The sequence below is a fragment of the Phaseolus vulgaris genome, chromosome 2 (genome assembly GCF_000499845.2).
Source record: "Phaseolus vulgaris cultivar G19833 chromosome 2, P. vulgaris v2.0, whole genome shotgun sequence".
NCBI lineage: Eukaryota > Viridiplantae > Streptophyta > Magnoliopsida > Fabales > Fabaceae > Phaseolus > Phaseolus vulgaris.
The window spans coordinates 40,432,347-40,504,435 of record NC_023758.2 but is presented as its reverse complement, the minus strand read 5'-3'; the positions used below and the strand labels follow the sequence as shown (position 1 = coordinate 40,504,435).

At 30.5% G+C, this 72,089-nt stretch overlaps 4 protein-coding genes across 8 annotated transcripts; all 4 read left to right on the top strand.

Annotated features, from left to right (window-relative positions):
• The first annotated feature begins 557 nt into the window (after nt 1-557).
• Nucleotides 558-5,820, top strand: LOC137812083 (triose phosphate/phosphate translocator, chloroplastic). Its single transcript, XM_068613975.1, has 12 exons — nt 558-1,254; nt 1,339-1,410; nt 1,502-1,567; nt 2,637-2,715; nt 2,910-3,030; nt 3,122-3,217; nt 3,730-3,842; nt 4,007-4,084; nt 4,207-4,323; nt 4,791-4,890; nt 5,023-5,123; nt 5,512-5,820. Exons 1-12 carry the CDS (start codon nt 998-1,000, stop codon nt 5,527-5,529), a joined length of 1,218 nt encoding a protein of 405 aa, XP_068470076.1. The 5' UTR covers nt 558-997; the 3' UTR covers nt 5,530-5,820.
• Nucleotides 5,821-18,441: 12,621 nt separating this feature from the next.
• LOC137812082 (homeobox-DDT domain protein RLT1-like) lies at nt 18,442-29,004 on the top strand. Of its 2 annotated transcripts, none has more exons than XM_068613973.1 (18): nt 18,442-19,696; nt 19,858-20,295; nt 20,645-20,724; nt 21,154-21,564; nt 21,674-21,754; nt 21,865-22,029; nt 22,116-22,338; nt 22,473-22,573; nt 22,697-22,783; nt 22,883-23,035; nt 23,138-23,293; nt 23,585-23,794; nt 23,881-24,540; nt 24,623-25,162; nt 26,428-27,048; nt 27,175-27,279; nt 27,384-27,647; nt 27,930-29,004. In XM_068613973.1, exons 1-18 carry the CDS (start codon nt 19,495-19,497, stop codon nt 28,803-28,805), a joined length of 5,373 nt encoding a protein of 1,790 aa, XP_068470074.1. In that variant the 5' UTR covers nt 18,442-19,494; the 3' UTR covers nt 28,806-29,004. The 2 variants fall into 2 exon arrangements, with proteins under 2 accessions (XP_068470074.1, XP_068470075.1); XM_068613974.1 differs by having other exon boundaries at nt 18,584-19,696; nt 20,648-20,724.
• A 16,486-nt stretch (nt 29,005-45,490) lies between these two features.
• Nucleotides 45,491-46,755, top strand: LOC137812080 (protein E6-like). Its single transcript, XM_068613971.1, has one exon. It carries the CDS (start codon nt 45,519-45,521, stop codon nt 46,605-46,607), a length of 1,089 nt encoding a protein of 362 aa, XP_068470072.1. The 5' UTR covers nt 45,491-45,518; the 3' UTR covers nt 46,608-46,755.
• A 17,786-nt stretch (nt 46,756-64,541) lies between these two features.
• On the top strand, nt 64,542-68,269 carry LOC137812078 (uncharacterized protein At3g17950-like). Of its 4 annotated transcripts, none has more exons than XM_068613969.1 (4): nt 64,542-64,660; nt 66,273-66,415; nt 66,954-67,112; nt 67,836-68,269. In XM_068613969.1, exons 2-4 carry the CDS (start codon nt 66,413-66,415, stop codon nt 68,070-68,072), a joined length of 399 nt encoding a protein of 132 aa, XP_068470070.1. In that variant the 5' UTR covers nt 64,542-64,660; nt 66,273-66,412; the 3' UTR covers nt 68,073-68,269. The 4 variants fall into 4 exon arrangements, with proteins under 4 accessions (XP_068470070.1, XP_068470068.1, XP_068470071.1 ...); XM_068613970.1 differs by lacking the exon at nt 64,542-64,660 and adding an exon at nt 64,703-65,566; XM_068613967.1 differs by lacking the exon at nt 66,273-66,415 and having other exon boundaries at nt 64,548-64,660.
• The last annotated feature ends 3,820 nt before the right edge of the window (nt 68,270-72,089 follow it).

Sequence of the window (72,089 nt, the reverse complement as noted above, 5' to 3'; positions counted from 1 at the left end):
GAATAACTATTTTATAAAACATTTATAGAAAAAGAAAATAAAAATTTAAAATGAGTTGAGTTGAGGTTCTTCCACGAGCTATTGTCTACTCATGCATTTCAACTTTTGGAGAATTTAGATGTAAAATTATAAGAAATTGTGTTTTTTTTCAAATTTAAATTCCTCTAAATTTTTTTATAGAATAAATAAAAATAAAAATAAAAATTAAAGTTTAATATTATAAAGAATAAAATTGAAAAATAAAATTTGTACACAAAAGAGAGAATCTCTTTAAACATTTTTACACAGGAGACGTTGTTGTCCAGTTGTTCCCAGTGAATTCCAAATCATCAAAATCTAATGCCACATCTCTTCTCTCTCAAACAACCATGTAGGTTATTTGAATCAACCAATAGGAACAAGGATTAGAAGAAGGATTAGGATGTACCATTTATTTAGATGCAGAGATTTATGCATTGAAGAACAAAAAGGAAAATCATGAAAGTCTGAGCTTTTTTATTTATTTATTTATGATCTAAAGTTTTGGTGGGAGAATGAGTGATTCCGTGACATGAACTACAGTAACATCCAATGGCAAGTGAATAAACAAACATCCCTCACAACTTTAGAAAGGGGAAGGAGAAAGAGAATGTGATAAGGGGTGACCTTGATTTCAAGAAAACCAAGCACACACACTCTCCCTCCTTCACCACCAATCATCCCTTACACGTATACAAAAATCTCTTCCCAACAGATAAGAGGGTCCCACTTATCCACTTCCCTGTCGGTCACCACACCAGACCATCCTGCTCCCTCATCATCTCCCACTCTCCATTCCATCATTCCACGCACCGACGCCAATCACAACTACGCGCATCTCGTGCTTTAAAGCCGCGAAGCACCCAATCAGAGCCCTGCAAAACCAGAGCCACAGGTACTAAAACCACAACAATATCGCATACACACACACCTCTTCTTCTTTCTTTCTCGCCATTCCCACTTCTTCGTTCGGGTTCAGATGGAGTCGCGAGTGCTGTCACGCGCCGGAGCCTTCTCCTCCCTTGCTCACCTCCGCAAGCCACCGCGGGAGGCCGCTGGCGGTGCCTCCTTCGTCACAGTGAAGGCCGTGGGGTCACTCGCGGATGGCGGGAATCTGATTTGGGGTAGGCAGCTGCGTCCTGAGCTCTGCTCGCCGGTGCTCAAGAAGGAGGCCGTTCTCCTCCGGCCTTGCCTGGCTGCCGCCTCCTCGCCGGCCGAGGGTGGTGATTCCGCCGGGTGAGGTCCGTTTCATCCGTTCTGACTCGGCCAACTCGGCCAATTCACTCTCCTAACTAATGCCGTTCGTTTTTTTCATTACAGGGAGAAGGTTGCTCCTGCGGGATTCTTTGACAAGAACCCCGCTCTGGTCACCGGGTTTTTCTTCTTCACGTGGTACGTCACGTGATTCTGCTCTTCTTACATGCCTACAACCTCTGACTCTGTAGTGTCTTCTGCTTACGTTCCCTTCGGTTTTCTGATGCAGGTACTTCTTGAACGTGATTTTCAACATCCTGAACAAGAAGATCTACAACTATTTCCCCTATCCGTAGTAAGTGTTCAGTGATTCTCTGTCTGGTGTTGGCTCGTTGATCAGTGAAATATGCGCAAAAATGGTCTCTGGCTTTGTTAAAATCGATTAAAATTGAGTTAAGGTCAACTTAGGGAAATATCGTAATAATTGATTTCTCGTTTCTTGATTATTATATTTTGTTATAAAATTACACTTAAGTGTCCATGAAATGAGTTAGAACGGACTGCGCTTAATGCTGTATACAGACAGATCCTCTTGATTTTGAATCTATATTAAGAATAGAGCAAAAGTTGTATAATACTTATATTTAATATATTTTAATTGGGTAAACTACCAATGTGGAGACGTGGTCAATTTTCTTCTTAAATTAAGAAAAAAATCGTATTTAATTTCTGAATACTCCAAAAAGTGAAACAATGAAATAGTTTTCTGGAATATTTTGTCTTTAAGTTGTAACTCTAAGGACTGGTTTAATATTAAATTAGGGGATATTTTGTTATAAAGCAATAGTATTATTTAGTGACCAATTTGTATATATTTTGTATATTCAGATACTACATCAAATTTTTCATTTTTCTAAAGAATAAATTGACGAGATCTCACACTCTCTGGACTTGGTTGGTGATTTAGACTATTCTAACTAGTTTTAATATAATAGAAAAGGAAACAAAACTTTTGCTTCTGTTCAATGAGAATTTCTTTTTCCTTTTTAATCCAAGCGTGCCTATACCGTTTTAAGACAGAAACGGACTCTTGGAAATAATAGCTAACAAGGTTTTGATTTTGAATTTCTCCAATTCATTAATGAGTTTATAAACTCTATTAACTAGAGTTGTTTGTATGATTTTTAAAACAATTATTAAAATCTCAATAATGTTATATGTTAAATCTTTAATCTTTCTGTTTACTAATTTAAACGTGAGCGACGTTTGAGTTTATGATTAAATTTTTATCCTGCACATGTTATATGTTAGTGTATTATAAATAGAAAAAAGTCAAAGGTTGTTATAAATAAAAATTCTTCCCGAGATTCTTTTATTTTACATCAGTTTTCTTTTGGATTTTTGATTAACCTGCCTTTATGCAGCTTCGTATCGGTTATCCATTTATTCGTGGGTGTGGTGTACTGTTTGTTGAGCTGGACCGTGGGCCTTCCTAAGCGTGCTGTAAGTCAAGTTCAATATCCCCAGCCCAGAATACATAAAAAATATCTAACTCCTAAGTCGATATTACAAATATTCACTGATTCTACTCATCCACATCTTGGGATATTAATTTTAGTTTCATGATAAATGTTTTACATAGAATACTATTACTGTACATAAATAGTAGTGTACTGATAAGGCTGTTGTTTCTGCAGCCTATAGACTCCAACCTGCTGAAGTTGCTCATTCCGGTGGCTGTGTGCCATGCATTAGGCCATGTGACCAGCAATGTCTCATTTGCTGCAGTTGCTGTTTCTTTCACTCATACCGTTAAAGGTTATAAGAGTTTATCATATACATCAAATAGGAGGTACTTGAAGTTTAACTGTATCTAGTTTCTAATAACATTGATAAATTTTTGTTTCAGCTCTCGAACCATTCTTCAATGCTGCTGCTTCACAGTTCATACTTGGCCAATCAATCCCCATCACTTTGTGGCTGTCTCTGGCTCCCGTTGTTATTGGTAAGATAACATCCCTCTTCTTCATTAAACTGAGATAAGATTCACTGTTTCTACTAACCAGCTATTTCATTGGGAAAAATGTTCACAACACATTTTCTGCCCCTCCTCTGTTTAAGACACACTCCTTCCAATAAGATATAATCCATAGGGGTCCTATTAAATATGTGGATCTCATCTCATTCTCCATTTTAAATGTGAGTATGTTGAAATGAGTAGCACTCTTCTTTCATTAATTCATGACTTTTTATGAACTGTCAAGGTGAGCATTTTGTTCAGTTATTTTAGGGAATGCTTTTCTTTTTTAACTTCTTAAGAGAGCTTTGAAATTATTTTCTGAAAATTAATCCCAATCTCTCATGAACTATTATTTTATTTGTTAACTCTAAACTTGGACTCTAAACCCAGAAGATTGTAAACAGATGATATGCCAAAATACAAGTAATATTTGCACATTTGCAGAGAAATATTTAGTGAACGGAGAACTTAACATAATTTTGCATGTCATGTTACAGGTGTGTCCATGGCATCTTTGACCGAGCTCTCATTCAACTGGGTTGGCTTCATAAGTGCTATGATTTCAAACATTTCCTTCACATACCGGAGCATCTATTCAAAGAAAGCCATGGTTATCCCTATGCTACCCATGTTAATTATTTGTTTTACTAACTGTAAACGCATCCAAATTTGTGTGAATTTGTGATTTCCATTGCATTACTTATATCAGTTACATGTCCTCCTACTTAACTAACTATTGCTGTTTCATATTATTGTTTAATAACTCTTGTGCAGACTGATATGGATAGTACCAATGTCTACGCCTACATTTCCATCATTGCTCTAATTGTCTGCCTACCCCCTGCAATAATTGTGAGTGAAACCTGTTTTAATTCCCTTGAAAACTCAAATTTTATTGTATAATTTATGTAATACGTTGCTTTGTTTTTTTATTTTGGCATCGTATCCTGATTAATGATTATTTGATACCACAGTTGGAAGGGCCTACTCTGTTGAAGCACGGCTTCAATGATGCTATTGCTAAAGTAGGTTTGGTCAAGTTCGTCTCAGATCTCTTCTGGGTTGGGATGTTTTACCACCTCTACAACCAGGTAAATCCTTCTTTTTCGATGCATTAGTCTAAATTTTGGATGAAAAATTACCTTGAAATTGAGAAATTGAAAAAAGGAAGATGGAAAACAATACATTAAATATTAAGGTTTTTGAGAAAAGCGAATTTTCATTTAATAATTTTGATTTTAAACTCCTTAGAGCATTTATTAGCATATTCTGTACTAAAATGTTGCTTCAATTAATTTATTTTGGCCTATTCTTCTAATGAACTCCTTTTGGAGAAACACAATATCTTGAATTATTATTACATTTCTTGATTTATACGTAATGATCTTAGAAGAGATATAAAAGGCAACGGAGGAATAATTTGTAGAATAGTCATTTCAATACTCAACTATCTTATATAAATTCATGATACGATGACAAACTTTCAATTAATTCCAATTAAATTCATATATTTTTTTCCTGAATTGGAATGAAACACATCTACATTTTTGGTCAACAGGTGGCTACCAACACACTGGAGAGAGTGGCCCCTCTCACTCATGCAGTTGGGAACGTACTGAAACGTGTATTTGTGATTGGATTTTCAATTGTAATCTTTGGTAAATATCGTTATCTTCCTTCCCTGTTATTAAAGTTTAACCTTCACGAGTTATTTGTTCCTTGCCATTGAAGAAAAACTCATCTTCCTGAGAGTCTAAACATATTTCTGCATGGCTAATTGTTTCACACAGGTAACAAGATTAGCACCCAAACTGGTATAGGAACAGCCATTGCAATTGCTGGAGTGGCAATCTACTCTCTCATCAAAGCCAGGATGGAGGAAGAGAAACGAGTGAGTCCCTTTTCAATTTATTTGTACCTGGTTGAAACTTGAAAAGTTGTTGCTCATATGCATGTTTAAACCACTTTCTTTATAGATTCCTTATAACTTATAAGTCACCATCATATGTAGTTTCAAGTTAGTTTCAGTTTTAGGGATGAGAATGTTGGCAGACCCGCAATTCCATTATCATTATCAAATTGAAAGTTCTTAATGAGTCCATATTACATTCTTCTTTTTGACTCACTCTGTTATTGATTACAAATTATTAGAAACTACAAAACCATGAGTAGAAGTTTATTAAATAGGGCAAAACCTATACAATTTGTGATTTCCTAATATTTCAACTCATAACAATGAATGTTTAATTGACACAATTTTGTTTTTGGTTTCTTGTCAGCAAGCGAAAGCAGCATAAGAAGAAAGTGGTCAACCTGGAGGAGGTCTTGCACTGTAAATCACGCCAAATTTCCTTCAAAATAATTGAGTGACTGGTTCAGTATTGTACTATCCTCGTGATAGCGCGCTTTTATTTTTCCTTCTTCCTTTTTTGTTAAATATTCTCTTTTTTCTTTTTCTCTTCATTCAGAAAACAATGTCTTGCTGCTGATTTGCAGTCTTCTCGTCCCTACTGAAAAATGATGTACCTTTGATTCCCATAAAGAGCTATTGAAACTACTATGAAAGCTTAAAATTAGTAAGCAGTCAATGCAGTTGTGTCAATGGTCATGCTAAAAACTCTAGGCTTGAGAGGGTCATGGCACAGAGAAGAAAATAATTTCATTTAGAGAATGAATTTGAGCTTACTAAAGGTAATCGTGAAAATATTAAGACGATGAGAGACCAAAAAAGTAATGAAGCGAACCGATATCCTCTTCATCAAATTGACAATGCACTAGAGAGATAAGATGAATTAGTAAGTTACCCGTGCTTAGAATGCCATCAACCATCAACAATGGAATTTTAAAAGTAGTGAACCTCGTAAAAAAAGTAGCAAATAGTTGATAAATCAAATAAAAAATAAGAAAAGAATAAATAAATAGTTATTGTGGCAAAACCTATTTAAAGGGTTCAAAACATAAATGGTGTGTTTAAAGAAGATCATATGCAAAGACTGAAAGATCCAGTTGACCTAGTCTAGAGAAGTGAGAGTCTACAAGTCATATCCAATCCCAAACCCAGGATAGAAAAGTAGCAAATCGAAAGCTGAAAGCCCAAATCGAGATAAAAGATCGAGAAGTCAACAACATCAAAAGAAATAATATTGTTTATAGGACCTTGCAAAAACATTTTGGCGCCTATTGTGGGGCTGAGAAACAAGACAGTTGAGGAAGTAAGCAAAGATGAGTAGAAGAGGAGAGCAGTTTGGGGAGCAGGGAGATAATCAGAATGCCATGTCAATGGCTATGCTCATGCAGTTACAAAGAGAGTTTGAAACACTAAAGAAAAGCAATGAAGAAGAGTTAAGTATGTTAAGGGCAGAAAATGCATACATAAAGTGGAAGTTGAATGAAGAGACAATTTTAAACACATCATTTGAAACTGTTCAGCCAAGAACACATATCCACCAGATGGTACATAATGAGGAGAGCTTTGAAGCTACAAGGAAGAGATTATCAGATACTTCTGATACGTTTGCCAAAATATTTGTTAGGAGGCATCCATTCTCTGAAGCCATTATAGAAACCCCACTACTTGAAAATTGGAAGAATTTAACCATGGAGAAGTATGATGGAAGTACAAATCCTGATGAACACATTGCAGTATATACAACACAAATAAGTTTGTATACATGGAATGACGTCATTTTGTGCCTAGTATTCCCAACAACTTTGAAGGGAGCGACTTTGAGTTATTTTACTCGGTTGCCACCGTTATCTATCGATTGTTTTGACACTTTAGTAGAGAATTTTGGAGCTCAATTTGCTACGAGCCAGCCACATCATTTGACATCAATTTCCTTGGTGAATATTAGACAGGAAAAGGGAGAATCATTGAGAATATTCATATAGCGCTTTGGAAAAGTAGTGTTGAGTATCCGAAATCTTAGTCCGGAGGTCACTATGCATCATATGATTACAACACTAAGGCTGGGACCATTTGACGATAGCCTTTTTAAAAAATCGGCAACAAATCTTGATGAGTTAAGGTAGCGTGCAGCGAAGTTTATGCAGATGGAGGAGTTGAGGGAGTTTCGAAATCAAGTAAAGCATGAGTAGGAAGCTTTTGAGATAAGTGATTAAGCACCAAAAGAACATGTCGGTCTTATGCGCTCATTGAATGATATGAACATGAGTTAAACTTTAGTGGAGAACGCGTCCAATAGAATGGAAATTTTGGTACATCACCATCATAAAAATAGTTTTTCCTGACTTTTTCAGTTAGAATTTTGAAAAAACCTCCTTTGGTCACTTGTCAGGCCGAGAGCTATAAAAATAAAGAAAAACTCCCGGACTAGGAGACAATGTTAGATGTTTGCACAAAAGATGAAAAGTTTGCATAGAAGCCCATCTATTAGGGTGAAGTTGAGTAGGAGCAACGTTAAAAAGGTGAAGGACACCCATTTGAAATTCATCTAATGAGAGCCGAACATGAATATCAGTAAAATGACATTCATAAAAATAGAAGAATTCACAAGCCTCGCCTTCACGGCTGATGAGCATATATTTATTCACACACAATAGCCTTAATCATAGATTATTGGACTATAATAATAAATAAATCCATTGTTTTAATTAATATTCTTATAATTGGATTTATTTGGGCCTTAACTATTATTATTGTTAATTTTGTGTTTTTAGAGTACATTATCCGGAGGAAGCATCTACATTTGTGAATGGGCCAAATATGCAAAAGTCCAAGTTGCTTCTTGAACCAAAACAGGAAACAAATTCTGAGGAGAAGAAAGAGAAAATAAAAGCTACAACATTCTAGAAGCAGAATTGGAAGCAAATCTTCTGCAAAATAAAAAGAATTATGGAAAGATAGAAACTTGGAAACGGTTAACAAAATATAAACTACAATATTCTCTCAAGATTCTTGGAGCAGAAAAGCCTATAAAAGGACACAAGCATCAAGGAGAAAAGAGAGCTTCATAGGGTTTTCTTAGTTTATTTTCTTCTTAGTAATTCTTTTGTTTTGCCTCCACATGGAAGGCTAAACCTTTTTGGTTGATTCTTTTGTAATTCCCCATTGAGTTATGAGGTTTTGTTCAATAAAAGTTTCGATTTTTAATTCTCTATAGCAGTTGTTTTTATTGTCTAATCTCCTGGAAAACTGGTTTTTGTGAGAGGTTGTACTTGAACGCATGATTGAGAGTCTTCCTTATCTTAAACTTTGGTTTCTTAGTTAGTTCGCATTGTTCTAATTAATTTCTTGGGCGCATGATTCAAGGGAGAGGAGGTAAGCATTACCATGGAGTATACGCATGAAACAAAGTGGGTATTGATTAAACTAGTAGACACATGCTTTACTGGTGAGTTTCAGTTGAATCAGATCGGCGCATGTTCAATCTGGTGTAGCTCTGTTGGAGGATTGAGAAAAGATTATTCTTTAGAGAACCTGTGAAGAATTCAATGGTGGAAGAACTTGGGATCAACCGCTTTTTATTTGATATTTTAATCTTTTTTATATTTTCTGCATAACTATCTAAACCCCTTTTTATCTTTATTGTTATTGCTAACTTTTATTGTTTGCAGATAGATTTTAAACCCTGATTAGCTAATTTTACTATTGGATTCGTTGGGAGACGACTTGGGGACATTTGTCCACAATTATACTATCATCTCTCTAGACAAGTCTACGCTAGAATCATATTAATTTGACAGCAAAACGACAGCTATCAAATTTGGCGCTGTTGCCGGGGAATCCAATTTGATTTTGGTTATCAGGTTTTTCTTTTTTATCTGCATAAATTTTTTTTCCTAATTTTTTTTTCTGAATATTTAACCTGTATTTTCTTCCTATTAGTTTTTATTTATTTATTATAGCAATAAAAAAACGAAAAAAATAAAAAAATATAATATTTAGGATATCTCTTACGTTTATTTTATTTTGATTTGTTTTTATTTTCTTTCTATATATCTTTTATCTTTATTTTTTGTTTTGATTTGTTTTTATTTTATTTTATCTCCTATGTCTTTTATCTTTATTTTTTGTTTTGATTTGTTTTTATTTTATTCCTTTATATCTTTTTTCTTTATCTTATTTTGCCTTTATTTTATATCTTTTATGTTTTTAGTTATTTCTTTTATTTTGTTTTGTAATCTTTATTTATTTCTATTTTTGTTTTTGTTTACTGTTTTTATTTTCTATATTTTATTTATTTCTTTATTTATTTTAACATAATTTTTTTTTCTCTAACTATTTTTTTAAGCATTAAGTGTAGCATTTGCATTAGTTTTTTTTAGGATCTTGCATTTAGGTTAGACACTTCAGTTGCTACTCTTTGATTGTTTTTTTAAACTGAAAGCAATTCAGGGAAGACTCTGGCTAGGAAAGACTTGGTTTTTAAGTTTGTCCGCTTGTGACTCACCTCTCTTTCCTGGGAGTTTACTTGGTTTGCTTTTCAATTTAAACAAAAAAGAGTTTGCTCTAAGCCGTCTAATAGGTGTTGGTGTCCATAATATACATCCCCTGTTTTCAATTCTAAAATGGAACGAAAATTAGCTGAAGAAATTTACAATTATGATATTTATTATGAGCCATATTTGCAGCAACGTTCACAATTTTATGAGCAGCCTCTACAACAATGTGAACCATATTTTCAACAACCTCAACATTTTAATCCATATTGTCAGTCGTCATATGAGCAACCTCAACAACAACCATATTATCAGCAATACTATTTTGATGAAAGTGAAACACCTTTTCAACCATTTTTGCAAACTGATAATATTACTCATAATCTTGAAGAGCCATCTTTGGAGGAGCTGGTGAGACAATTAATGGTAAATACAATAAAATCTCAGCAAAGCATAGATGCTACTCTATCAAGGTTAGAAGAGAAAGTTGGTCAATTGACTAGACAATTTGAAGATATTTCTAAGCAAAGTTTGAATTCACATCATGATCCTAATTTAGATATAGAAATTTTTTCCAACTTTGATACATGCTATACTTGTGATCCTGATATATGTGTTGAGATTAATTCTGCCATGCCTCCAGTTTCCATTTCATTTGCAGGAATAAAACCTTATCCAGACACTCCCAAAGTGCATATGACTGCTGAAGACACAGAGGATTTTGATGATACATGTGCAGCATGTTCTGTGATGAACAAATGCATATCCTTTGATGATATAATTTGCAATGCAGACACTGTTGATTTGCAGGTTGTTAGGATCTCTGAACCATTACCAACTAATGTCCAACCTCCACTGATGGAGGAAAAATCATTGCTTAATCAAGAGGCATTAGACTTTATGACACATGCTGAAGTTGTTGATGTTGTTATACTTGCTGAATCTACTGAAAAGGATTGCGCACTAGCAGATGACTCTAACAGGGTTTTGGAGGTAATACAAAATGAGGAAGAGTTGTCATTGGCCATCTTTCAGGTAGATGCTGCTAGTGGAGAAGAAGATGATATTATTCTTCCATCCTTGAAGCTTCAAATAATACAACCTCCGTTATTTAAGGTGAAGCCCATATCACTCATTCCATCATCTCCACTGGCTACACCTTCTATCATAATTGGAACGTTTGAAAGCAGCCTTTACCAGCCACCACCACCTCCTAACTTACATTTCATTCCATCTCCCACCCCAACTAGACCATCTACCTTAGCTAGATTGTCTAGCCTTAGACCACCACCCTTGGACGATCCCCAAACAGCTAACCATATCAGATCGTCTATGATGAATAAATTTTTGTCTTCCATATATACTCTAGAAAGTACCATCATCCATTCATGGAAGAAACTGTACCATTTCACACGCCCTCCAGACCCGCCCCATTTTCATCTATTAATTCAAGGCTTATTCGTCATAGCATGTTTGTTTCATAGTTTACCAAGGTACTGCATGCCTTGGCAAGACCTTTCAGCAATCATCATCTTTGTGCTACACTATACAAAGGCCCTTGGATTATATTGTAGAGGAGATGGTTAAAGAGATTTGTTGCAGTTGCCACTTCCCTCAAGCTGAATGAGGGAGTACTTCTTCTCTCACTTTTATTATACACATTTATTTGTTGATTTTACATTGCGGACAATGTATGATTTAAGTGTGGGGGAGGAGAATGATAGTTTAGGATTTATCTTTTGTTGATTTATTTTTGTGTTTTTTGTTTTTTCTTTTAATTGTTTGGATTTCTTTTTGCTTTTGATAATAAATAAGCTTTTTAGGATTGTTTAATGGCTGACATGTTTTATAATTCTTGAAAATCTTGGTTTCCTGATATTTTTTTGTTTGGATTTTCTGAAAAAATTGATAAATAAGTTGGTTATGAGAAATTTTGGGTTGAATCTTTTGATAGAATGTCCCTAGTGAGTTTTGAGCCTTAATTGATATATCATTTAATACTCTTTTTAGTGTGTTTTCACTCATGTTTGCTTATACTCTAGAACTTAGCTTGATTCTTTGTTTTACAATTGTGATTTACGTGCATGAACTGATATGATAAAGGCATTCTTTGTTTAAATTAACCCACTAGCCATATTAACCTACCTTTATGATAATCCATTTGTTAGCCCCTTGAGCCTATAACTTTTTTCTTATTTTTAACCCTCATTACAAGCCTCAAAACAAGAAAAATCATGTTTGTCCCTACCTTAGAAGATAAAGGAGCTTTGAAATCATTTGGGAATAGGTTTTTGAATAAGTTTGGGGGTGTATCTCATTTTCATAGTTTACCTCTTAGTTTTTTTTTTTAAAAAAAAAAGAAAAGGGGTAGAAAAAAAAGAATACAACAAGAGAAAAAAAAAGAGAGCAAAGCAAAACAAAGAAAATAAGAGTGGATCCTCTAATACACTGGATTGACTATCTATTATATGAAAAAAAAATTATATCTTGAAATAAAAAGAGGAGTTGAATTGTCATAATACTTACACTTGTTTTTATACCTATCCTCCATTGCTCCTTTGTTTTTCTATGGTTTTAAGTCTTTTTTCCCTTTTTACCTACCTTTACCTTAGCCTCATCACATCCCTTATGAAGTCCTCTTGATCATTGATTGCATGTTTTTTTCGATTGTTATGAATATTAGAGTCTTGCTAAGCATATGGTAGTGTTTGTCTGCATGAGTGCTGAGTGTAACTACAAACCCTAAACACTTGAGAGTTGGAGAGTGTCCATTGAAGTTTTGTCAATTTTGATTCAACCTTCAATTTCAAGTACCTGCTTCTATATTAAAATATAGGAATTTCCATTCACATTTTTCTTGATTCCTTGAAATTATATCTCGTCTTTCATTATGCATTCTTAGAATTTGCTATTTGTTATTTGCACTGCTTTTTCTTTTCTTTTTAAACCTTAGAATGTTTTGCCTGGGAGTGCAAAAGGATAAATGTGGGGGTATTTGATGAGCATATATTTATTCACACACAATAGCCTTAATCATAGATTATTGGACTATAATAATAAATAAATTCATTGTTTTAATTAATATTCTTATAATTGGGTTTATTTGGGCCTTAACTATTATTATTGTTAATTTTGTGTTTTTAGAGTACATTATCCGGAGGAAGCATCTACATTTGTGAATGGACCAAATATGCAAAAGTCCAAGTTGCTTCTTGAACCAAAACAGGAAACAAATTCTGAGGAGAAGAAAGAGAAAATAAAAGCTACAACATTCCAGAAGCAGAATTGGAAGCAAATCTTCTGCAAAATAAAAAGAATTATGGAAAGATAGAAACTTGGAAACGGTTAACAAAATATAAACTACAATATTCTCTCAAGATCCTTGGAGCATAAAAGCCTATAAAAGGACACAAGCATCAAGGAGAAAAGAGAGCTTCATAGGGTTTTCTTAGTTTATTTTCTTCTTAGTAATTCTTTTGTTTTGCCTCCACATGGAAGGTTAAACCTTTTTGGTTGATTCTTTTGTAATTCCCCTTGAGTTATGAGGTTTTGTTCAATAAAAGTTTCGATTTTTAATTCTCTATAACAGTTGTTTTTGGTTGTCTAATCAACCAAAAAGGTTTAACCTTCCATGTGGAGGCAAAACAAAAGAATTACTAAGAAGAAAATAAACTAAGAAAACCCTATGAAGCTCTCTTTTCTCCTTGATGTTTGTGTCCTTTTATAAGCTTTTTTGCTCCAAGGATTTTGAGAGAATATTGTAGTTTATATTTTGTTAACCGTTTCCAAGTTTCTATCTTTCCATAATTCTTTTTATTTTGCAGAAGATTTGCTTCCAATTCTGCTTCTGGAATGTTGTAGCTTTTATTTTCTCTTTCTTCTCCTCAGAATCTGTTTCCTGTTTTGGTTCAAGAAACAACTTGGACTTTTGCATATTTGGCCCATTCACAAAGGTAGATGCTTCCTCCGGATAATGTACTCTAAAAACAAAAAATTAACAATAATAATAGTTAAGGCCCAAATAAACCCAATTATAAGAATATTAATTAAAACAATGGATTTATTTATTATTATAGTCCAATAATCTATGATTAAGGCTATTGTGTGTGAATAAATATATGCTCATCAATGGCCATGACAAACGTTGTCGATAACTCGGGCACGCCAAAAAGAAATGATTTCTTTGATGGCATTATGATAATAAATTGAAATTTTAGAAATAAAACTATGAAGGATTGAAGAATAAAGATATCGCGAGAAATATTCTCGAACTTTGGGATTAACCTAATCATAGCCGAGATGAAGACTTCAATTCTCTTCTGCTCTCTCGGCCCTCTCTTCGACTTCAAGATCTATAGCTTATTTACTTGAACTTATATTAGTACAAGCTTTATTCCTCACAAGAGAAATGGTGGCAGATGAAGCAACTTAATGAACATCCTTATTCGTCTCAACTGTAATATAGTACTATTTAAAGTACGAATGTCGAACCTATAAGGAACAATTATAATTAAGAAGTTCTGTTATAAAACTCATCAAGTATAGATAATAATTGTAGAAACTTGTTCATAACCAAATTAACACTTTTACCAGACTTAACTCAAAGTTTACAATTTGATTCAACAAGTAACGAAACTAACTTATCAAATATAGATAAAAAATACTTGGGATTGAATTGCTTCTATTAGTCATATGTATTTCAGAATAATACAATATATAATACTCAAAACTACTTATTATTGATGCTTAATTTAAAGTCATTCACCTTGATTCATCATAAATGAAATTCATAAGATAATTTCTCAAATACTGATTCTTCATATATCTAACAAATCATCCAACTTTATGAATAAAATTATGATGCAATTGATAACCTGGAATCTATTCCTAGCATTACAAGTTATCAAATATTTTCGTCTATTTCAGATCCCTAAGAATACTTTCCAGTTAAATTTAAAGATCAAAATCAAGACTCAATTGATCAGTTAGAATCAAACAATAAACATGAAATGAAAATACCAAGAACAAGCAAAAAAGAAAATATTATATATATCACCAAAAATACATTTGAACAGAGTAGATTACATTCAATCCCAAGTTTAGAAAGCACTTAGCTACTCATGATAGCTCTTCCAATCTTCATTCTTGATCTGGATTGCATAAGAAGGGGTTATCTGAGCAGATTCTTCTCCTGATAACAAAGTTTTCTTCTTCTTCTTCTCTCACTAACTTCTCTCTAAAATCCTCACTTTTTTTCCACCGCCCCTGTTTTAACTTTGTTCCAAAATTTATTTAATGAAGTCTAGCTCAAGCGAGCCAATCTAGCTTAGGCTAGATCATTCGATGTTGTTTTAGCTTGGGCGAACAATTCTAGCCTAAGCTATATTAGTATTGCACCATTAATTTAATCTGGATAATTTTAGCCTGAGCTAAATCTTCTAGCTTGAGTGAGATGCTTCCTTTCAATTTCCCTTCTTTGCTCCTTCTTGTGATCCAATTAAGTTTTTGCTTTTCTTTCTTTAAATGCTTCATATTCATATAAAATTTTCACAAAAATTGAGATTAAATTTCTTCATTTGTTTCTTGATTCAAAATATGTAATCGGATTCAATAATTCTCAGATTAAAGTAATTTTCTAACATTAAGCAACTATTAAGTTTCAAAGTGTTCAATTTTCTCAATTATAAATACTATACATTGTCACATATCAACTGTATAAATGAGACGTTATGGTTATTCGGATGGAGGAGAGTTAAGTATTATAAAAGACAATGTCATCATTCATTGTGACATCTAAAGTATCAAAAGTGTAGCTTATTATCAAATATTATTAAAAGTTTTTTTATACTTAATGTATATTTTTATGTGTGATCTCAATGTGTATGGTCTAACACTATAATTCAATATAATAATATTTTCTTTCTATTCTCTTTCTTTTATGAATTTATTGTTGCAGACCCAACGATAATAGATAGTCACTCAATCAAGTTCTATGTGTTGCATCCAATTAAAGCAACCTATTATTTTACATAACTTAAGCATGCAATGAAGATTTGTTTACAATACATGATAATTGGTTTACTAGATCAAAGGAAAAAATGTGACTAGCGTTCATATTAGTATTACTAGATGAGTTTTTTTGCTACACATACTTGAAAAAATGCAATAAAGGTAAAAAAAAGGAGGAATTCATGAATAAACAATAGAAACATTTATTACGGTGGAAAGTAGAACTAATTAGGGAATGGGAGAAATTGATAGGGATATACATGTATATGGAAGGGATAAAAGGATTTATGGTGGTACAACCCTTATTGATCTAGATTCTTAGTTTGCATGTGAGTTACATATGTAAAGAATGTAATAAGAAAATGCAATAAGGTTGCAAGTTGAAGTTGTGATGTTCGTGTCATAATAAGGCAAAATTCAAGATTATCCCTTGGTCTTGATCTTGGTATATGTAACAAAGATGTAATTCTTGTAATATTCTAGTAAAATAATTTATATAATTCATGTCTTGTTAAAACCTTATGATAAAGTTTTTTTATGGATTGTACATTCAATGAAACACAATTTCAAAAAATCATGCGCATGCGATTCTTTAAAATGTTTTTCTTTCTTGTTCAAAGGTTATATATATATATTTTTATTTTTATTTTATTTTTTTAATACCAATTAACCATTCATCATTCACATATTCAATGAATACAAGACATATTGAACAAACAACTTCAAAATCATAATAAGGACAATCCATGACAACTCTATAAGTGTTCATCATCTACTTTTAATCCTTTGCAGAAAGCACTAACATATTACATTTTAATTTAACAATTTTTTATGTAAATCATTGCAAGCTTTAGAAAAAATAGTGGTAATTACATTTATTAAAGTAAGATCCTTATCAGTGACAACATCTTGAGGGAGAAGATTCACTCTAAGAAACAACTTTCTAACAATTTGAAGGGTCTAAAACAAAGTTTTCTTCTTTTCACATCCGAAAAACACAAACACCATAAAGATAATTAACTTTGTGGATGTCAAACCAACAATATCAAGTAAAGATAATTTATATGTGTCAATTATATATATATATATATTATTCATCAACAAAATTATGTTAAATGTATCAAGTAGTTTCATCGAATTCAGTTGTCTGCAAAACCATTTATCATTAATCTTTAAGGTTTTATACAAGTGAATATACATATCATGCTCAAGCAATACCATTAAAAATTTAATAAACTCATAGTCATGACTAGAAACCTGAAATTATCATTAGTTTTTAATCTTCCAACATAAGTATGACATATTGATGCATCTCCTGACTAGTGATTACGATATGTACAAAATAACTTCACAAATCTTCTCATGTTCACTAATTTTTCTTGCAATTTAAAAGGACAATTACATTTTATTGTTCTAATTACATTGAGTTGTAAATTCTTTTTGTCATGTTTGTATTTACCACATCTTTCACAATCTAACAACACATATTTTCCTTCTTTATTGGTTATTTGTTGTATTTGACCCAATATGACAATGACAAATCCAAACTTAAATGCTACCCCACAAACCTATTTAAATAAATCTTCCTATATATCAAACACCTACATAAATACATCACAATATAAATGTGTCACTTATTACAATTTTAGTAAATATAACAAAATATAGTATTTACCTTATCTATTATGAAAATTTTATTGCAATCTCATTAACTAATTATCGTGTTGTTGAACAAAATTTCATAATACCATTAATTTCATCCATATTAACAACATATTAACTTTATCTGGTAGTTTATTCTAAAATTGATTATCCATTTTCATTTTGTAACACAAATACATTACATTTTAAAAAATAATTACATTCCAAAACAAGTAATCTATAACTGTAAAAAATAACTTCCACATTTCATAATCCATAACACACACAGCACACCATAATTATTAAAATATATTTAGGATTAACTATTTTAGAAATCATAAATCCATTTCCAAATTAGATTACTAAGAAATGTCTAACAAATAACCCCATTCAAAATGTGTCAAATGAATTTTCATATTATACAGTACGAAAGTTATGAATCACCTTCTAGAAGTACCTTATGAATGAATCAATTCAAAATTTAAAAAAAAAACTTTCAAGTTATACCTTCCATAATGTTTTCAATGAGGTGCTCTTTTAGAATAATAATAATAATCCAAAACTTCTCCCATTATAAATATAGATTGTATTTTCCATAAGGATATATTTGCTTCTGGGAAAGTGAAATCTAGATTTCCCATTGAGTTTTTGATATTGTCCTTTATTGTGTTTTTTAATATATATATTTTTTTAAATATATTTTAAAATATCAAAATCAGTATATTTTAAAGATACGAGAAACAGCCTAAAATATACGGATTTATCCAAAATTCAGGAAGTAACAACATAAAATCTAGAATCATTATTTTAGAAATAAACAATTAAAAAGAAAATACTAGAACCAATGTTAAACAACTAATTTGAATACCTTGAAACACTTTAAGCTCTACCAACACTTTTTGTATTCTACGAAAGCCAAAAGCATTAGCCAACTCCAAGCACCAACAATGAAGTTCTAAAGAGAGAAGGACAAAGTAATATTTTAAAAATTTGGAGGTATAGACAGAAATGATGATGAAAGAAGAAACCTCATTTAATTCGTCATGTACAAGGAGGCCCAAAGAGAAGCCCAATTAATGCATCATTGTCCCAGGAAAGAAAGGGACCCCACAAAACATAAACGTGAAACATCAAGAGATCCCAAATCACTGAAAATCAAGGAAACCGAAAACCAAAAAACAAGTTTAAAGAACCAATCAATTCCCAAGTAGAGTAAGAAGCAATTCATTTCTTTTCCCCTCTCTCTCTCTCTCTCTTTCTCTCTCTCCTTCTAAACCAAAAACCATACACACCACAATTTACATTTTAGCAAGAAAATAATAAAAGCAAAACAAAAATAAAAAATAAAAAAAAATAAAATCCCAGACAAGAACCTCCGAAAAATGTTCATCAAAATTAATACACCGCGGAGACAGGAACAGTACACACATGCAAGACTCTCAGCAAAACATTTCATGTTTTTTCATTTTTAGTTTTAGCAAAATCGAACCAAACGCCCCCATAAAATTTCAGTTAGAAATCTAATCTAATCCAACAAAAGAAAAATTCAAAAGATAATAAGAAATAAGAAATATTATGAAATGTAAACAAAAGATAAAGAAAGAAAGGCATATTTTCTTATCTTTGGCGTGTTATTGTTCGTTAAAGTCCTGTTTGACAGGAACAACAAAACACACACTCACACTCACACCGTTCGTTCATAAAAAAGAGAACCAAAAAAAAAAAAAGAAAACGGATTATTATTCGAAGAAGAAAAAATAAAAAAGGGAATTATTATGAAAGGTGGAGGTGTTGATGGTGGAATTATAGTAGGAGTAGCAGTCAAGAGCAACTGTTGTTGTTGTTGTTGGTTTATTATTTTTGATTTTCGATTATTAATATTCTTATCTTACTATTGTTTTTTATCTTGCTTCTTTTATTCTTCTTCCTTGTTCTATCTTTTCAATCCTCACATTGCCCACAGCTGTTATATTTTCCCCTTTATTTATCGTTGTTTTTGTTTTCATACCTTATGCTCTTCCGTTCCTCGTCATTACGAAATTCGGATTTGATCGCAAGAGAGAGAAAGGTATAAAGAATTGGAGGAAGAACAGAAGTTCGTTCTCCTGGGGAACCCTAATTTTTGTTCCATGTACTTTTGGGGTTCTGCAATTTCTGGGGTTTTGTGAAGCGGGGATACGAAAGTCTTGATCTTTGATTGGTTTTCGTCGATGGAGGAAGAGGGTTATTCGGAGGGAGACAATAATCGGAAAAGGGGTGGCACAGACGATGATAGCAATGAGAATAACAACAACAACAACACCAATCACGGAAGTAGTAGCAAGATTGTGAATTCTAATGAGGGGCAGAGCAAGCCCAAGCGCCAGATGAAAACCCCTTTTCAACTTGAAACCCTTGAGAAGGCTTATGCTGGTTCGTTCCTTGCACTCCTCTTGTTTCTTGAGTTTAGCAATTTTCAATTTTCTTGTATTTTTGTTTTGTTCTGTTTTTCTGCAGTAAGTTTTTAATTGGGGAGTTTTGTGTTTTTTGATGAGGTCCTGGGAAATAATTTTGTTATTTTTTTGGTTGATTAGTGGATAATTACCCGTCGGAGACGATGAGGGGAGAACTTTCTGAGAAATTGGGTTTGTCGGATCGGCAGCTTCAGATGTGGTTCTGCCATAGGAGGTTGAAGGACAAGAAGGACTTGACGTCCAAGAAACTGCCACGAAAGGTGGTGGTAGAGCCTTTGCCGGAATCACCTACAGATGACCCCATGTTGGGCCCTCAGGAGCTTGGTAATGAGTATGGATCCGGGTCCGGTTCAGGGTCCAGCCCTTATGCCCGAGTGGAGCCCCTGAACATTGTTCCCCGGGGTGTGCCTGGTTATTACGAGTCCCCACGGGCTATGATGGAGAACAGAGCAATTTCTTGTGTTGAAGCGCAGTTAGGGGAGCCGTTGAGGGAAGATGGACCAATTCTAGGAGTAGAGTTTGATCCATTGCCACCAGATGCCTTTGGGGCACCTATAGGTATATGAAAAATAATAGAAACTTGGAATTCTATCTTAACTTGCTGAATTGACTGAATGCTGATGTTTCTTTTATATTGTACGTTGTGTTGTACATTTAGGTCCTAATTTAACCTGGATTGCTTTATCTTCCTTGCCTTGCTTCTCTATCTTGGCATCGTGAAAAATTGTCATAGATGTGCTTTATATTTTATTTGGATAATTTATGGTATACGGCTTTGCTCTCCATCTCTAGGGCTGCTACTTTTGTAATTTAAACAAATAGCTAGAAAAATAGGTAAAGGTTTGTTATAGGTGTATGACCTTTGTTTGGCTACTGACGTTTCTTGTATATTTCTCTTTTGGAGCAGCAGTTACAGAACAGCAGAAGCTACCTACTTTTGCCTATGAAAGTAAAATATATGAAAGACATGATGTTAGAGCTAATAAGGTTGGTTTTCTTTCTTCTATAACAGTGTAATCTTGGTTAATAAAATGAAACTTTTCATGTACTGCTTCTTGATCACATATTGATAATTGGAAAGGACAATGTTGGCAAGGTTGGAGGTTGCCTGAGCTTTTATTGCTCGAGTTGTTAATATCATGTCTAGATTTTAGTGTTTACTTCTTTTCTATCAGCAGTTTTTAGTGTTTGCTTTTATATCTTTATGATGTTTAATTGAGTGCCTTTTGGCTTGTCGTGGTACACAGATTATCATTTTAAATGCCCTTTTTGTTCAAATGATCTGTCTGTTTTTCTTGACAGTTTGAGGAACTGAAGATCATGCTGTTATATTTGTTTAAATTATTTTGTCTTGATGTTATTTTCTTTAAGTTAGTTGCTTTATTTGAGCTTTGATTAAATTGAGCTCCATTCTAGGCTATGACAAGGACATTCCGTGACTATCGATCTCTACCAAGCCAGTCTGGCACTAGGTCAGATACTTCTGGCCCGTTCAGCAAATCTCATTTACATGATCCAATAGAAGGTCCTGCCAGAAATCCTCATTTGGCCCTTGGAAATGAAACTATACCTAGAATTCGTGCTGGTCAAGGTCAATTCCGTGGTCGTCTTTTGTCTCAACAAGATAAGCAATTGATTCCCAATCAATCTCCTACGAGGGATGATAATGCTGCCCCAATTAGGGAAGTGGACCCAACCATACTTAATGTTGGAACAAGCTCTCACTTTACTGATCACCAAATTGTTGTGCCAGAAAATCTCCATTCTCAACCTAGTGGTCAAGTTTTGCATAACAACAATGCAACACGCATTGAGAAAAAACGAAAGGTATCTGTGAGCAATTTGTTAATGTTGTAATTTTGCTAAGTGATCTCCTTTTAATTTTAGTATATTCTTTGTAAAGTGTGGTTTTATAATTTTAATTATATTGATGTAGAGTGATGATGTCCGTGATGGAGAAGCACATGAGATGAAAATCCGGAAAGAGATTGAGAAGCAAGATAACCTTAGACGAAAGGTTAATGAACTCACTTTTTCCTGCCATCATAACTATTTTAACTTTTAAGGGTTGAAATCAATTGCAGTCACATTCTTTAAATTAATCTCTCTTTCCTCCCCTCATTTTAGAATGAAGAGAGGATGAGAAAAGAAATAGAGAAACAAGACCGTGAAAGAAAGAAGGAAGAAGAGAGGTTAATGCGTGAGAGACAACGGGAAGAGGAAAGAGCAAGACGTGAGCAAAAACGTGAACTTGAGCGAAGGGAAAAGTTTTTGCTGAAAGAAAATTTAAGAGTGAGTTTGCAAGCCTTGTGATGATAGCTTTTATATTTAAACATCTGAGAATACTTGATTTATTTTCACATATTTTACCATAAAAGGTAGAAAAAATGAAGATAAGAGAAGAGCTTCGCAGAGAGAAAGAAGCAGAGAGAAGGAAAGCTGCCCTTGAGAAGGCAACTGCCCGTAGAATAGCTAAGGAATCTATGGAACTTATTGAGGATGAACAGCTGGAAATGATGGAGTTGGCTGCCTCAAGCAAGGGGTTTTCCTCTATTATCCATCTTGATTTTGATACTTTGCAACATGTTGAGTCATTTAGGGGTGAGCAATTTATTTTTATTTTGCTGTCTTTAATTTTATATAATCGGTCTCTTTAGGGGCTCAGTATTTATTTGGAAACGGAAAAGGGATTGCATTTCTACGTTTAGTACTAAAACATTATTCTTATATTATAGATTCATTGTGCGTTTTCCCACCAAAGAGTGTAAAGCTAAAAAAACCATTTGCAATCAAACCCTGGATGAACTCAGAGAAGAATGTTGGCAATCTTCTCATGGTATGTTCTTATAATCCCTTTTGCCTCTTTTTTACACGCAAAGTATACAAATTCCTTAAGTTACCATTCATTTCATTCCCTATTCTAAGTTGAAGGTTTGAAAGCTGTACTGTTCTATTTCAGGTTTGGAGATTTTTGATTACTTTTGCTGATGTTCTGGAGTTATGGTCTTTCACTCTAGATGAGTTTGTTCAAGCATTTCATGACTATGTGAGTCAGTCTGGACTTTGTTAGTGATTTCATGCTATTAGTTTAACTAGTTTTGTTCACTCTTTGCTCATTCTGGGTGTTCAAATGATTTTTTCTCAGGATTCAAGATTATTGGGTGAGATACATGTTGCTCTTCTTAAGGTGGTAATAAAAGACATTGAAGATGTTGCAAGGACACCTTCTACAGGATTAGGAATGAATCAAAATGGTGCTGCTAACTCTGGAGGTGGTCATCCAGAGATTGTGGAAGGGGTAAGTTCAAGGATTTTTAGAAACTTGTCTCTTTTTCGTTTTGATGAATAGTGGTTTTATTTAGCAGACTCCATACATGTAATATTTCCTTTGTCATGTCAGGCATATGCATGGGGCTTTGACATACGGAATTGGCATAAGCACTTGAATCTATTGACGTGGCCAGAAATTTTCCGACAGCTGGCTTTATCTGCAGGATATGGACCACAGTTGAAGAAAAGAAGTACTACCTGCTCATATGCAAATAATAAAGATGAGGTTCAGTTTTCTTAGTTTTACTTTTATTATTTTCAGATCCAGCTTTAAAGATTCTTTCATTATGAGAATACTTCCGCATTTCAATGATTAAAGGCATTATATACAATTAAGATAAAATTTCAGTTGCTGATTTCTTGTTTATCTATTTTGTTTATCCTGAACCGCAGGAAACTTTTGTTACAATTAAATATTTTGCTGACAATTTTGGTTTGCACGCATTTTAGTAAGCAATTAAAGACTTTCCTTTTGGGGGTTTAATATTAGTGATTGAAATGTATATCTAAAATACAGGGAAGAAGTTGTGAAGATATCATTTCTAAACTTCGTAATGGTTCAGCGGCTGAAAATGCAGTTACAAAAATGCATGAGAGAGGTCTGTTAGCCCCTCGAAGATCTAGACATCGATTAACTCCTGGTACAGTTAAATTTGCAGCATTTCATGTTCTATCACTTGAGGGTGACAAGGGATTGACAGTACTAGAGCTTGCAGAAAAAATTCAGGTGCGTTCATACTTGCATATCCATATTAAGGGATCTTTTGTATTGTCATGTTTGTTCTTAACTTCTCATGTCTCTTTACCTGTCAGAAATCTGGTCTTCGAGACCTGACGACCAGCAAAACACCTGAGGCATCAATTTCTGTTGCTTTAACAAGAGATACCAAGCTTTTTGAAAGAATAGCACCGTCAACATATTGTGTACGTCAGGCATTTAGAAAGAACCCTGCTGATGCTGAGTCCATTCTTTCAGATGCAAGAAAGAAAATTCAGATATTTGAAAATGGGTTTCTAGCTGAGGAGGATACTGATGATGTTGAAAGAGAAGAGTCAGAGAGTGACGAAGTTGACGAGGACCCTGAAGTTGATGATTTGGTAAATTCGTCAAGTGCTAACAAAACATCTGGACCTTGTGATGATTTCTCATCCAATGGAAAAGAAAATTTGGGCCATGATGTTGGACTTCAGGGTGAGTTTGATAAGGATCTGCCTCGTTTTCCTGAGAGTGGTTCCAAGAAGATTGATACTCCAATTGCTGTAACCGGGAAACCTGGTGCTTGTGAAGATTTAAATGTTGGAAATCTTGGTGAAGATAATATGGAAATTGATGAAAGCAAGCCTGGAGAGTCATGGGTTCAAGGGCTTGCAGAAGGAGAATTTTCTGACCTCAGTGTAGAGGAGCGTCTAAATGCTCTTGTTGTGTTGGTTGGTGTGGCAAATGAAGGAAACTCAATCCGTGTTGTTCTAGAGGTAAACTTTATTCCATATAATGTATTTTGTCCTTAACTTATTTTTTGTGTTGTTTATCAAATTGACATGAGTAGTCTTTCAGGATCGTTTGGAAGCAGCAAATGCTCTGAAGAAACAAATGTGGGCAGAAGCACAACTAGATAAATTTCGATTAAAAGATGATATTTTCAGTAAATCTGATTTTCCATCTATCAATGGGAATAAAGTTGAAATACAACATTCTTGTTCTGCCATGGAGGGAAACCAAAGCCCATCATTGCTTGGCAACAATTGTAATAATGTGCCCTCTCCCGGCACTGCAGAAAATCAAAAAGCAGCTCCAGGTGTACAGAGCATGTCTATTGAAAAACACTCTTCAGTTCAAGATCTCTGCACTGGCCCAGATAACCCTCAGATTCAGACATTTGCACAGTATTCAAAAAGGTCACGGTCTCAACTGAAATCTTATATTTTCCACATAGCAGAGGAGATGTGTGCCTACAGATCCTTAACCCTTGGGCAAGATCGAAGACGTAACCGTTATTGGCAATTTGTTGCATCTGCTTCTTCCAATGATCCTGGCTCTGGCAGGATCTTTGTTGAGTTCCTCGATGGTAATTGGAGGCTTATTGATACTGAAGAGGTAAACTGCGTGTGGTCTAGTTTCCTTTTCCTTTCTTCTTTCCTTTATATGAATCCCTCTTTCTCTGATCAACTCTAGTAAACTCATCGCCAACTTCAATTGACATCTTACCACCATAAAATTGCACTGATCATCGAACCAGTTAAAGCATTGGTTTATGGTTAATGATTAAGCCATGGTTGAACTTGTGTCAGTGTCTGTTTATATTACAAACTGAAGGTATATTGTATATATTAACATATTACAAACTGAAGGTATATTGTATATATTAACGTATTACAAACTGAATATATTGTATATATTAACGTATATAAGAAGAAGGATAACCTTAAAATGTGTTAGAGTATTTAGAGAGTAATTTATAATATCTTTTATTATTATCACAATATTTTAGAATTTAGAGTATCTTAAATGATCTCTTAGGAGTGGTCTTAAGATTTCATCATATTTTCCTATTTGTTTCCTTATTTAAGACCACAAGTCTATCTCTAATATAGATACTAGTTTGTGCTTTGTAATTTGAGTTGCATCAAACCATTCCTAAATTTAGAATGATCTTTAGTTTTTCTGATTTCTTCATTATTTACCTAAGCCCTCTTACTATTATTATGTTATCACTAAGCTATTTAATCTTTTTCTTCTGTATATTTTTTATTCACCAATGTCCTTTCTGGCCAGCATCATAAATGTTGCGGTGTCTCCCTTCAATTTGGTTACCACCAAACACACTTCCTTTTCCTTGTACACTACTCCACTAAAAGAGGGCCACCTATCATATAATCCATGCACCAAGCTCGATAGTGCTTGGCATGATGGGATGTATTGGAAAAAACCAAGTCTCACTTGGACTAGAAATAGAACTTGAAAAGAGTATATAAGTGAGAGACAGCCCTTACCTCATTGTCACGTTGAATTAGGCTAAAAAACTTTCTCAATTCTAATTTTTTTCAGAACTTCATGCTCCAAATTTTTAGTCCTGGGTGTGAAGGTTGTGTGTGTATTACATACCCCTTATAAATGACTTGGGCAATCGTCTTGCTAAAATAAATCAACACAGTTCCGGGCTTTTATTCTAAGTATTTGTGGTCTGCCTCTTTCCAAAGTATCATTCTTTTTATGTTTTTAAGTTACGACTAGCCAAAGATAGAAGTGCTGTTAGTAATATGTGGCACTCCTTTTTTATTTTGAAGTGAGCATTTTTGTGAATTTAAATTTCGATTTATGATTTGTCTTAATTTTTATAATTTATTAAATTAATCCTACAGGCCTTTGATGCACTTCTGATTTCGCTTGATTCACGTGGGGTCAGGGAATCTCATTTGCGACTAATGTTGCAAAAGGTTGAGAGTTCCTTCAAGGAAAATGTTCGTAAGAATACACAATGTTCCAGAGTTGGAAGCAGAGGCGAAACATGTGTTAAAAATGAAGCTGACGAAACAGATTCCAGCCCTGATCGCCACACTGGATCTGACAGTCCCAGCAGTACCCTTTGTGGCTTGAACTCTGACAGTTTGGAAACTTCGTCATCCTTCAAAATTGAGCTTGGGAAAAGTGAGAGCGACAAGAAATCTGCCTTGAGAAGGTATCAAGATTTTCAAAAGTGGACATGGAAAGAATGCTATAACTCATCAATATTATGTGCCATGAAATACGGGAAGAAAAGAGGCAAATCTCAGGTTGTCGTCTGTGATATCTGCCTCAATCCTTATTTCTTTGAAGACTCCCATTGCAATTGTTGCCACCGGACTTTTCCCTCAAATAATGGATTTAATTTTTCTAAACATGCATTTCAATGTGGAGAAAAGTTATCAAAAGATATTTGTGTTTTGGATTCAAATCTTCCCTTACGGACAAGATTGCTTAAGGCCCTGCTAGCCCATATTGAGGTGAGTTGATGGTGTTGGTGATTTACATTCTTACCTGGAGACTATTTCTCTTGCTCTCTTTAATTTTAGAATGGTACTTTTTGTTGAAGGGTATATTATAATTTATATTCACATTCTGGTTTATAGGTTTCTATTCCACCTGAAGCATTTCAATCAAATTGGATCGAAGATATTAGGAGGCATTGGAGTGTGAAGTTGAGCAAATCATCTTCTGTAGAGGAACTGCTGCAGGTTTGCATTTTGATTAAAATTGTTATCCATATCTTTCCAACATTTTAGAAATTAAGAACCAATATCTACTCAGTCATTTCTAAATGTAACAATCCATTTTTCAGATATTGGCCCTACTTGAGAGAGCATTGAAGCGGGACTTTCTATCATCAACCTTCTCTACAACAGGGGAACAATTGGGGTTGAACACTATGTCAGAGAATGTTGCACAAACCTCCGCTGATTCTGAATCAGTTGCTGTACTTCCATGGGTTCCACTGACAACTTCAGCCGTGTCTCTCAGACTTTTTGAGTTTGATGAATCAATTGTCTACTTACTGCATGAGAAACCTGAACCTTCTGAGGAGAAAGAAGATAGGCAATACATAGTGAGTCTATCTTATTTTTTTTATTTTTATTTTGCAAAAACTTTTAATTTTGTAGGCATTCCCATGAAATGTTTGCAATGAGTTCTGCTCCCATTTTATATTTTATCTGAAAAAAATGAAGATGAACTATTTTGTCCAGGACATTCACCAAGGAGATTGGTTGTCATGTTTTCTGTTGTACAAGTCCCTTTTGGTTATATTTTGTGGACAAGGTGTGGCTGTTTTGCTGGAATTACTGTGTTAATCTGATGTTTAACAGCCATGTAACTTTCTATCTTGCAGAAGCTTCCTTCAAGATACAATGCTTCCAAATCTATTAAAGTGGTTGAAACAGCAGACTTGGACTGTGATGAATTCATGAAAGTTAAATCAAATCCTGCAAAAGTTGTGCAAAACAACAATAAACGAGGACGAGGTAGTTCTGTCAAAGGACGGGTTAAAAATATATCTAAAACCAAACGAAATAATGGCCGTCGGCGCAGTGCTAAGGTTGCTGGGAATCTAAATCAAAGGGTAAAACAACAGGGAGGGGGATCACAAGGACAAGCTAGTGGACGTGGTCGTCGAACAATTCGGAAAAGAAGAGTGGGGAAAAAGGCTGTTGAAGATCTGTTGCTTGGCCATAGGGGTGCCTCTCATAGCTCCAACATTGCTAAAGAATCATTAAGAAGCTTGGATGAGGAGTGGGATGATGAAAAGGGAAGTCCCATGACTCCAATCCACATGGGGACTGCTAACATTAGTAACAGCACTGAAGAGGCTGAATCTGATGACAATGTCCAAGCAATGGAGTCTGATGACAATGTCCAAGCAGTGGAATCTGATGACAATGGCCAAGCTGTGGAATCTGATGACAATGGCCAAGCTGTGGAATCTGATGACAATGGCCAAGCTGTGGAATATGATAAAGGAAACTGGGAAATAGGTTTTAATGGTAATCCCAGCCGATGGCGGGAGGATATGGTTGGAATGAGTGATGAAGATGTGGAAGCTTCTGAAGATGAGAATCAGAACGAGAATGGCATTGAAGAGAATGAAGAGGAGGATTCGGATGCAGATGCAGATGTTATGAGCGAGGAGGGTTCAGATGGTACTGCAAACAGAATTGTAAATGAAGAAAGCTCAGACTCAGATGTCTCTGAAGATTCTTCTGATTAGAACATTGTTTTGAAAGGCTGCGTTTTTATATAGCAGCTTTACAAGGTACCCGAGTTCCAACTCATGGCATGGCTTCTCGAGAGTTTTATGGTTGAGTAGGTTAATAGTGTACAATAGATATAAAAAAACCCGCCCATTGCGTGGATTCTTAAAGGATTTTTATAGAAAGATTCTAATATTATTATACAATCAAAACAAATCAGAACATTGCCTCTTGCTTCCAACCAGTAGTCGGCAAAATCTTAATTGTATATTGTATTGCATATTGGTGGCAAAATAAACAACAAAAGACAAAAATTCTTTGATCCGGAATAGTATTACAATCGGGCTTGTACATTGAATTCAGGAAACCAAAAGCAGAGGAGACCAATACATTAAACAGATTGCATAGCTTTCCATCATTAATCAAGACTTGCCAAGGTAAACTATCGGACAATATTTGCAGATGGCATAAAAGATTAGTCTCATCAAACAAGGTCTCAGAAAATTAACAAAACTATGGGAAACTAACTGAATCTGGAGAATGGAAGTGGGAGGATTTTAGAGAAAAGTGTGAAAAAAAAGTTAGTGTCTTTAGATTAGAGAATTTTATAGTTAATTTGTGAGAAAAATTTATTGAAGTTTGTAAGCAATGTGATGGTAGTAAAAGTATTTTTATTTTTTTTAAAGGTGTAAAATGTAAGATTACAAATTTACTCTTGTCTTTAAAAAAAATAGAATAATCAAATAGGTATTTTTGCGTAAATTTGAATAAATTAAAATTATTAATAATATAATATGATACAGTTCATAATTAATTTCTAAAAAAATATACAAATTATTTGACGAAAAAATAATTTACATGTAAATGCAAAATTTTGAATATATGTAAAAAATTTCAATTGTTATATAAAAGTAAATAATTTAAATATTCATAAATTTAAAAGTTATAATTAGAAAATCTTTTATATTAAATATAAATAATATTTTTTTATAAATAAATACATATTTTATTATTAATTATTATTATTTTATTTTATTAAAATATTTGTGTTAGTTAAATTTATTTAATAAAAATAAATTCAGAAATAATATCATGCTTGCTTCTCTTCATTACATTTATATCTCGTCTTTTATTTTCATAAAACTTGAATTGTAATAGCGAGGAATATTTTTAATACTTTTTAAGATTCATGATATGCAGAAGAACTATTAGTGTACAAGAAGAAAAATCACTTTTTAATTTAAGTAAAAAGCAAATTTCAAATTTATCCAATGCACACCCTCATTTTAACTTTTGTTTTATATTTTAGAATACCTATTTCCGAATGAAGACAATTATGCAAATAAAATATCTAGAATATAATTAATATACATTTAATTTCAGAATGACTATTTTAAAATATAAAAGTACATTTTGAAATGTTCATTTTAAAATATAAAAAATACATTTCGAAATTAAAGAGTGATCATCGTGTGTTTTATTTGCCAGAAAAAAAATGGAAGTTGTTTCATTTGGATGGGTAGAATCTCAAAATATGTTAAAGCTCGACGGATTTATAAAATAGTTATAAAAATACTGTCCAATAACCAAAGAATTTTTGTGGAGAAATCTTGTGTGCTTTGGATGCATAAAATACCAAATACAAAGTAAATGAAATAAGAAATGAAATTGAATATTAAAGTTATTTACAGGTTAACATTCTTATTAACATATAATATGACAATATAACGTGAACATTGTTTTTCACCCCGTTAGGTGTTAACAGTTGACGAGAAACACCTTGAAGAATTTCAATAGGATTTTATAGTTACGACGGAGTCGTATATTGTTTGTCGGTCTTCAACTTACTCAACAATGCTGATTGAAGATCAAATGTCATTTAAAAGCAATATAAATTATAAGATAACCAAACTATTATAGTCTTTATATTTATTTCATTAAAAACATGTAAATTATTAGTATATATAAAATTTATTCTTTTTTTTTTTTTATAAAGTTTTCGTGTTAGGCATCACTATGTAACTTGACATCTCAGCTAAGCTGACACCTCAAGTAACAACAATCATCTGTCATCACATGAAAAAAAAAATATTATTAAAAAAAGAAAAAAAAAGAAAAAACAAAAATATGGGGGGACTAGACCAAAACTCATATGTTAACACAAACAAACGATACATAGATAGATTATACCTATTCATAAAGAATTCTAAGAACAGACTAGCTGAGAGTCTATTATACCAATGAAAAGATTCTCTATGAATAAATCCTAAATTAGCCAACTTATCAGCACACGTATTCCCTTCACGAAAAATATGAGTTACCCTAAACCTGATTGTCCCACAAAAATTAAGACAAGTATTCCATCGATTCTAAAGCATCCACGGAACATTAGTCCTAGCAGTAAACGCAGCACAAACCAAGGCAGAATCACATTCAAGCCAGACATTAGTAAGTCCCATTTTTTGAGCTTCCTCCATAGCATGTATAACTCCATAAAACTCAGCAACCAAAGCAGTTTGAACTTCAAGAAACGCTGAAAAAGCACCAATAAATTCTCCCATACTCCCACGAAAAATACCTCAACAAGTAGCAAGACCAGGATACCCCCTAGCAGCCCCATCAATATTAATTTTGACCCAGCCTGGTGAAGGAAATTCCCATCTAATAGGAAGAGGACGAAGAACTTTACCACTACGAGTCTTAATACCGAAAAACTTAATCACGTTGAAGTCCAACATATCATTCTTCATTGAAGCTTTAGACGAATTTCCCACTAGACAAGTTAAATCTTTAATTATCGAAATAGCCTTAGAAACCCCAATCTTATCCTGAAATCTAGCATAATGCCTCATACGCCATATCATCCATATAGAAAAGGTTATCACCGCAAGCTTAATCAATTTAACCAAAGGACTACCATCACTCTTAATAAAAGAAAGTAGATCATCCTTATTAGAGAAATGAGAAGTAAGAAAAATTTGTCGTACCCAACTCCAAATATGCAATGCGTTAGAACATTCAAAAAATAGATGTTGAATAGATTCCTCTTGCTTTTCACAAAGCGAACACATAGAACATATATGCAAACCCTTATTCTGAATATGTTGATCTGTAGGAAGTCGCCCATGAAAATTTTTCCAGAGTACTAGAGTTTTGGAAGGCGGAATAGATGAAGACCAAATGAATTTACCCCAACCACCTGGAACTCCTGGTTCCAAGAAAAAAGTCCTAGCCGATTTAAGAGTGAAACGACCAGACTCATTTAGAATCCAATTAGGAATATCCTGTTCCTCTCTAATCATGATATGATTAAAAAAAAGAGGCATCTGCTGTAAAGAGAAGGGAATATTCCAATCACAACCTGTCCAAAATTGAGAGACTGTATCCGGAATGCTAACACCATCAGATAACCCTGCAATATTTGCTAAAGAAGTAGTAGAGCACCATTTATCATTCCAGAAATTAATAAAAGAACCTGTACCAACAGTCCAATAAGTATAGTCAAGTATGGTAGAATAAAATTGCTTAATTCCAGGCCAGAGAGAGGAAGATCTATAAACTGTTCGAAATTCATATTTTGATTTAAGAACCCTGGCCTTCAAGAGTAAAGACCAAGGTTTGTCGCTATAAGCAAAGTTCCAAGCAAGCTTAAGAAGATATGCATTATTTTTATGATGAAGATTAATGATATTCAAGCCTCCATCCTCAAGAGGTGAACAAATATTCCCCCAATTAACGGTAGCAATACCTTTTTTCAGAATATCACCAGTCCAAATATAATTCCGACACCACTGCTCAACTTGCTTAATAAGTGAAACAGGCCACTTATACATATTAAAACTATAAGCTAGAGATCCAGTAATCACTGTATTGACCAGCTGAATTTGACCCATCATGCTAAGAGATTTACCTTTCCAAGATGCTAGCTTCAATTTAACTTTATCAGCCAAAGGTTGAAGAAACCGACACTTTGGAGCACCAACAAAGATATGCACTCCTAAATAATGGAAAGGCAAAAAACCATGACTATAGGAAAGAATATTTTGAATTTTAAATTTATTTTTTATTATCATTAAAATTATTAGAATAACTAAATCTCACTAGACAAGTCATCCAATTGTCTAAAACTAGAATGTGAAGTTCTAATGATAAGAAAAAATATTTATAAAATACAATAAATATCCTAAATAAGAGATCAAATTTATGTTTATCCTTTAAAATACCCTTATTTCTTTTCTTTTTAATTTAAAAAAAATATTTGAGTGGAACTCATACTAATACTTTCTTTCCTAACTTTAATGAATAATTCCAAATAATAGAAAGATAAATTTTCCATATTTTTTTCTTTCACAAAAATTCGTTCCCTTTTTCACTAGATCTAACAAACCGTTGTGTTTGTTTGGTTCAATAAAAAAATAAAATAAAAAATAAGTGAAAAACATGTGAGATAATTTTTAAGTTATTTGATAAGAAATAAAATGAAAAAAAAGGAGAAAGTTAAAGAAAACCATACAAATGTTAGATAGGAATTTGAATCTTAGTAAGAATGAAAATGAAAAAAAAAATGAAAAAAATAAAATAAAATAGAAAACACATCAAATAATTGTTTCCTTAATGTTTGAAGTTGAAGGTAACATAATCTTTTATATAAATTGATTCGAGTCTCATTATACCTGTCATGAATTCTTCCTCATAGTGTTGAAGTCCTTAACTACTTTCTTTATTTACAATTATTCTCCCTCTAGTTTACAATCATTCTTTAAATAAACAACCTCTTCACAAACTCCTCCTTCTCGATAAACCCTAATTCAAAACTAATTTTCTAAGAAAATTATAACACATGAATTCAACTATATTTACTCTCATACATTGTCTCGTGATATTTTATATATTATTTCGACTTCAGATTTTACTTCACTATGTGAAATTATTGTTGTTTTCCAGCTACACTATCTTTGAGTTACTCCTACTTCTCGATGAAGCGATTTAGTGCAGGTCTACACAAAAATTTGATTTTTAGGAAAATTATATAAATACTTGGTGTTTTAATTATAATATGTCCTAGTTGTTGTTTAGAGTTAAGAGAAACACAATGTCTTTAAAATAATGGTGAAGTGTGTTAAACCCTTTCTTTGTCAAATATATAAAATATACTAAAATTTTAAAAGAAATTGGGAGGATCAAAACCTGCTCACATACCACTAAGCTCCACCAATGTGTAACTTTCTAACAATTAATTATTATGGCTCATGGTGCATGTCTAACAACATCTCTTATATTTTCTTGAGAATGCATGATGTTTGAGTGCATATATATACAATATGTACTTTCATTCGGGATTTAATTGGGACCCATTTTTCTATGTCCATTTATCTATGTCATGAGATTTAGAATACAAGTTGTGTGTGTTTGTCATCTATTTAGTTATTTGCCCAAGTTTGTATTATTGTATATTGATGTGTTAAATTGTATTTGCATACCATTGACCATTTTTTATATTATGCTTTTGTCCATGATATACTCATCCCTAAGTCTTAAGTATGTTATTTTTAAATGGCTTGTGGGGGCAAATAAAGTAATACAAAAACAGAGCATTAGGCATGGGATTGGGTAAAATTTCAGCTTTTTGTTTCTTCTCATGCTTCATTATAATGAACTTTGCATAGAAAACCTTACCCATTAATAAATAATTAATTGTATTAAGAAATAATTAATTATCTTGTAAGTGATTGGATAACCAAAGTAAAGAAAATCAATCAAGTTACCATTTAATTGATTACATCGCCAGGATTTGTATAAGACGTAGATAAATGATTAACAATAATTTCTACAAAATCCAACTACCAACTATTTTTGTTTTTTGTTTTTTCATGAACAAATTGTATAGTGCGACTGTGTGGTTAGTTCTTTCAAAGTGGGTGTATTCCAACCCACCAATTTGATAATTCCAACTACATTTTATAAGCTTTTAAAGTGACTTATTATTATATGTTGTTGTAGTTAGTGACACTGAAGAGCTATTAAAAGAGACTATGGAAGGATTCAGACTCAATGAGCTAGGATAAGTTGTATATTGTAATATTTTCTAAACATTTTCTTCTTTCTAAATGTTTACAAGATTATAGTTTGGAACATGAAGTATTTTAAGTTGATTTTATTAATTTATGTGTTATTTATTGTTTATCAAGCATATTTTGAATTTATATATATGTAATACTTGGGTCTATATACTATTTGGAAATATATAATATAACTATTAAAAATTTACAAGTTTAGGGATATGCTATAAATATAGAGCCAGCTTAAAAAAAAATACTTACTTTTTACCTTAGGCGTTTTTTAAATTGGTTATTTTGATAATAGATGAAAAGAAAACTCACTTTTTATGCAATCCACAAGCAACTAGTAATGCCCCTCATACGGTTTAAATGATATTATATTATAGAAACTATAGGAAACTTTCTCTCATTAGTGCTAATATTCAAGTATATCAAATTCTTCAATGACATCTTTATCTACTGTTGATTTATGTTTTATTTTTGTCAATGACAAATTTAAATTTATTCTGATACATTTTAAAATCTTATGCATTACATATTATCTTTCAAAACAAAACAATAAATAATGAAAACAATTAGCCTAAACTTTTTATCGAAATAAGCTTTGATCTTTTGGTCTCACTTTGGTATTTAAGTGAGACATAAAGATGAATTCATTAGGTGAGTGAAAATGAAACACATAGGATTGACAATGTTTTTGCATATTCTTCAAACAACATTTTTAACTTTCTATCACTTTGTTAGTTTTGACTTCATAAGTAAAAAGATTCAATTTTTTAACGCAATAATTTATAAAATTATTCTAAAAGTTAATGCAACAATATTTTTGAAACTTTTCTTCATGCTTCAAGTCATTTCTTTTTAGAGGGACATCTTCACCAAACAAATATCTTCTATAATAAACTGAATTTTTCAAATTTTCATAAACTACAAGTTTGTAGTGGGATGGGTTGAGCAAAACATCATGTTTGTCTCATAAAATGGTTATAGGAATTTACATATTTCCAACTATTTTAAAATTAGAGTGTGTTATCTTTTGTTAGTCTTTAACAATTTTTTCTTAACTCTTTATAATCTCACTTGTGTGATAGTGTACTTCTCCTTAATTCCGACAAATGTTTACACATGATTCGAATATGAATTTCTTGCTTTATAAATTATCACATGAACGTCATTTAAAAAAAAAATAGAGCACCTATAACTAAATAATTTTACTTCCAATTTTTTCATAGTTTTTTATTTAAATTTTAGTGAATATGTTGTTTTTAAATAAAATAAAAGAGATGAATGTCATTTTATTAAAATATGCAAATATTTATTTAGAAACTACACAAGGCGTGAGTATTAGTTTATTAAAATATAAAAAATGTGTGTATATATATACTAAAGGGATTTGAGTATCATTTGTTAGAATATGTGGTCTTAAACGAGATGGGGTGAATTGTTTAAGAAGGATTTTTGAAAACTTTTAAACTTAGAATGAAATTTTTTTGATAGAACCTTGATTAAGGATTCAGTTTTTCAAAAACAAACAGCAAAAGCACAAAGCTGGAAAAACAATCGGTTGTTTTAACGAAACAATCGGTTGTTTATACCAGTCTCAAAATGACAAAACTGAATTTAAAGAGATAGGGATAGAGAAATTGTACACAGTTGTTTATACTGCTTCACTCCAAACCCATAGCTACATCCAGTATTCTCAGAATCCTGGGATCTTGAACACCAAAAGAACACACAACCAATCTCAGTAAAAACACACAAACGAATTGTTCAGCAGTTTACAAAGATTACACTTGTTGCAGATGAATATCTGAAATCAATACAAGTAGAATCCTATTCCAGCACCTTGATCAATCTCTCAACTCTTTAGCAATCTCAGAATTCTTTGAAAAACTCTTAGTTCTAAACTTTGTCTCAAGATTCTTGATCCTTAAAAACAGTTTTTCAGAATATATTCAAGGATATAGTTTGTTATCAAATCTTAGTTCTAAACTTTCTCAAAACACCTAAGTGTAAACAATCGGTTGTTTCGACAAAACAATAAGTTGTTTCAACTAAGTTTGAAAAACATTTTACTTTGATAAAGATTGAGATGCTAATTGCTTGAGATTTAATCTAAGGGTGGATTACAACATTAAACTACCCCAGAACAAAGCTTAAACCAGCACAGCAACACCAAGCAAAGCAGAGGCTTTAACATCCTTCAAAGGATTTGGATTCTTCAAAACATTGAACACCACTTGATTCAACATCATTCATCATAATCAAAGGAAAAGTAAGTGTATTTTCTCCTTAATTTTAAGTGCAACTGAATTAAATTTACTTAACCTATTTTATTATTTGCATATAAATAGGTTGAACAAAAAATTGAAAGCACATATTGGCGGTTTTAGTCCTTGATGATAATCATGGATATTTTACTACAATATTATTTTTCCTAATGGTTAAAGATCAAAATTTTTAACAAACTTAACATGATATATATCTTTAACATTATATATATAATTTTATTTAAAAGTGAAATATCAAAATATTAGTAAAATAAACATAATAAAAAAATTTTATTATCCCTAAACCCTAAACCCTAAATAATTTTATATTTTAAATATAATTACCAAAAAATGTTGTAAATATAATAATTACGGAGACCCATTTTTTATTATTATTATAAAAACTCTTTACAAAATCCTGATCATTGAATTATAAAATGAATATATCCATGATGATTAACAATGAACTTGTCATTGTTGGTAGATGGAAATGGTGTTTGTTTTAGGTAACCATGTAAGTTGTGTTTGATTACTTACTTGAGAATGACAAGCAATGAGAATTTATTTTAAATTTAACAAAAGCTTTTGGGTGAGTGTTCCAACAAAGGTTTGACAAAAGAATTTGAATTACAAGTTTTTCTATAATGCAAACTTTAATATGTTAGAATTTGTATATAATTATAAAAATAAAATAGTGTACAAGTGCCTGCAATCTTCCTCTTTGACTTAACTTTCTCTTCCACCAGCCTTCATATTTCTTTTACTTTTCTATAATTTATTCCTTTGAAAAGATAACAGAAAGTAATGGAAGTTCCGTCAATTGCGCATTCAACTTCTCTTCATCCAAGAAGAATAAAGGGTTAAAGGAAAAAAACAAAATTAGGAAAAAGAGACAAGTTTATGTGTGAACTTTGAAGAAGGGAATTCTTCCACATCAAACTGCAAAAGATAATAATACTAAAATGAAAATAAAAAAACACACACATGTGGAGCACTTTCATACTACCTTGTTGCCTGATTTTGTGCTGATTTATTGCATGCAATGTTTTGATGTTTCATTTCATTGATTTCTTATTTATTTCAAGAGAAAATCAAGGGCTTGAATCACTGGTCAAATTAGTGTGTTTAGGATACTAATTAACTGAGTGGTCTCTGTTATGTTACTTGATGCAATATTATCAAATTCTTTATCTTCTACTGTTATATATGATACAAAAAATAATAATTTTCTTTTGTTATTCTCTTAAAAAGAATGATTTTCCATACATGTGGAAAATTTATATGTTTTTATAATTATTTATATATTTTTAATAAGCTCAACTTATTCAATACTTTGTAAAAAGAGAAATAAGTACTTCTTTTCATAAATGTAAAAATTCAATTCAAGAGAATATTAATATTAATAATTTACAAATGAATAATTGGTCTCCGGTTCCTTCTTTTATTATTATTTATTGCTAACAAATATATAAGTATTTATCATTCATGGAAACTATAAAATATATTATGAAGTAAAAAATATTAAAAGGAAATGCAATCTAATAAAGAAAATTTTAATTGATGATAAATAAATATTAATTAAATGTAAAATGTATATGTTAAAAACTTAAGTTTTGAATTTTTTTTTAAAAATGAATTTAATTTATAGAAAAAACTATAGTGATTTACAAATTCTTGTTACGCTTAATAATATTATTTATAAATAAAATAAAAAATAAATAATTTCTTGTTACGCTTAAATTGTATTGAAGAAATTTTAAAAAAAAAATCTTCATTTATTAAATAATTAAGAGAATAAACATTGATTTGATTTAACAAAAGGGTAGGTAAAATTGTTTCCATGTTGAGGTGGCTTCTTTGAGAGAAGTTATATAAATAGTCTCTTTGGGTTATTGATACATTGTTTACTCAGAAAGTTGTACCTCTTTGAGTCCATTTAAATAAATTTGATTAGTTAGAGTACAAAGTCACACCATTAATCACTCCAAATTCATTCATCAAATAAAAGTTTCACTACAACAAAATTGCAAAGAAGTTATTGATAACTCATGTTAAAAACCCATTAACATTTACTTAAGCATTGAGTTGAGACAACCATAAGGTTTATCACTATAGTAGTGTGCAAAATTTAAATTGTATATATAGGAGAATAGATAGCAAAAATATCTGGCTCACGAATATTTATGAATAAAATTGTAACGAGTATTTAAATAATTTTCTAAATACATATCTACTATATGTATGGATTTCTTTTATCGACATTAAATGGAGGAGTGTATGTGATATCGACACTAGTGAGTAGTTAGTACTTAATGCTGATAAAAAAAAGTGAGTAGTACTTAATTCATAAATTTGTATAAATGTCTTTAAGGTAATTAAATAGTTGACACATTATTTCAGTTATTTAAAAAGGTTTGAGTTCATTAAAAAGCATGTGGTCTTACCTTCATTATGCACTTGTGATATTAGTTTTTCATTTACAAATAATGTTATGGGAAAGGGAATATTGTCATGAACAATTACATGCATTTTGTGTTCATGATTATATGAAACACTAAATAATTAGAAAGTTTTATAAACTTAGAATAAAGAAAAGAAAATTTTCATATACAATTTGTATATAGTGTTACATGTAGAGAGAGTTAGACTTTAGTTTCATATATTAACCTATTTATATCATCAGATGATCCATCTTTTCAGAGTCTTTTATCATCTATATAGAGTTGATTTAACTACTATTAAAAAATCATTAAATAAAAATTAATTTTAAAGATAAAAAATAATTAATTATTATATTGATTAAATTAAATATTATTTTAGATATTAAAATATTATTGATATTTAAATTAGTTTTTATTGTTAATAAATAATTTTTAAATTGATATTTAATTAGTTACAAATCATTTTATTTTAAAGTTAATAGTTAAGATTTTGGTAGCTAATTAGATACAAAATTTAGAAACTATTTATCAATAATAGGAAAACTAATTTAAATAAATTTTTTTCAGTTATTATTCTTGTAATATTTTAGTATTCTTTAGAATAAAATCGATTTTTTTTTACAAAAATCTTATCAACTCTTATATAGGATAAATCGATTTTAGTGATAATCCAAAAATATATTGTAATAGCTTCAAGCCAAAAATAGGTTTAAAATATTGGTGACTAGTAAACCATTGATAGTAAATATGTGATCCACTAAAGGTCCTTTTAATATAATGAATGGAAAAGTTTAAAACTAAAATAATTATGATCAATAAACCATCACTCATTAGTATAATTGTTTCTCTGGAAAAGAATGGAAATATTTCATCTTGATAGATTGTTCCTTATTTCTTATTATGAGTTTATCTGTTAATTTCTTATAAATGAAATATTTACAAACATCTTTAAAAATAAAAGATATATTACTCAAAATTTGACAGTAAAAAAAGCAACAAAATGCAGAAAGCAAATTACTAAAACAAATAAATTGCAGAAAAGTAGAAGAAGAAAATCCTCCAATGTAATTCAATGAAGATAGTTGGAACTATAATAATCTTTATATGTTAAGATCCCCTAACTTACGAGCTATGAGGATATTTACTAATTTCAAACTTTAGTACAAAATTCAAATATTTTTGAAATCCCACGTCAACTAGAAATTAGGATATTTCATTGTATATAAGTGGATGCAAATCTCAATCCTATGAACCAGTTTTATGGAGTTGAGTTAGGCTTAAAGTTCACTTCCTAACAATTTTCATCCCTAATAGTTTTGATATTTAATTTTCACTGTTAGTAACATTTTAATTTTCATACTTACAGTATTTAACTTTCTTAGTATTTTGAAGGCCATTAATTTAACAAATGAAATGTTTATCCATGTCAACACATTGTAACCAATTTACTCTTCTTTTTTGTGGTGGGCTTTAGACTAGTCAAGTAGTTGAACTTTAATCTCTTTTCCTTTTAATTTGGATGAATTGAACTTTACACTTTTACTTTATAAAATGATGAACAACCAGGATTATATAATCAAAATAGATCTTGGGTGTGGATCAGGCACAGTTCTACGGACGCACGAATGAGACATGGAAGTTTCTTACCATCACTTTCTCCTTTTCTCTTTCTGCATTTCTCTGGTTTAACTTAACAGTAGCTATCCCAATTTCTTTTATTACCTTTTATCTAACTAGGAAGAGGTAAGTGTTAAGCAAAACGTCACAAGAAAAACAAAATTTCTCATATTACAAAAAAAAATTCAGATTTGGATTGAAACTTGAAACTTCCAACCAGAACGTGGAAGATTGTGGAGGCAACCTACTCGGATTTTTCTTTTCCCATTTCTGGCCACTGCAACCAAATCAATTAGAAGCTGATTCCCAACTTACACGCCTTTTGTATGAGATGAATCAAGAAAATTTAGTAGCATCACATTCACCCTCTTTAATATTCACATGCCTCACCTAAACATAGACTCTTCCAAACACTAGTTCGACACTTTATTTTAATAGCATTGTGTTATTTTAAGGATAGAAATTCCGATATATTTATGTCTTCAACAAATTTATATAAAAAATTAGGAATGAACTCATCAATGAAGTTTTGGATGTAATATTGTGGCTATGGTTTATATGCAGTTTGAGGAAAAAGAGTGAGGTGAAAAAGAGGAATGAAAAGCAAAGAGGGCACATGGTGTGTGTACCAAATGGCATTCATTATTTTGAGTTTTGAAGACCCACCCACTCCACAAATCACGCGTAATTACTCATTACTCCCCCACCCCTCTAATTTTCATATTACCCTTCTACCCCTATAATCATCTTCCAAGCTTCAACTTTTTCATCACACCATGACATGCTTGGGTTCCAACTATCAGTAATAATCTGCATTGGGATTTTCTTTGGCAGGGTCATAGGGTGTCATTATCATTACTTTGCTCCCAAACCCTAAAATACTACACTTTCTTTTCGGACATATATCCCTATGATTTTTTTTTTATATATAATTGGTGTAATTTTGATTGCAAATTATATAAATGATCAAATTTTAAAAATATTATACGATTGCGTAATTTTGTTAATTTTGTTCCGAAGTACGTTTATTAATTTTGTTATAATTTTTAAATTGTATACAAAAATCTGATTTATGATTTATGTTGAAGTCTTGGTATAAAAAATTTCAATTTTTTTTTATTTTTTTTTAAATTGTGCTTCCTCACAACTTCTAATTTTTCTTGTATTTCCTTATTCTTTGTTTATTTTTCATATTTTTAATTTTTATAAATTTAAAAAATAAGATCGTTAGGTTATAGTAGGACAAAATTTCATATAGATAATCATAAATAATTTCTTACATATTTATTTTGCTTTTTATTTTAATTATTTTAACGATATTATATATTTTAGTGACATTGTTTTAAATTTTTCAAAATTTCAGTTAACATAAATAATTTCATTAATTAATTAATTAAATTAATATTTAATTTTTTTAGACAAATTAATTTACATATATTTAACTATATTAATATTTAAATTATCCAAAATACATTCAATTATCATATAAATAAATAATTAAATATATTATTTAAATTTATAAAAATAAAAAAAAACTTAAAAAAATAGAAGTCATATTTACAAGCACAACTTCACCAAAAAAAAATTGAAAAACGTACGACCACACAATTTAAAAAAAAAAAACAAAAGAAATTGAAGCATGTGCTTGGTAGTAACTATTCTAATAACAACAAAATCACAAGTGGGTATTTGTTTGAAAGTAAAAAATATATAATTCGAGTTAATTTTAATTACGAGATTAAGTTAAATTTAAATTAAATTTTTAATAGTTTAGATTTAAAATTTATTTATTATTAGAATAACTATTTTAAAATTATTTTTATGACTTATTTAATTGTGTAATTTTAAAAAATATATTTATTTATTAAATTTAATATGAAAATTACACCACTGTATAAAAAAAACCTATTCCTATTCCTCTCTATAGGTCATGTTTGGTGATATTTGCACAATCACTCACAAATTTATTTTTTTACTCCAATGACAATTTTTTTGAAATTTTTTATTGAAAACAAACAAGAGGAGATAATTAAAACTAACGTGACTACTGAAGGGATATTATTGAATAAAATTTATCTTCTAATATAAATATAACATGTCTCTTCAAGTAATTTCTTACCAATCATGCTTGAAAAATATATTTTTTTTATAGAGAAAATAATATAATTGGACATTAATATTTTATTTGGATTAAGAAATAGAAGATGAGACATTGAAAAATAAAAGAGAAAATAAGAATAGTATGAAAAGTATTATTATTTAAATTAAGAAAATAATAAATTAAAATTTTGTAAGTAGTTAAAAAATTATATATTTTATTTTTTAAATAATGAATAAAATGCACTTCATGATATTTTATGTTAAATAAAAAAATTGGTCTTCTTACTAGAAGTTGGTTTTGGTATTAAATAGGTTTATAATTGAATATATTTAATCCATAATCCATTTTACTCCCATAAAAAAGAAAATGTGAAAAAAATATGCAAATGAAAAAGGAAAATTTTGAGAATTTGTACCAAACTCACTTTTTCACCATTTATTAGTCTCTCCAAGTTGGACACAAATTGTGCAAATATATATTATTTTTCTTTCTCATCAAAACAATGATATTTTCTAATTCTTTTCTCTTTAAGATTGTGTTTGAATTTAGAAGGAAAAGTACGAGGATTTGAAGATGAATATGTGAAATTAAAGAGAAAATGTTAGAGTGGATAAGTGAGAAAAATATATTGAATTTTGTAAGTAATGTGAGAATTGTTAAGGTATTTTGATTTTTTTTTAAAAATGTAAAATATAATATTAAAAATTTACTCTTGTCTTCTAAAAAAAATAGATAAAATTAGAAAAACTACCATGAGTTGATTTTCCTGACTTTCTCTCTATTTTTGGGAAAAATATATTTATCATCTTTTTCTCTTCTACACAAATTCCTATATCCAAATAGGTTACCTAATCCTTTAGTATATCACTAAAAATAAACAGGACCTAAGAGTCCATATAATGCAACAAACCAAACAAATCTTAAATGTCAACAAGATAAAAAAAATGAAAAAACAAATAATTAATTTAAAATCGTTTATTTGTATTTATCTTGTTTCAAATATTAATTAATTTCTTTATAAAAAAATACAACAAAATAAATATGATATTATTAATCTTGTAAAAACAATATTTTATTTTTTTCAATGTCAAATATATGAAACTATAAATATTAAAATAAAATGTAAAATAACAACTATGTAAATATAAAGTAATTATAGATAAGAGTAAATAATTACACGTAATTAAAATATCACCACAATGTAACAACGTTTATTATTTTTGTAAAAAACTAAGAGGAAATGTACCTTACACATACTTAGTGAATATCAAACAAGTTAGACGGTTGAGAAAGAATGGAAAATTGTACAATAAAAGAAGGATTCTTCAAATTAAATGAAACAAGAATCAAAGAAGACAAAAATAAGAGAATATAAGTTATTTATGTTACTTAATAAATTAAAAATTTACACAATTAAACATTAAAATGTTTTTTTTTTCAAATGAAATGAACTCAATAGGAGGACACTCAAAATAAATATGTAAATTGTCTAATAAACGTAATGTTGTTTTAATAAATTTTTTAAAAATAAATATGAAACAAACCCTAAACTCTAAATAAAATACATATTTTTTATCCTTGTATCAAATTTAAAAAATTTAATATTATTAATATTTATATTTGTATCCTATCAATGTCAATATTTATTGTGAAGATTGATAGAAGTTTAAATAAGAAAACTTACATGTTGAGAAGCCTAAATAAAATTTACACCTACATCGTAGTACAGGATAAAAGTATAATATAATTTAATAGTTTAATGAATTTAACAGATATCTCCATTTGCTGATAAAGTTTTTACATTCTCATTTTTATAAAATTATTTATATTGTTCACTTTTAAAATAAAAGCTAACAATCTTAGCATATATATAGAATGATTTTACATATTATTTACCCCACTTAGCATTTGCATTTGTACATTCAATGATGAAACTTTAATCAGTGATGGGTGACTTAGAAGTAAAGAAATATGATACACTTAATTAAATGTTGAGCTGAACCAGGATTAGCCTAACAAGAAAACCAGAATTTTTTGCTGAACAACATTAATAATAATGATGTTGCTTTGCACAAACAAAATAAAGAGGGTGAGTCCGGCTGAGAGAGTAATATAATATGAGTAATAAGGTAAAGTTCCAGCGTGTGGGGACCACAAGCATCAGAAAAACCCTACTCCAATTTGCAATAGATGAGTGGAAAAGTAAAGAGGGGAGAAGCATAGGTTGCAGAGCCTCTATATAATGAAACTTGGACAACCAAAGCTACTCATCAGTTTCTCTCTTTCACACTCACCTATGGCTCCCATCTCAAAACTCATTCCTTTCCTGTTCTTAACAACCCTTTTGTTCTCCCTCCAACTTCATGCCAGAGAAAGCCAGTTCTTCAGCAAAGTCACCCCTCTCAACAACCTCAAACAGACAGAGATTACCAACAATGAAGCCTCACTGAACAAGCCAGAACAACAACAGCCAGTCTTCTTACCACAAACAGAAAACAGTTATGGCCTATATGGTCATGAGACTGGTCTGCACCCTCCCTCCACTACAACAACTAATGCTGCCCCCTACACCACCCCCACCACCTTCCAGCCTTACAAAACTACCACAACTGAGGAGGACAACAACAACAACAACTTTCACAGCTTCAACAGCAAGGATGCTTTTGGAAAGCAGAATGATTTCAGTGACACAAAGTTCACAGAAGGAGGATACAGCTCCAAGGAAAATCAGAACAATAACTACTTCTACAACAACAATGATGCTTTTGGTAAGCAGAATGAATTGAGTGACTCAAAGTACTCTGAAGGAGGATACAACTCCAAGGAAAATCAGAACAACAACTACTACTACAACAGCAAGGATGACTTTGGTAAGCAAAATGAATTGAGTGACACAAAGTATGCAGAAGGAGGGTACAAGTCCATGGAAAATCAAAACAACAACGACAATGCTGCCAATGAGAGATACTACAGCAACAACAACGACAATGCTGCCAATGAGAGATACTACTACAACAGCAACAAGGACAATGCCAACAACAGGTACTACAAAACTAAAGCTGTGAACAACAATTACAACAGCGAGAGGCAGGGTTTAAGTGACACGAGGTTCGTGGAGGGTGGAAAATACTTTTATGACGTTAACTCTGAGAAGTACAACAACCCAACACAATATGGTGGTTCATCCAGGGGAGTGAGCTCCGAGAATTGGTCCAACAACAGGGGTTACTTTGGCAACAATAATGTGAACTCCTACGAGAATAAGAACTCCATGGAAGGTTATCAGAACCAGGAGCAGTTTGAAGATGACCAGGAGGACTTCGAGCCTTGAGCTTCTGTCATCAGTGTCACAGTGAAGACTTAATTTTGCTTTTGATTTGGAGTATTCACATCACAGTGGGTGTTTTACTATGCTTTACATTATAAATTACAAAAAGTGTTAAAGGGTAGTAGAATAATTTATTGAGGGGTTTTACTTAGTGGTAATCTTATTAAATCTTGCTTTTGGAATTGCACAGTCTATGTAATGATTTGGAAATATGGCATGTAGTATCAAAGCATATGTAACTTTTGCTATGAACATGTTGTGGTTTCTGGCTTTTCTCACTAAAAAAGGAACAATCTTCTGCGTTGTTTTTCTCTTTAAACCAGTGCAACACAAGGATTAGGGAGAAGGAGAAAGAGAAGCATAGACCAATAAAAGGAAACAAAATTTACTAATTTTAAAACCTTCTCTGGTGGTCCAACTGGCCTTACCTACCAACATAGACGATCATAGATACCATTTTTGAAACAGTGAGAGGAGCACTACACTGTTGAAGTTGAGTGATAAACATCATTTTGTTATACCTTTCCTTTTCCACCGTAATGGACAAAACCAAGTCAATGATTAGCAATGAAAAACATATTAATTTCGACTTCTAAATCACCCTCCTTTAGATACTCATATGCTAATCTGATAAGACCATATCTGCAAAATAACACATACTAATTCATCAAAAAAAAAAATCGTAAATGACAATTTTTTAGAATATCAATCTTATCAAGGTTATTTTCCCTTTAAATTAAAAAATTTAACCTTTACCTATATTCGAGGTAGAATTTACAACACATTCCTTTAAAAAATAACTTAATTATGATATCTTATTAGGTGAGTCTATCTTTTAACTCAATTTCATAAAATTAAATATCACAAAATCAACTTATGTAACTCCTAAATTCCACACTTAAATTTCGAAGCTACTTTTATATTATATTATATTATATATTAATTTCATCATATCTTCAATGTAAAATATATAGAAAACATATATTTTAGATAAGGTGAAGTAGAACCTCTTGTTATTTGGAGGAAAGGCTAACGGTGATGTGGAGTATGAATTGTTTTGATTATATACTAAAATTCATTCATGTATTTATATAATTTCACGTTTTTTTAAAAAAAATTCTTCTCATGTAAGCAGCTACACTAAATATTACGAAAAAAACTACATTCATTGATTCACTTCAACGGTGGCTTCTGAGAGCTAGAAAACAGTAGGGAGGAATAGCTTACCCTTTGCCACAGTCTTTGAACATAAATAAATTTAGGTCAATTTGTGGTTTAAGGTGTACAAATGTGGAGTTGTTGTGAATTTGGGTTTCTTGAGATGGAACTAGAAATATTAATTATTTGTTGGTTGGGTGTGCAGAGGAATAATAATAATAATAATAATAATGAAATAAATAATAATAAATGGAGTGATTTTTGAAGGCAATCGATTGCGGTTCTTTGGTCCGTGATTGGGGGTCTAGGAAAGAAATAAAGTGTTTGGTTGCACTTTATTTATTCGAAGGGTTGTTACGGTTTGAATATTTAAAAGTTGGGCACAGAAAGACCACTGCACTTGCCTCTTGCATTTCCTTAAATAATTGACGAGGGAACACACTTTCCACAACACTTAGACACACTACCAAGCAACTAAATCTAAAGTCTCACCTATTTTGCCTACACACTGTACAACTCTACAACAATTTCTCATTATTTAACAATAATATATTCATATCTCGTATATCCAATAATCTAACATCAATTAAAAATTAAGATAAATAATAGTTTACCTACATCTTTCTTCTTTAATCTATGACATCTTTTAAGAATAGAAGAGTGAGAAAATTTCAAATATGAATATGTAAAAAAAATACATATACACCATTTTGTTTTAGTTTTCCTTTTTATTCTCATAGTTGTTTTTATTTGTATTACCTAGTACACTAAATAGTGAAATTGTATTGCATCTACCAATTTTCTTAATTTGGATAGTACATGTTTTGAGAGATAGGGGGAAAGAGGGCAGTTGAAAATGTTAGGTTTAGATTAATTGACGGATAACCTAAAACACCTAACTCCTTTCAGACACACCAATGCATGCAAATAACCATACATGCCATCAATTAAATAACCTTCAAAAATACCTCTATTCCTAACTTTTTTTTAAAACCTTTTACTCATTCTTTCAAATTTCTCATAAAATATCAAAATATTATAACTTTCAAAGAAATGTTACATATTTTTTTCTTGTTAACTGTGAAGAAAAAAATGTATGTATTATGAGACTTATATCAATACTTTACATTTTATCTAAATTTTGTAATAGACGTATTTGTGTTACATTTATATTTGATCATATGTTGGTTATAATACACAATAGCGCGTTTTCATAATATTTTTTTTTTTGGGTAAATGAGCATTTTAGTTCTCAAAAATATAATTCATTCTTACTTAACGTTATGAAAAGTATTAAAATTTAAAAAATAAAATAAAATTAATTCATGTCATTTTATGTTACTTTTAGTTATGTTTATATTTATCTGACATTACTATGATAAACTTAACTATTAATATTCTAGTTTATGGATGTTTTTTTTTCTTCAAATTTTGAATTAAGTATATGTAGTTTATCAGCATATATTATAATTCTTTCGTTCACTTATATTTATTTATTTTATATTTTTCTTACCTTTTTCTCACATGCTTTTATAGTTTTTCTGGACTTATATTATATCTCCACGTTTGCTTACCGGCACCACTGTTCAAAGTTTAAATGAACTTGGAGTAAAATGTTAAGTCCAAATATTTATTTTTCATTTTCAATAGTATAGTGTATTTTTTTTATAGAGAATTTTAGAAGGAAAATTCATTTATATGGAAATTTGAAATACTTTACAATAAAATAAAATATATTGTTTGGGTATTGAAATATTAGAATTTTATTAGAGTCATTGAATTGCTTAAAATTAAGTAATTTTAAATTCCACCTACTGACATTCTTCCTATTTTTAAATTTATATGTGTTTTTTTTATATTATTTTCTTAATTTGATTTTGATTTGAGACTTGTTAATCAAACTAAAATTCATATATTCTTGGGATGATTACTTTTTTATATTCTCGATTAAGGATTTTTTTTATTAATGTTGATAGAAAATAATTTTTATTTAAATTATTATAATTATTTTTTTATTATCGTAAAAGACTATTATATTTTACTCGATATTAATGAAGATTTTATTGATTAATATTAGGGAGATTATCTTTAGACAAATGTAAATTATGATTATTATTATTTTTACAATGTTTATAGTAAAAAAAAATCATTATCTACACAAATATTATTCTTTTAGTAATAGTTTCTTTGGATTTTTTTTAGATATTGATTGAAAAAAAACCACCTACATTAAATAGGATGGTTTGACATTAAAATAATTTTCTGTATTTGATAGTAATTGAAATACTTAAAGAAGAAAATTAAAATTCAATAAGTTTAAATTCACTTATTCAAATATAATATAGTTGAAGTTACTATAAATTGGAAAATTTACTATGCAAAGCGAAGGTAAAAGTAAATTTTAACTTGATATCTACATGTTAATAGCATAAATATTTCAGGTGGTCAAATCATCTTTAAATTTATTTAATCATGTTATTAGCTTGGGTAGATATATAGGTTTAAAGTCTACCTTTTATAAGAAAAAATATATTTGAACTTACATTATTTATGTATTTTTAAATTATAAATGCCAAATATATAAATGGTGAGGTCATAGTTAATATAAACTAAAAATGTATATCCTAATAATTTTATATTCATAATGATACTTAATTAAAATTCAAAAGTTTTACTAAAAAAACTAAAATAACATAAATGGTAAGTTTGGCGTCAAAATGACAAAGTCACACAAGTACAAATGTTAACTTTAATGGATGTCTTATAACGATAAGATTGACTAATTTTATCATATTATTTTAAAACATTTTTAATTTTGATAAATGTTATTTTCAATTACTCCGGGTTTAGTTATCACTTTTAATAAAAGAAATATATTTTTATTAACATTGTTGAAACCAAATGATATTTAATTGTAGGCTTAATTTGTTAAAGCTAATTATTTCTATTTCTATTTCTATTTTTGTTTAATTTAAAACTTGTGCGGATTAACTTTTCATGCCACCAACTTAGGTCCCTGATAGGCGAGGCTTCCACATGGTTTTATTAAGAAGGCACAAGCTAAGGGTACTTAGGGTATGCCTTCTAGATAGAAAAAAAAAAATTCAAAATAAAAATTATTTGGTTAAAAAAAAAAGTAAGAAATATAGAATGAATAATTTAGTAATATTTTTTTTATGCTCATAAGATTGTTTGATCGAAGAGAAATATAAAAAAAAAATAGAATAAAACTTACTTTTCTAAACATTACTGTTTAAAATAAAATAAAATAAATATTATTTTACATTTTTCTTAATTAATAATTATATTATTTATCATTTAATATTTTATTATTAATGATATTTATTATGATGTAAAAGAAATCTGTAAAAAAAAAAACAAAAAAAAATAGAACTCCGTGAATATTTTTTAAAATAACACAACGGAATCGTATTTACGTTGTGTCATATTTTTCAGACAAAAAATAATAACAAAACAGATAAAACTTAAAATTAAGGAGAAGGAGTGAGAAGAATATGGGCTCTTGTTCTGCTCTGCTTATAATGAAGGCCCAAACTTGTTGCAGTTAACATTTGGCAACTTCTTCCTGCACCTCTACAAATTTCTTCCTGCACCGCATAATTTTCAAAGAAGACTGTTTTATCAATCCGAAAATAATAAAAAAGTGTGTTCCAGAAAAAAGTGTTTTAGAATGATTTTTTTGTCTTTCATAATTTTTATTTCGAAAATATCTTTTACTTAGGGAACTACTATTCTGGAAATATCTATAACTGTAAAGAATAATTTCAGTATTTTTGAAGAAGGAAGTAAAATGTAGAGGTGCAGGAAGAAATTGCCTTAACATTTTGCTTTCTGAATCCCCATAATTACTAACCTCCTCTGCCGCATCACACTGCTGCTGTCACCGCACTTTCCCTATGGTCATCACTTCCATCACCGCTACACCGCTATCTATTACATACACATTTGTTCTCCATCGTCGCTGCATTTATTGAGAGGAAAAAGAAGAAGGGAGAGAAAGTTGCTCTAGAAAAGTTATTCTAAAAGATATAATATATATTTTACTATTTTAGAAAGTTAGTTTTGGAAATTTTGTTTTGGAACACATCATTTATATGTTTTGGAAAGCTTATTCCAAAAATTATCTTTTAAAAAAATTGTTTTGAAATGTATTTTATATATTAAAAAAAATTGTTCTGAAAATCTGTTTTCAAAATTTTATTTATACCAAAATTTGTGTTTAAAAAATTATTTTAAAATATTTTTAAAACAGATAATCCAAAATTCACATTTACTAAAGATAAAATAATTATTTTAAAAATTATATGGTGCAGTTAAAAATTATAGAAGTGTATGAAGAAAAAGCCTTGTAGTTTTTATCACTATTCATCAAGTCCATTCTAATGGATCAAAATAAAATTTTAATTATTAACGTGGCACCGAATCAACAAATATAGGTATTATGAAATATGAATATTAATAAGAATAAAATAGAAGTATATGTATTAATAACTTCCAAATATAAAATGTTTAAATGAAGTATATGTATAATTAATGCATTATCAATGAGAATTTTTTTAACCTAATCAATATATCTCCTTTTAAGACAAACAATCATGATTAAAAAAGTTCACTGAATATTGAAATAAATTAATTTTCACTTGAACAAATAAATATCATTATTAATTTTAAAATATTATCTTTAAAAAAAGCTTGAAATCACCTATTACATATACTGAAATCTTTAAAAATCATCAAAACTATGCAATCATCAAACAAATATAGATAATCCATAAAAATTAACCCATAAATGAAATCATGTTGTTGGATCCCATGAACCACAGGTCCAACTGGTGCAAAAGTTCAATAAAAGAAATGTAACCTCTCTAGGAAAATAATATAAAGTGTATTTCATCAGCCTTTTCATCTCATTTATTTTATTTATTCGGGTTATAAAATTGTTTAACTAAAATAGGAGTATATCTAACAAATAAACTTATTTTACTAACTTAATGTAATTTTTCAGAAACTATCAAAAATGAGTTTATTAATAATTTGTTTTTCATTTTCACTCTCAATACTTTAAAAACAATCTTCATGCTTGCTAATCATTGGATACTACATTATTTATTTCAATTATTATAATATTTGTTTTCAATAAAAAAATTAATTAAACAAACCATAAATAATTCAAAAAATTGAACTTGAAATGTGTTAATCTAAGTGAAGTTTAATTTATATTTATTAAATAGCATGTCATGTTTAAATTTTGTAGACAAAACATTATAATAAAAATGGAGATATGTTAAAAGTAATCAACTAAGTTTTTGTATAAAAACGTAAATAAATTTAATATATACTTGAACAAAATAAAATAATAGTTAACTCATTATTTTATATATATACTAACAGAAACACAGGCGTTGTTGCGCTTGTGTATCCACATTTTTCTCTTTTACTCAACTTTCATAATGATAGAAATTTAACATACATACATAACTAATTTAGGATGAGTCAAAATTGAAAAACAAAAATTAACATTTAAAATAAAAATGATGAATTAATTAAACAATCTTTTTTTTTCTTTTTCTCTAGTTTAAGTTTCTCTTATTCTTCAAGTTTTTTTTTTTCTTCCATTGACAGTTTTGAGTGTGATGGTGTTCACGTTGAGGTTATGATTGACTTGATTATAAATACAAAAAAATAATGACTTTATCAAATAATATAGTTGCTTTAATGGAGTGAAGAGAGTGATTGAAAGTGAAGGTTATTTTATTTGATATATGATATTTGATGTGGAAATGGATGAGAGTATGCTCTCTCTTTCTTCTTGTTGTTACCTTAAAATAAGGAATTAAAGGAAGAGTGGAGGAGTTAGTTTGCGTATAAAAATTGTACATTAATATTAATTTAAAAAATTAAAAAATAATTTTATTTTAATTTTAAGTAATTCATATGAAATGACAAAATACTCTATTGTACTAATAAAATCAGATATATTAAATAAGGGTAAAACCGGACAAAAATTATGTACACCAAAAAACGGTCATGATGGGAATCCCCTTTACAAAGGTCATACAAAGACCGTTGAATTCCCTTTATATATTGTTCTTTAAAAAAAAAAACTCAGAAAAAGTGTCGGTAGTAATCATATTATTGGTTTGAGATGTCATATTGGTGAATTTGTAGTAAGGAGGGAACCCATGCTTACAGGTGTCGACACTGTAACCAAGACGATTACAAAAAGTGCAGACTTTTCTAATAGAAAAAAACTTTGAGGTTTTAACATCACCAGAAGGAAAACACACATTGCGAAAACAAACAACCTCAGTATGACCGTATTTACCACATAAATTGCATGTAATAGTGCGACTACTGTTAAGATTATGAAGACTAGGGTTTTCATTAGACATTGCCTAAGAGATTTTGAAACTCAATCAAGATTTTGAAAGAGAACAGAAAAAATACCAAGAACAGCAAAGAAAAAAATAAAGATCAGAGAGAAACGCTATATTACAATCAATGAAGATGAATATTTGTCTAATGTGGTGTTTCAATGAAGCGCACCTAATCACAATGGAGAAATGAAGGTTCTGATGAACCCTAATTACAAATGAAAAAGAGACAATGACTCAAGCGTAAAAGAGAAAAAAACATAAAAAAGAAAATACAAAAGAAACTCTTATTCACTTGTGTATTAGATAATAAAATACATGGTGTATATATATAAAAAAAAAACACTAAGACCTAACTAAAATAGAAAAGGAAAGTTGGAAAAAAAAAAGTCTAATAACTTAAAACAGAAAAACTAAATATATTAACAAAAATTCTAGAAAATTATATGAAACACATTATCTAACAAAACACCTTACAACAATTAGAAATTTACCAAAAGTCTTTCTTCAGAAAAAAGAAAAAAAAGAAAACAACTTACTAAAGAAAGCTCAACTTTAGAAGTCTGTATTCATTTTGTAGCCATGTTATTAAGATGAAGCATGAAAAAAAAGGGAGACGAAGGAGTTGAAATAGCAAACACGTGAGTTTCGAGAATTAATAATAAAAGTCAGTGACTATCTTTAGAGAGAAAAAAACATGTTCATTTTCGCTAATCACACTCTAATGTCTTGTTAAAACAGCACTCTCCTATTCTTTTATTCTAATTAAAACGAAGTCTATCTTTAACCCACTTTAAAACCCATTTATTTACTTTATCAACATCTAAATTTTATCTTCACCCTTTACTAAAAGTCCTACCTATAACTTTAAATGAATTAAAGATTTAAACACATAAATTTTAATTATCATTTATAATTTATTTCATACACTTATTTCATCATACAAAGCACAATTCCTTGTATGTATTTTGAAAGACAAAATTTTCATTAATATATTATCAAAGAAAAAATTACTTAAAATATTATATGTAAATATGACATAATCTGATAGTAAAAACGCACGCGGAAGCAATACACACAATCACGAATCAACTGCAGAAAAATAAATAACACAAGATTTAACGTGGTTCGGTCGCCAACTGCAACCTAAATTCACACGGGCAACTATTAGGTTTACATTATATCCTGTTGCACACCAATTACAAGTACAATGATCTCTTCAAATAGAGATAAATAGAGATAATAAAGGGACACAATGATTAAGCCCACTCACTAAAACATGGTGTCTACTCAGCCCAACCCAATTGGTTCTGGCTTCATACCCAACAATCTCCCACTAGAAGTCACGGAACAATGTTCACCTGCGCTTCAATTGTGTACATGGTGTCTTATTAGCCCAACCCAATTGGTCTTGACTTCATACCCAACAATCTCCCACTTGAAGTCACGGAACAATGTTTACCTGCGCTTCAACTGTGTACATGTACTTCTGTAATCTGTCGACGGAACTCAATGTTCCACCTCTAGTTGCCACCCGCCTTCTTAATCATTTTGAAGACTTCGTTAAAACTCCCCTGAGTTTCAACACGTCAATCACTGACCCGTTCTCTGTTCCTACCGACTCCCACTTACAGGAACTGCCGGATCCTGAAACAACCTGAGAACAAACACTCTCCATATTCAACAAGAAATTTTCTGGAGAAGTTTCAACCGCTGGAATACTGGTTCTCCTAACCCACTGTCATCTAGGAACCTCAGCTGAAGCAGAACCCGTGCTCCCACTGCCACAAGTACCTCTGACTGGTCTACCTAAACCTTTCCTTGCTCGTTCATCTTGAATCTGACCTGTGGCTCTGGGTTTCTCTCTTGTAAAGACAACCCTCTTCTACCCACGAGATTCTGTGAACCAGACTTTGTTTATCTTCTGAACTGGGATGGTCACTCCCTCAGACATGGTAATCCGACCATATACAACTAACCTCTCTTTCTTCCGCAGGCCATGACAAGATTTCCCTTGACGACCTTCCACTGCTGATTTCCGAACTTCACTTCATGTCCTTGTTCGTCCAATTGCCTAACAGAAATCAAACTTTTCCTCAAGCTTGGAACAACTCTGACATCCTTCAAAGTCCATAAACCAACTGGTGTCTTCAACGCTATGTCACCCATGCTCGTAACATCAAGAGTTCTGTTGTCTGCTAGTCTTACCTTTCCAAAGTCTCCAATAACTAGATTCTGCAATGCTTCAGAATCCATGACCCAGGAATCCACACTACTATCTGCGCAACAGACTAAAATGTCCTCGTCCGCGAAGTCTTCTGCAATGTTGACTTATTTATCATTTGGGCATTGATTCCTGAAATGCCCCACCTCCTTGCAGTTTCAACATGTTACACTTGAGCAATCTCGAGTCTTCGACTGACTCCTTCTTTTGTTCTTGCTCCCACTATCTCTGATATTTTTCTTACCTCTAATGACATATAGAGATTCACTAGATAATTCCCCAAAACTCCTTATTCGACATTCTCGCCAAGAATGAGATCACGAATTTTCTCAAAAGTGAATCCATCGGATCCCGCTAAACTGGTAACTACTGTAACCATTCCGGACCAACTGTCAGGCAAAGATAATAACAGTAGTAAAGTTTGAACTTCATCATTGAACTTAATGCCCACTGACATAAGTCTAGCTAAGATCGAATTCGTTTTATTGATGTGCTCAGTAACTGAAATCGCAAATCCTCAATTTGCATTTTCCACCAACTGAAATTTGTACCATCGAATTTTCAATTCGGAACTTTCCTTCTTCTGCCATCTCAAATGACTAAACGAGATACTCGGTACAACTAATTTCAGATCTTGGCAATCCTTTTTTTTAAAAATCAAAACCACAAAAATTGCACCACCCAAAATCACTCACCAACAGACCTGGTCGCAGTCCCCACTGCACTGGCGCTCCGCCGCACTGGACCGCAGCTGCCAGGACGCGCACCACCGCTGTTCGCGCTCCGCACCACCACCGTTGTTGGTCACCGCTGTCACACTGCACTTCGTGCCGTCTCAGACCAGCACACCTACAGAACACACATGCAACCCTAACTTTGGATGTCGTTGCCGCCTCTGCGAAACCCTAGCTTTGGGATGCCGCTGCAACCCTTGCAAAACCTTAGCTTTGGGATGTTCTTGCCGCCTCTGCGAAACCCTAGCTTTGGGACGCTACTGCAGCCGTAATTTTCATGTCTCGTTGATTAATTTCTGCTGATCGGATCTCTGGTGTGTAAACGAACCAAGCTCTTGATACCACTTGATGGGAAAAAACGCACGCGGAAGCAATACACACAATCACGAATCAACTGCAAAAAAAATAAACAACACAAGATTTAACGTGGTTCGGTCGTCAACTGCAACCTACATCCACACGAGCAACTATTAGGTTTATATTATATCCTGTTGCACACCAATTACAAGTACAATGATCTCTTTAAATAGAGATAAATAGAGATAATAAAGGGACACAATGATTAAGCCCACTCACTAAAACATGGTGTCTACTCAGCCCAACCTAATTGGTCCTGGCTTCATACCTAACATAATCTACCAAATTTCAAATAAACGGGTGAAAACGTTAGGAATGCAACATACACAAAAAAATTAATCTCATAGTCTAACTCAATCTCATAAAGCTAAAATTAACTTATAAGGTGAAATTTGTACTCACTTATACTCCTTCACGCCGAGACTGACAATTCGTATATGGAACTATATATTGTATGTATCTATGATGAAATGACTCTGATATTATATTAAAAAGTAAACTTTAAGCCTAATTCAACTTCATAAAATTCAACTTATAAGGTGAGGTTTACACCTACTTATATACTATAAAATATTCTAATATTTAGTCGATGTGAAATCTCCAACAATTTTTCATGTTGCATTATTTTGAGTTGCATGTTTCTCCACTTGTGAAATTATGTAAAAAGATGTGTAGTAGTTATATATTTTCTTTATTTTATTTGATTTGGTGGCAAAGGAAAGTAAAAAATGATTTTGTCCATAAATGATTTAATAATATTAATGGAATACCTTGGTGATAATAGTAATAAAACAACTTATTATAGAAGAAGGAAAATGAAGATGTTAATATAGTCATACAGAAAGTGACAATGAGTTTGTGTCCATATGTGTATTCCCTTTCATCATAATATATTCTTTTATGTGTCGGCTATAAGAATAATAATAATAATAATCAATTGGGAATTCATTTTCATAACAGACACATAAACTTTCTGTAGCCATGTGCATGGATTCCACAATCAAAATCTCTAAGAACTCATTATCATCTCCTCCATTCTAAAAAAAAGTTCATATTTAAAGATATATTTTAGTTATCTTAATTTAATAGTTTTAATCATATATTATTAGTATTTTTTTAATTAGTGGGTTATATTTTACGAAACATGATATTACAAATATGTTTTTTATTTATTTTATACTTATTTAATTTTACCATCTCTACATAATTTAATATAGTGTAAATATATAATTCATGTGCAATGTCCGTAACTGTTTTTATATAATTAAAGTTTGTAGTAAATAAGTATCTTTGGAGACATCAATCATATTTTAAATATGATTAGCTTTTTTTAACTACTTGTACTTTTTTAATGATTGCTCATTTTTTGAATAGGAATAAAAGAGGCGAATGGAAAGAGATGTGTATTAAAAAATAAACAATTTAAATTATGATAGAATTTTCATTCAAATAAATATTGATAATTTCATTCAAAATGATTAAAAATCAATTTAGAAAGGTTACTTGAGATTATTGTGAGAGATTATTATGAGAGAGATATGTGACTAGTTAGGAGAACAACATCATCTGAAATGTCTACAAAGAAAAAAAAATTATAAATATTTAATTAGAAAATAAAACCTCCTCTCTTTTATTTTATATTTTAATTTATAATATTTGAATAAAAGTTGAGTTGACCTCCCTTGTCTCACGAATCATCAAATCCTGATTAGTCATATTATAAGTTAAATAATTCATAATGCTATTATCAAGGTAATGAAAATAAAATATATCTTCTCTTATGAATACCTCTTATAATTATAATCTTATTTATAATGATAATAAATACATTTTTATTTTTTATATGATTTAAACTTATTCTGATGTTTATGGAAAATATTTGAATTAACTAAATATGAATATAAATATAAGGAATATTTGACTTTTAAATTGAGTTTGAGAATGAAAATGAAGTGCATATATATAATTGTTTTGTATATATATAATTATAATTTATTATTATTATTTAATATTAGAAAAAAAATGTATATATTTTTATATTGGATTTTTAATAATATGATAAATTTTTGAGAGAGAGAGAGAGAGAAATATAGATACAACCTCCACTGAAAATTTTATAAAGATGAAATAATGATTCTATATTATATTTTGTATAAATAAGGAGAATCTAATAATGATAAAGACATAAAGTTAAAAATCTTTATATAAGTAATATATTTATTTGCCCAAACTTCAACGGGGAAAAAAATCTCAGCACAAAGCTTTTCCAAGAACAACACATTATCTGTTAACACTAACTTTTGTGTACTTAGTTGTAAATTTCTAAGTGTTTATCAGAAAACTAGCTTGGACTTGACACTGGTTTTAATATCTTCATTCATTTAAGTAGGCTTGTTTCAATAGTTGTCTTATAATTTGTTCTGAATGGGTACAAAGTCTTAAGAGGCTATTGTGAATATAATATTTGAAAATGAGTATAAATTCTCGAGAATCTACCATGAAAGAAATAATAGTTGGAATTAAACGAAGCATGAAGAGGCTACTATGAACAAAATAATGGAAAATTGCTTGGAGAAGCAAGTTAAAAAATATACTTGGATAAAAAAAATGTTTGAAAACAATACTTGTAATATTTAATAATTAGTAGAACTTGAAGGTTAGAATGACTTAACAATCTTTTCATAGGATCTTTGTTTTTTTTTTATCTTCGGTTTTTTTTTTTGTTTTGTATGGAATAAATGTTTTACTTGAATGGTGGTCACAATAATGTACTGTGAACCAAATAATCACTTTTGTCAATTTTCTATATGTAGGTTGAAGAGAGCTGACAATAAAATTTGGGCTTATAAGTAGTTGAAATTTGGATGTAGAGAAATCAGATTGTGTTCAAGAATGCAAAACCAGATCCGTTGGAAACTTTTGCACTTGCCCAACTCAAAACTTAGATCTGGTAAAGTAAAATCTGCCGCATTGCATATTTTGAGTGAACAAAAATCCATTTTGGGGTTTCTTTCATCTATTCCATGACCGGAACAGGGGGAGATACACGTTACACCACGATTTTGAATCAGAAGATCTATTTCAAGAAATGGCAGATCTCCTTGAACATCAAAAATTCAACATTTTCAATCTAGTAAATAGGTAAACCTATTCTATATATATATATATATATTAGATACCAGATGAATCAATGATTTATAATCATTTTGCTAGACATGTTTTTTTTGACCATCGCAAAAAGAAAAGATTTTGTTGCGAATGAACAAGATTTTGAGGAATTGTCCATACGTAAAATCAGAATTATTGATACGGGCCTTTTCCACATAAAAAGGGAATCTTTTGTTACAATAGAAGCAGGGTTTTAGATCTCATACATTGTCTAAACACCATCAAATATAAAACTGAATCGAGAAAGTGATTGAAGATAAATTGTGTTAAAAGACAATCAATATACTAGCGATCTTAATTTGGTACACTTAAAAGTTTTGGTCATATAATAACCGAATTTTTTATTTAGGTAGGATATAACTTTTTGGTTAAAAGATTTTTCCTCATGTTGATCTTAGTGAAATATAGCTGTAATTTTTTTTTATACGGTTGGAGTATCTCTCAAATACTCCAAATAACTTAATTTATTCATTTACGATTATAAAAAAAACTTAGAAAATTTTCCAAAACTTAGATATAATTGATGATTAAGAAAAATAGTATAAATATACTTGTGCATTTTATTCTTATTGTCTCTATGTTTAAAACTTGTTTAAAAAAATATTTTCTTTACAAAGAATAAAATGTGCGTAATTTTCTTTCAAAAAGACTATTTCTTGCGTTACTTTTTTATAAGTGTCAATGTGTAGTTTTTATGATTGAGAAAATTGAACACTTGGGAACTTAATTGTTACTTAATGAAAGAAAATTACTCTAATCTGATAATTATTGAATCTGATTATATATTTTGAACCAAGAAACAAATGAAAAAATTTAATTTCAATTTTTGTGTAAATTGCAGATGAATATGAAGCATTGAAAGAATTATTAAGTTGGCATTGAAAGAAAGAAAGTAAAAACTTAATTGGATCACAAGAAGATTTAGCTCAAGCTAGAGGATTTAGCTCAAGCTAAAACTGTCCAGAGTTGATTAAAGGTGCAGTACAATTCTAGCTCAGGCTAGAATCGCTAGCTCAAGCTAAAAATGCACCGAAAGATCTAGCTTAAGCCAAAACGGGCTAGCTTGAGCTAAAGTTGATTATATAAATTTTGAAAGAAAACTCAAAACAAGCGGTGGGAAAAAAAACTGAGATCTTTAGAGAGAAGTTAGTGAGAGAAGAAGGAGAACTCTATTCTTGGAGAAGAACTTACTCAGATCAGCACTTCTTATGCAATCCAGATCAAGAATGAAGATTGGAAGAGCTGTCATGAGTGGCTAAGTTCAATGTTGTTAAAATCGTAACTCGTAGACGGATTGGAGAGGGAAAAAAAGATCGTAACTCGGGGATCGTAACTCGACTCGGAAGAGTTACTATCCGAGTTACTATACATAAGATAATTAAAAATAGACTCATAATTCATGAAATGGTCCAAATATATAACATAACTAAATGGTCCAGATATATAATATAACTAAATGATCCAAATGGCGAAGGCAAATGACGAAGGCACGATCGACGAAGGCGACGACGCGTAGCGTGGACGGCGGCGACGACGACAGGTAGCGTGGACGGCGGCCAAACGGCACGACAGAGGCACAGGTTCTTCAAATTAGGATTGCGTTTTGGGATTAGGGTTTCTGAGACTCAAATTAGGGTTTTTAGGTTTTTTTAAAATTTAGGGTTTTTTTGGGCCGCGTCATGGATCGCGGAGGCCCATGGATCACCGATCCAACCCCTGGATCGTCGGATCGCTCCGATCCGTTGAGAAAACAATCCAGGCACCGATCCAGCACATTTTTAGCATGAAAGATCGTAAAATCGCGATTTTTCCTATCTAAATCGCAATTTTAACAACACTGGCTAAGTTCTTTCTAACTTGGGATTGAATGTAATTTACCTTGATCAAATGTATTCTTGGTGATATATATATAAAATTCTATTTTCTACTTGTTCTTGGTATTTTCGTTTTATGCTTATTGCTTGATTCTGTCTGATCAATAGAGTCTTAATTTTGATCCTTAAATTTAACTGGAAAGTACCTTTAAGGATCTGAAATAGACGAAAATACTTGATAACTTGTAATGCTAGGAATAGATTCCAGGTTATTGATTGCATTATAATTTTGTTCCTAAATTTAGTTAAAGATGATTATATAATTTTGTTAAATATCTGAGGAATCAGTGTTTGAGAAATTATCTTATGAATTTCATCTGTGAGGAGTCAAGATGAATGACTTTAAATTAAGCATAAAAAATAAGTAGTTTTGAGTATTATATATTGTATTATTCAAAATATAGATGATTGAGATAGACACAATTCATTCCCAAGTATCTTTCTCTATATTTGATAAGTTGGCTTTGTTACATCCTGAATCAAACCCTAACTCTCCGAATTTGGTTATGAACAAAGTCTCAAAATTATTTTCTATACTTAATGAGTTTTATAACATAACATCTTAATTAGAATTGTTCCTTGTGGGTTTCAACATTGGTACTTTAAAAAATACTATATTACAATTGATTCGTTACACTTGCAGAGAGAAATCAACACTTTTACATTATATATATTTAAAATTAATTCAAAATACTCAATGGTAATTTATTAAAATGGTTCTGTTGTACAGGAGTTATATTTCATATACATGTAAGGAAAGAGTGAAATTCATCATTTTATAAGGAGAGTGTTAAAATAAAATGAATTTGAGTAAAAAGTAAATAAATTTTGGATTAAAAAAATTTAGTTTTACATGTAGGTAATTATAATTAAATTAAAGGTATGTTTTGGATAAACTTTCCAAAGAGAAATTTTAGAAAAAAATAAAGAAATAAAATTTTGTAGAAATTAAAATTAACTTATACAAAAATAAAAATTTAAAATAATTATATAAAAGAACTTGTGAATAGACGTTAGCTCATCATGTTAGTAAAAATATTAATATTAAAAATATTATTTTAGATGTAATTTTAATATAATAATAATAAGAGGAAAAAAAAAGTAGTAAAGTAGTTTATACTATTACGATCAAGTTATTTTTCAAATAGCTTAGAGTTAAATTCTTTTTATTTAAACTGGCTAAATAGCCATGTAAATGAATAGCTAACTTGCAAAAAAAAATATAAAAACAAATAAAATTAGAGTACTTATCTTGTATTCATCGTCATATTATTAAATACCTTTTTTTCCAACTTAGTAATCATATGATTTGTTACTCCTAGAAACTTTAAAATATGGTGCTAAATTAAAAAATTAATTTATTTGAAAAGATAATTATTAATTTAATATTTGTATTTGATAAAGAAACAAATTAAAGTTCTTGACCGTGACAACTACAAATCAATATGATATAATTCTTGATATTACGGAAAAGAAGAATTTAGTTATTGACTTTTTCAACTATCAATTAATTTAGTTCTCTACTTCCATCTACATAATCAATTTGGTCTCTATCTAAAAATTAGATATAATTTGTCACTGTCGTGCATAAAACATAATTTTGTCTTTATGAACAAATTTGATCAATATATTGGGAAACAAAGTAGTTAATAGTCCCAATTTCAATTTAAGTATTAAATGATTATAATCATCAGATTGGAGATAAAAATGTTTTACTATTTTCTTAATTTTTTTGGAACTATTTACTCAAAACAGGGAATAAGCTAAAAAAAGGTATATATATGTTTACTTCAGAGGTTTTACTCTGAAACTTGCATACCATTTTAGACCGATTTATAATACGTTAATAGAAAAAGTGTGTAAATTAATACAAGTTTTTTCATCCATTGACCAAAGTACATAACATTTGGGATTAATTTCTGAAACATCATGAAAAAATTGATCTTTAACTCAAGCAATGACCCACCGGTGATGTGGGTCCACAAGCATGTCTTACGTTTAATGCAGGATACTATTACACTAGTTAGGAGACACGTATATTTTCCTTTGGTTTCTCTCCAATACAAATCCTCAGTTTTTTTCTCCGTGATCATCATTTTGTCATCAATTTCTCGGTAGAGCCAACTGACACAACATGGTTTCAGAGGTAATAATAATTCAGTACCCTTTTGCTATTCTTCTGCACAAATTACAACCATGACATAAAAATATGCCTTCTTTTTCCATTTTCTTCTACCATTCACCATCTCTCTTACCACTCCCTTTGTTTTTTCAGTTTTTTTATTTATTTATGCACTCCAAAAGAACAATACTTCTTTCTCGGTGTGTTACTGCTATTGATGAATACATGGTGATGTGTTTGAAGTTTAAAGTGTTTAAATTGGAATTGATACTGAATCTCTCTGGGTTTGTTTTTCTGTGTGTGGATGGTTATGTTCTTAGTGTGCAGTCTCTTGATTAGTTGAATTAGAGAGTAATCAGTTTGTAAGGCACATATTTTCTACGTTTTTGTTTTTGTTTGCTTATAGTGGTTGATAGTATTGCAAGTCATGTTTGATGGAACTGGGAACTGAATTTTGCTGTTATGTGAAGTTCTTGTTATTTTGCTGAAATTATTGGGTGAAAGTAATGTTGAGCATATATAATGCAGTCATGTGTGTGTATGAGTAGAAGTTGCATTAGCCAGAAGGAGTGGCAGAATGAAAAGAAAACAATGTGTATGGACTATGATGAATGTGTGTACTGTAAAATTTGTACTTTCCAGATGGACTGACATGAAGAAATGACCCCATTAGTGTCTCAAGTAAGGACCGTAATGGAAGTAGTAGTTGTGAGAACAGTGGGCATGCGAACTAACATTTCATTAAAACCCATCAATGTTTGTTGTCCGAACTTAGTTGTAAGAATGCGATTTGAAGGGAAGGATAGGTCTTTGTAATGCCAACATGTCATTTACTAGAAGCAGAAAATGGGGTAACAATGTTAATGGCCCTGTCCGGAAGATTACTATTTCATAATTTTGGCAACTTGAAGAGTTAAAGCCAAGGAAAAGGTAGGTCCAATTTTAAATTTTTAGCTTAAAATGATAAATTAGATGGTGTAGGAACAGAGTTTCTCTTAAATGAATGTCTTTCTCACTGGAACAATTATCTGTAAACATAACCATTCATGTATCATTTTTGACCTACTATTCTTTTCATTTCATATAGTATGTAACAAGATAAGGAAATCTAGCAAAGCCACATGATGTGGGCCAAATTCAAAATCAAAATGGAGCAAATAGATCTGGGAAATTTCTGGAGAAATGAGCCCATTCAATTCACACTGAATCGTGAGCATTCTTTTTAAAGCGCTAGTGAACACCAATTAAGTGCAAACTATTCAGACAGTTTGATTTCTTTCTGTTCTATTTCCCCTTGATAATTTGGTTTATTTTCATTTTGTAATTAGCCATACCTCTCTGTTAGAAGAGTTTGTCCAGTTAGCAAACCAAGAAATAGCACTTAGTTTACCATTATGTAATATACAACTAGAAGATTCATAAATGGTCGGTGACAGAGTTTGCTGTCGGACATGTGGTCAGAACAAATTGTGTGGGTTTTAGAATCTAATGACATAATATTTTACCAACCTCACCTATTTAGATGATTCTTCTGACAGATATGTAGGCCTCTTGGTCATTTGAAAATAGATTTTATGATCTTCTTTTCTACCGGATTTGTGGATCAATTTACTTTCTTTCCTTAAATCTTTGAAAGGGAAGAGCTGCATTGTCATATCAGCAAGATTGAAGGAGCATAGAATTAGCACCACCAGGAGGATAGTATAGAACAATTATGCAATGTTAAGAATTTCTGAAGATTTTCATAACGCTTACACCTGCTGAACTTGGTCTCCAATGGTACCTTCAATATTGCTTTACCTTTCTCTTGTTCTAGCATAATATTTGCTATACATATCTCAACTTCTCCAATTCAGTACAACTGTTTTCTAAGCTTTTGTTTGGTAAGTTGAACTCTAAAATTTCTTCATAATCCAAATTCCAAAAATGAGAAGAGTGACGATTAACTAGATTGAAGTTTGATATCTTGATCTTTAACATTTGATCTACATAGTCCTCATTATTCTTTCAATGAAGAGCTCGCCTTTATATTTACTAAATCCATATTCTTGAGTTGAACTCATTTTGTGAGCTGAAGTGAAGTATATGACATGATAGGTGTGATGCAATACTCGTTGTATGATTTCAAGTATTTTAGCAAAGGAAATGCCAGTTTTTGAATCATAAATTTCTGTCACCTTGCTCTTCAGGGAACTCTTGTAAACTGTTCTTCGGATGCTATACGTTGGCTAAAATTGTACTCAGATTTTCATTAGGCTCGTTTAAACTTTATTTGTATTTCTAATGTTACTACTTTTTTCTTGCCATCAATTCTCAGAACGATGAAATGCCTATTGGATGGCCATTTGGTCTTGGCTTCTTGAATACAAGACTTAGAGATGTAGAATCACTCCCAGCTGCTCCAGTAGAGACACACTCAATGCACATTCCGTCCACCAGTTTTTCCTCATTCTCATCCTCCAACCTTGATACTGAGGTAATTTGAATTCACAGATCCTATTTTCTTTCTTTCTCACTGTTGATTGGATACAAGGGTTTTTCTCGTGTCATTAAATGAAAATAACTAAGGATCAAAGAGAGAGGATTGAAATAACTAGTTAGTAGGAACAGCAGAAGTTCATAGTTAAAGTTCAACTATCTAAGGAAACTGTACTTCTGATCAAAGTGTACACAAATGAACATATTAACAACTTATTTCAAAGCAATAACTGATAGAATCTATGTTATTATGGAAAAGAATTCTGTGTAAACCATGTGTGGCTGACATTTCTTTCATGTTATACAAAAGATGAGAACGTGTCACAAGCCATCAATTTGCCAGATATTGGTCTACACTTCTAGCATTAAGTCAATGTAGAGTTTCAATGTGAGAACTACCAATTTCCCAAAGTAATGTATTTCATATAGATCCTCAGAGGCATAGGAGGACCTACATAGAGTTGAGGGTAGGCAAATGTACCCTCTCATCTAAGGAACACTATAAGAGAAATCATTGTTTATGTTTTGCCGCCACCTTTTATAATTTTGAACAGCCTAAACCCATACTCAATTATATGTTTTTAGTTGATAATGAAAAGGATTCATTAAAGAAAACATAGGAAAATTGCCCCCACCAAGGTCCTGAATTCAGCAGTAGTAAGAAAGAGGAGATGTAAAATAAATGCTCCTTTTAACTGTTTTCTTGTGTTGGAAAAAACAGTCCACAGCATCTTTCTTTCAAGACAACAGTGTATCCCTTGGGCATCTCATTGGACTGAGAGCAGGAGAAAAGGGACGCTTGTACTTTCCAAACTCATTGAGAATAGAAGAAAGGGAGGAGAAAACATTAGCAAAGGGTTCCAGTTCTGAAGTAAAACAAGAGGATATGTCTCGTGGAATTTGTATACCTATACTACTTGAAGCCCTTCTCAAGATTAGCAAAAGTAAGAAAAGTTGAAGTAACTAGCACATCATGGTGTAACACATTCAGTTGCCTTGCCTCTACTCAAAATTAACAACAATCATTTTTCTTTCATTTCAGCATCAGTTTCTTAAATCATCCATTTAAAACTTTCACAAGCTTCTCTGTTGTTGTAACTTTCTTTTATTTCAAAATATAATACAAAAGAGACTGTAGTGTATTTTATTTTATTATTCTGTTCTTTTATCAGCATTCTAATTTATATAGTTTCTTATATAGTTTTATAAAAAAAATTCTGAATAAGTTAATGTTGTAGCTTACTGAGTAATCTATTTTAATTCTTTCCTACAGGATAACCTTCCCAAAATATTTATGTTTCTCTACCTCTAAATATTTGTTACTGTTTTTCTTGCTGAACTTTCTATGCTTGTTTTCTGTGGATACACTACTGTATAAATAAATGAGGGCAGAAAAAGAGTAGTTTTTTTTTGGTTTTTCTAAATTCACTGGTCAGTATTCAGATATTACTTATTCAACATATTCTTCATCTTTTTTCCTCCCTAATCAACAATCATTATGTGTATCTAAATATGTAATTTTGTTTGTCGAACTGTGAAATCAGATTGAGCCAACCCAAATTTCGTTTGGGCTACAATTATTTGTCCAGCCTAGCTTTATATTAGGTCAGATTGATTCTAATTAAAAATGAATAAAGATAAAACTAATCATGTAATATAAAATTTCTCAGAAATACAGTTAAATATATGTAAAAAGAAAATAAATAAATAAATTGTTAGGGCATGTAGGTTCAATTTTTTGGACCTACATTTTATCAATCAAGTCTAGTCCATTGGACCGGGTTCAATATGCTAAATTTCTCAGACCTAAATTTTAGAAACCCAATAAAACTTTGGTTGTTTCTTCCTGCACTTCCATAGGTTCTTCTGTCACCCCATACAAAACGTACTTTTTTATTCTTCTTGTGCCACTCCCATAGAGTAGCTTCTGAATTATGGAATCCGGACACGCATTTGAAAAAAGACTTCCAGATTACATAATACAGAAGCTAAAAAAGACTTATAGATTATATAATCCGGAAATTAATCATGCATATAAAAAAAGGCTTATGGATGATGTAATTCGAAAGCTAATTACGTATTTTAAAAAAAAACTTCTGAATTACGTAATTCGAAGTATTAGAGAGGTGTATTTTTGGAAATAAAAAATTTATGAAGGTGGGAGAAGAATATATGGAGGTGCTGGAAAAAAACTCTAAAACTTTAATTGCACATTGTTTGGTTCATCCCATTATAAACATCAATTTGCTACCTCTAACCTTTATTGATTTCTATAGCCACCTCTAACCTTTATTAAGCAGTCAAAGACTATTTTCTTTATGCAAAGAGATAATTAAAATGTACAATTTTTCTTAATAAAACGTTTTTTTATATATGATTAAACTTAAGCGATATAATTTTTTTAAAATCTAACTATTTTACCAACAATGTCCCACTATTCGTATAAATAGGGCAGATAAATTTAATGGATAAAATAAATTTTATTTAGCGTTACAGGGAATAGGATTGAAAATTCCATTCATATACTTTTATTCATTTAAATTTTAGTTAAAATTGATCGAAGTCCATTATAAAATATTTTTATAGATGAAAATATAATTCATCCCCATAAATAATATATTTCAAAAATTTATTGGTTTATTATTATTTTTTTAAAAAATTATGAATTATATGAGTATTTCATGTTGATAATGTTCTAATAGAAGTAAAAAAGGTTTAAGTCAATATGAAGATAATAATGTTCTTAAGATAGAACAAATGGTATGACAATTCTGAGTTGACGTTGTTTGGTCAAGTTTATGGGAAATGTCTTAATTGAGGTTGAGTTTTATATTTTTGTTGAGGTTAAGTTCATGATTTCTTGATTGAAGTTAAGTTGAAGATGATTTTATTGAAATCAAATTGATAATGTCTTAGTTGATATCAAGTCAACAATGTCTTAATCGATATTTATGAAAGTCGAGTTGATAATGTTCCAACTAATGTCAAGTTGACGATATCTTGATTGAGGTTAAGCCAAAGATATTTCAAAATCAATGATATATTGACTATGAGTGAATTAGTGATTCTTTGACTAATATTAAACTAAAGATTTTATGAAGTGAGTCATCGATTGAGTTAACGATATTTCAATTAAGGTTGAATCAATAATATATTTATCAAAATCAATGAAATAATATTGTAATTGAAATTGAACTAAAAATCGAATCAATGATATTTTAAAAAACAGTAAAACACTTAATTTAATTAATTTTGATTCATTAAGTTCAAAGGATCAATTGATTTTTTAAAATGTAATAAATAAGTTATTAATAATTTATAGAAGTGAGTGGATGAATTTACTTCAAATATTGTTTTATAATTAATTAATTTACTTGTTCATGATGTATAAATAGATTGTTTGACACCATAATTATAATCTATAATTTTTATTAATCAAATTATCTATCAATTCACACTTTAAGTTCTCGCTACAAATAATAATAGTTTCAAGTTGTTATTACTAAATAATGATAAGCTGGTACAGATAAGGGAAATGAAAGACGAGAAAGGGAAGCTAAAATGTTTTGGACTAGACGCAAAAGCAATAACATTTCTGTATTGCTACTTTTTGTTGAAATTAGTAATTAATTCATGCCCTCTCGATGAAATATTCTAAATTTTTTAAATTTCAGAATTTATATTCATTCTAAAATTGAATATCTGAAATTGAAAAAAACATTTTGAAGAACGAAATCCAGAATCAATCTTTCAAATAAAATTTCATAATAGAATTAGAAAATCAATATCTCATTTTAAAAGGGCAAACTCAAAATATTATAAATAACATATTTTGAAAAAAAAAAATCTAGAAACATATTTAAAAAAAGGATTATAGATAACAAAAATCTGAATACATATTATAAAAAGACTATTCCAGAAAGTTGTTCTAGTAAACCTAATACAAAAAGGTATTCTGGAAACCCAAACCACACTCATTTTGGTAAAAAATCAAATACACTAAGTAAAGTAAATAAATAAGAAAAAGACCACTTTATACAAGAATAAATAAAAAAGAAGAAGATAAAAGTGATATCAAAATGACTAAACCAATTATCTTCAAGAATCAAATAAAGTGTTATTCTAAGTAAAAGAGTTGTCCTCAGTATTGAAAATCTTCTGGAACTTCCTCAAATCCAATATTTTTCAAAATTGTTTGAAGTTGTTCTTAGATATAGGTTTGTTCTATTAAAATGTATTTTAGTTCATTAAAAATCCTAATAGTTGAGAATAATATTTTAATAAATTAATTTTGATTCATAAAAATGATTGATAGATGGGTATTCTATGTGAGATTATAGTCAACGAAAAGCACACAGTATTAAATACAACATCAAGCAACCAAACTGGATCAACGTCAATTTGGTCATGATCATTAGAGTCATTAAATCTTCAATGTTCAAGCTTTTGAATAAAATAAAAAAGGCCTTTTATTTCTAAGAAAATAGAAGGTTTAAAATTTTGTTTCTTGCTTTTGCTTTGTAAGGAAGAACACAAGTCGCCAATTGTAAAAATATCAACTCGTCACCAACAAATTTTTTAACATACATTTCTTCCAAGCAACCACACGTTTAACTTGTGAAATAAAAAAAAATTATGATATTTTTTATTTTAATCCTATAAATAAGATATTTTTTTTATTTATTTTAACCTTTAGAAATATGTTACTTTGTTATTTTAATCTTTAATATTATATATTGATGTGATGATATTATTATAGTTAAGTTGATAATTTTAATAATAGATACTAAAAAATTAATTAAACCTAATTTCACTTAAGAGAATTTAAATGTACTACTTAACCAATTTAATCTTTTTTATAAAATTCATGTTATACTATAAAATCTGATATGTCAACTAAACTAATATTCCAAACTTTATTTCTCATCTATCATAACATGAAATATTCGATTAAAAAAAAACAACAACAGACAAA

Bases quoted from the DNA above. Each gene is read 5' to 3' on its own strand.
- LOC137812078 (XM_068613967.1), top strand. The intron at 67,113-67,835 runs GTAATTTGAATT...TGGAAAAAACAG, and splicing joins CCTCCAACCTTGATACTGAG to TCCACAGCATCTTTCTTTCA.
- LOC137812080 (XM_068613971.1), top strand. From the start codon at position 45,519: ATGAAACTTGGACAACCAAAGCTACTCATCAGTTTCTCTCTTTCACAC.
- LOC137812083 (XM_068613975.1), top strand. From the start codon at position 998: ATGGAGTCGCGAGTGCTGTCACGCGCCGGAGCCTTCTCCTCCCTTGCT. The intron at 3,031-3,121 runs GTTATAAGAGTT...TTTTTGTTTCAG, and splicing joins TTTCACTCATACCGTTAAAG to CTCTCGAACCATTCTTCAAT. The intron at 3,843-4,006 runs GTTATCCCTATG...ACTCTTGTGCAG, and splicing joins TCTATTCAAAGAAAGCCATG to ACTGATATGGATAGTACCAA.
- LOC137812082 (XM_068613973.1), top strand. From the start codon at position 19,495: ATGGAGGAAGAGGGTTATTCGGAGGGAGACAATAATCGGAAAAGGGGT. The intron at 22,784-22,882 runs GTGAGTCAGTCT...ATTTTTTCTCAG, and splicing joins TTCAAGCATTTCATGACTAT to GATTCAAGATTATTGGGTGA. The intron at 23,036-23,137 runs GTAAGTTCAAGG...TTGTCATGTCAG, and splicing joins ATCCAGAGATTGTGGAAGGG to GCATATGCATGGGGCTTTGA.